Source organism: Anoplopoma fimbria, chromosome 5 (assembly GCF_027596085.1).
Source record: "Anoplopoma fimbria isolate UVic2021 breed Golden Eagle Sablefish chromosome 5, Afim_UVic_2022, whole genome shotgun sequence".
Taxonomy (NCBI): domain Eukaryota; kingdom Metazoa; phylum Chordata; class Actinopteri; order Perciformes; family Anoplopomatidae; genus Anoplopoma; species Anoplopoma fimbria.
In genome coordinates, this window is record NC_072453.1 from 3,575,320 (window position 1) to 3,644,899 (window position 69,580).

The 69,580-nt window shown below is 40.4% G+C and overlaps 6 protein-coding genes across 10 annotated transcripts in view; 4 read left to right on the forward strand and 2 right to left on the reverse strand.

Annotated features, from left to right (window-relative positions):
• Positions 1–833: 833 nt before the first annotated feature.
• ubtd1b (ubiquitin domain containing 1b) lies at positions 834–11,659 on the reverse strand. Its single transcript, XM_054598451.1, has 4 exons — positions 10,894–11,659; positions 4,744–4,971; positions 4,465–4,622; positions 834–4,224 (listed from the first exon to the last, which is right to left on the reverse strand). Exons 1-4 carry the CDS (start codon positions 10,973–10,975, stop codon positions 3,904–3,906), a joined length of 789 nt encoding a protein of 262 aa, XP_054454426.1. The 5' UTR covers positions 10,976–11,659; the 3' UTR covers positions 834–3,903.
• A 130-nt stretch (positions 11,660–11,789) lies between these two features.
• mms19 (MMS19 homolog, cytosolic iron-sulfur assembly component) lies at positions 11,790–27,607 on the forward strand. 3 transcript variants are annotated; one of them, XM_054598448.1, is made up of 32 exons: positions 11,790–11,797; positions 12,199–12,293; positions 12,774–12,822; positions 13,129–13,229; positions 13,493–13,578; positions 13,771–13,845; positions 14,382–14,451; positions 15,268–15,396; positions 15,552–15,613; positions 15,956–16,042; positions 16,164–16,238; positions 16,432–16,509; positions 17,180–17,318; positions 18,128–18,282; positions 18,469–18,538; positions 19,047–19,172; positions 19,266–19,347; positions 20,085–20,182; positions 20,499–20,660; positions 21,144–21,299; positions 21,609–21,708; positions 22,339–22,441; positions 22,733–22,810; positions 22,889–23,015; positions 23,127–23,233; positions 23,494–23,550; positions 23,658–23,844; positions 24,744–24,826; positions 24,945–25,109; positions 25,475–25,534; positions 25,801–25,901; positions 26,302–27,607. In XM_054598448.1, exons 2-32 carry the CDS (start codon positions 12,206–12,208, stop codon positions 26,330–26,332), a joined length of 3,087 nt encoding a protein of 1,028 aa, XP_054454423.1. In that variant the 5' UTR covers positions 11,790–11,797; positions 12,199–12,205; the 3' UTR covers positions 26,333–27,607. The 3 variants fall into 3 exon arrangements, with proteins under 3 accessions (XP_054454423.1, XP_054454424.1, XP_054454425.1); XM_054598449.1 differs by having other exon boundaries at positions 22,736–22,810; XM_054598450.1 differs by having other exon boundaries at positions 22,739–22,810.
• Positions 27,608–27,692: 85 nt separating this feature from the next.
• zdhhc16b (zinc finger DHHC-type palmitoyltransferase 16b) lies at positions 27,693–37,306 on the reverse strand. Of its 2 annotated transcripts, XM_054598546.1 has the most exons (10): positions 37,219–37,306; positions 34,296–34,605; positions 34,004–34,198; positions 33,410–33,498; positions 33,279–33,307; positions 32,988–33,121; positions 32,361–32,446; positions 30,500–30,623; positions 30,277–30,347; positions 27,693–29,789 (listed from the first exon to the last, which is right to left on the reverse strand). In XM_054598546.1, exons 2-10 carry the CDS (start codon positions 34,563–34,565, stop codon positions 29,687–29,689), a joined length of 1,101 nt encoding a protein of 366 aa, XP_054454521.1. In that variant the 5' UTR covers positions 34,566–34,605; positions 37,219–37,306; the 3' UTR covers positions 27,693–29,686. The 2 variants fall into 2 exon arrangements, with proteins under 2 accessions (XP_054454521.1, XP_054454520.1); XM_054598545.1 differs by lacking the exon at positions 37,219–37,306 and having other exon boundaries at positions 34,296–35,355.
• Positions 37,307–37,627: 321 nt separating this feature from the next.
• vps35l (VPS35 endosomal protein sorting factor like) lies at positions 37,628–47,504 on the forward strand. The gene is made up of 30 exons (XM_054598575.1): positions 37,628–37,869; positions 38,280–38,379; positions 38,610–38,780; positions 39,018–39,137; positions 39,220–39,244; positions 39,645–39,724; positions 39,992–40,120; positions 40,281–40,365; positions 40,450–40,506; positions 40,633–40,729; positions 40,907–40,954; positions 41,186–41,279; positions 41,557–41,757; positions 41,923–41,969; positions 42,570–42,681; positions 42,870–42,986; positions 43,080–43,133; positions 43,219–43,299; positions 43,411–43,473; positions 43,592–43,677; positions 43,799–43,879; positions 44,098–44,161; positions 44,826–44,924; positions 45,019–45,096; positions 45,201–45,315; positions 45,537–45,676; positions 45,849–46,014; positions 46,230–46,348; positions 46,475–46,624; positions 46,786–47,504. Exons 1-30 carry the CDS (start codon positions 37,853–37,855, stop codon positions 46,882–46,884), a joined length of 2,895 nt encoding a protein of 964 aa, XP_054454550.1. The 5' UTR covers positions 37,628–37,852; the 3' UTR covers positions 46,885–47,504.
• Positions 47,505–49,731: 2,227 nt separating this feature from the next.
• Positions 49,732–56,667, forward strand: get4 (guided entry of tail-anchored proteins factor 4). Its single transcript, XM_054599320.1, has 9 exons — positions 49,732–49,939; positions 50,870–50,948; positions 51,560–51,641; positions 52,235–52,384; positions 53,411–53,549; positions 53,841–53,981; positions 54,075–54,150; positions 54,667–54,739; positions 55,489–56,667. Exons 1-9 carry the CDS (start codon positions 49,800–49,802, stop codon positions 55,578–55,580), a joined length of 972 nt encoding a protein of 323 aa, XP_054455295.1. The 5' UTR covers positions 49,732–49,799; the 3' UTR covers positions 55,581–56,667.
• A 9,581-nt stretch (positions 56,668–66,248) lies between these two features.
• mrtfab (myocardin related transcription factor Ab) overlaps positions 66,249–69,580 on the forward strand; it is a 42,355-nt gene continuing 39,023 nt past the window's right edge. Inside the window, exons 1-2 of one of the 2 annotated variants that reach the window (XM_054598501.1) lie at positions 66,249–66,532; positions 67,146–67,207. The gene's annotated coding sequence lies outside the window, so the exon portion shown is untranslated. The remainder of the gene's footprint in view (positions 66,533–67,145; positions 67,208–69,580) is intronic. The other variant, XM_054598500.1, reaches the window with a different exon arrangement.

Here is a 69,580-nt window from a genome sequence, read left to right on the forward strand (position 1 = left end):
ATGCTAAATCGAGTATCTGTGCTAAGGTGCATTGTTAGCTTTCGAGGCTGGCAAATGAAAAGGTAAGATAAGAAAACAGCTCGAGGACATAACAGATCCTTTATTCTCTGCTGTGGTTGTTGTTACTTTCCATTGACTGTTAAATAGGCGTTGAAAAGGCAGGAGACCAGTCTGACGACCGTAGACGAGCCCGATCCTAGATGTAATACACTAAAGGAGAATCTGACGATCACTGTAACCTTGGTGCTCTTTACAAGTCGGGGAAAAAATACTCCACTACATCCAGAGAGAAGTGATGGAGAGTGGATGAAACATATATGCCTACATTTCAGCTGGCTACTTTATTATATTTTTACATTAATGGGGCGATAACCATTCTTAAACTGACTGTTCATGGTGGGGTTAGACAAAATCATCTTATTATTTCATAGCACATTAAAGGGGAACAGCAAATTATCCGTCTTCATTGAATTTCATATTAAATTGCTAGTGGGAATGGGATTGGTTTTGGAAAATTGCTACAACCCTCAATGAGGGGTTTCCTACTGGAGTTGCAAACTGAGGGACACCTTAAAGTTCCTTTAGCCCTTTAACATTGTAGTAATATGATGTACCTCATAATTTAACACGAATCGACTGCCACTGCTTGTAACTAAAACGAGATGAAACTCAGAGCAAGCCCAGCGACAGATAGCCACATGAGGACAAGCACCCAGCATAGCTCCCTTAAGCAGGGCCGCTGTAACAGGAGACGCCATAGATAAAAGTTGTCAACAGAGTTCAATGACACCCCGACCTTCACAGTTGAGACGCTGAATGGACACTGGGAGAGAGAAGTTGTGTAGGCATTTATTTAATGTTTAGATATTTACTCTGTAGAGCCCATCTGAAGATGACAGCTTGGAATACATTTGAAAGTGACAAAGAAAAAAAATGAACATTTAAAAACAGCTGACCGAGGCAGCTGATTATCTGACATCAGATTATAGCAGGCGTTATACCTGTAGATTGAGATATCTTTGACATAGTCGTAGCTGGTGCTTTATGAAATCTGTAGAGTCAGAAGAACAAAACAATAATGATGTGAGGTCCATGTCTATAGTATTGCACATACAGAGAGAAAAATGCTTATTCAAGTTTGCGTACGATAGTAGAAAAAATATCCCCACAAGAACAGGAAAGAATAATAGACTGATTGTGATTAGCTTCACGGCTGAAACTGGATAGTAAAGAGATACGTTTAAATAAGACACAACATTTTTTGTGTCTTATTTAAACATTTATGAGGTGGCGAGCTGTGGCTCAGTTAGGTTTTGCTCTGATGGCTTGATTTCATCTCCTCCATGATCATACTGCTTGAGAATTGTGTGACGGGAGCGGTGAATCAAAACAATGCACATCAAGCTATGCAATTAAAAAAAATAATAGATTTTTGTTTGATGTTTATAAAGGTTCACAAAATGATATATATAAAATTCAAGAGTACAATAAAAAAAAAAAAAAATGCTCATATTAGACACATTCAGAAACCAAAATTCAAGATGAAAAGTTCAAACTGTAAAATTCAGGCTACCAAAGATCAGGGAACAAGACCTCTGTCCTAACAGATTACATTATTTTGTGGGAGTTAAGTTCAGATGAGCAGCTGAGAAACCTGGACCCTTTCATTTTCTATCTGGATGGTTGAACCCCCTCAAAACTTTGAACTACTTACTAGAAGTTTGAAACAGGGGAATTCGTGATTCCTCAGTTGTGACAGAAAAGCTGCCTTGGAGTCAAACTGCGGTATTCTTTGTTGTTCAAAGTTCTAAGACAAAAATCTGATATGTCATAGGGAAACATTTAAACTGTGCAATTTGAGCTGCAGCGTGAATGTAGCCACGATGTTTAACCAAGTAGACTGTCGGGCCTAATGGGAACTTTGAATACGAGCTGCCAGCATAAATTCAAAGCAATTGTGGTTTGTTTTTTATCCTCTGGCAGCCCCTGTGGTTGGTGACAACGTTTGGAGGAACAATTCAAAACCATTATCTTTGCTGCACAACAATGATCAGTCACAGTCACAGTCACTGCAGTGGTACTGCTCAATGTCAAACTAAGAAAATGCCCTTTTCAAAAGACTGTATGAACTGAAGTTAATCTTATATCTTTAATTTCATTTTTCAATTTGTCCAGACAATGTCACAATGTCCCACTGAGCCAATTCCCTACCTGAATAACTCACCTGACAGCTATTTCAAAAACACTAAAAGTTGTCCATTTTAATGTTTGTGCTCAAGGAAGCAAACAGATGTCTAATGTCTATGCAGCGGTACATGGCTCACAGTATGCTGTCAATTGAAAAGTAACATAAGTGAAATTATATATATTACAGAAAATACAAAAAAAAAAATGTAATGACATCCAGAAAGGTGTCTACTTTTGATGCTTTAGAATCAAAGTGTCCCTTTCGGTAACATTTTTGATAACAACACTCCATCAAATTACTTCCTGTTTGAGTCGCTAGTACTGCCTGTTCCAATGAGAATCAACACCTGAATCTATGGTGCTCTGCGGCTCTCTCCTCATTGTTTTGATTCACCGCCCAAAATAGGCTCATCATGGCGCTCACCGATTCCCACATATACACAAAAAGTGCGGGCAGCCAAGCTCACACAGGCCGTCTGTATGCTGGTGAATGGAGTCAAACAGATCGAGCATTAAAAGGCAAATGAATACTGGATTTACATTCATCAGGTGGTGAGAAAAATAGCAAGCCCTAAGCAACTGAACTGAATACATCAGGACTGTGTTGCTGCCCCCTAGTGGACTGGGGGGGTCACTAAGTGGTCAACAATGCAGCCATAAGACCACTATGTCTACATAGGAATTCCTCTTCCCTGTACAAAATGATATGATTGACTGCAAAGATATGACCAGGGAAACAGTCAAAATGTCAAACTGAAATGTCATCATAATCACCAAACACATTACTTTTGCCCAACACACACACACACACACACACACACACACACACACACACACACCCGCCAGCAACCACGCACCAAGTCTGTCTGTAAGATTCATGAAATGTTTGAAAAAAGGCAGCGGGTATAGCTTGGATTGATCTACGAGTTCCTTGAATTTAAAAAAATACAGAAGGCTTAGCCTAGCGGTTGAGCTAGCCTCTTGCCGGACATTAACCTCCTTTTTTTTTTTTTTTTTTTTTTTTTTTTTTGTCTTGTAGAAGGCACACAAACTACCACAAAAGTATAGTAATAATCTTCGAATGTGCAAAAAAGCTCAGTTTACATTGTTTCCTCGAGAAAAGAAAAAGAAGGAGAAAATGAAAAAGTATCTCAGTATCACACTATCTGCCTTCCCCCTCCTGTTTCTGTGGCGGAGAAAAGAGTCCACGGGGCGTCGTAGTAGAAATGTGCTTTAGAACCGACACAAACGCCTCTGCTTTTTGTCCGTTGGCACTTAGTTAGCGTTAGTGCAGATAAAAGGACAGAGGCGGAGTCTGCCTGTGCAGCATGATGTGCACCTTTTGCATGTGGTCAAAAAAAGGCTGCACACCAGCACGACGACAACAACTTCTGCTTTTTAATTCTAGATGGTTCAGAGAGACAAGGGGAAGAGGATCTCCAGAGTTAGTGTGGTGACTGGATTCACTTACAGGGCGACCCAGCAGAACCCCACAAAAAAATACACATGGTGGATGAAAGAGAGCAGCACTTTCATGAGTTACTCCCTCATGGTTTTTTTGCCCGAAAGTGTTTTGTACCTCCACGGTACGATTTTATTTCAACCACGTTAGCCGATCTCAATAAGCATAAGTTATCCAGCAATAGGAGGCGGCTCTGGTCTTTGTGTGTCTGCCGCCCATCGCACCATCACTACACCTATCCTCTATGTCCCCGGTCATTCAGACGCAGGCGAGGAGTCGGCTGTGGTGGTGGTGGTGGTGGTGGGCGTGGTGGTGATGGTGGTGGTAGTGATGGTGGTGGGTGACAGCTTGGGGCTTCGGAGCGCCTGCGGGTTGACGATGACCTGGATGACAAAGTCCTTCTGGATCTTAGTGTCCTGCAGCCGCGTCTTGTCCGTGAGCAGCTTCCCGGAGAAGAACCAGCGCTGGTGGCCCGCGTCGATGTCCTCCTGGGCCTGCAGCTGCTTCTTCAGGAGCCCGATGGTGTCGGCCATGCTGGCGCTGAGGCGCAGGTCCGTGCCCGTGGACAGTCGAACCTGCAGCGGGCGGGGAGAAACAAAGACGGTAACTTAGTACTGGCTAGCAGCGCTGCGAGATGAAACAGAGACATAAATAACAGATAAAACTGAAGTTAATTAGTTGGTTACCTTTAATAAATATGTTGATGAGCGTTTAACAAATACTTTGCATTTTTAGTAGTGTGGGCAAAGATAGAACTCCCAATAAAATGAGGAAAAACAACCAGGTAAGGTCTTTTAGGATGCTTGTCACAGTACCTTGAGCTGGAATTCCTTCTTGGGTGCCACAGGAGGTTCGGGGCTATCGCTGGGGTCGTCGTCGCTGCGCTCGGAGATGAGATTGACAGGTGGAGCCAAGCAGTAGACGGGCAGCTGGTAGCGGTTCCCCAGTTCGTCGTAGCACTCTGCGAGAGTTCCTGGAGTGAAGGGTGTCAGAGAAAGAACAGGACAAGTTGTTCCACTGACTTTTTTTTGTGCGATCATATTTTCCTAGACAGTTCAGATATGAGTAAGATCCACGTCTCTTTCTGCCCTCACCATGTGGCAGTGTGATACTGGCCCCGTCCACTATAGCCTGGGCCAGCTCGTGGTCGCTGCTTTCCAAAGCCACCGCCGCAGCTTTCAGGGCGTCCCAGATCTCCTTGCGGCCCTCGAAGGCCGGCGCCGTGTCCCAGAACTCGTCCCGCTTGCTCCTCAGCTGGCCCTCCGTCATCGGATAGTCGCTCTTCCACTTGGGGCGATCTTTCTTCAGGGGCTCGTTGCGTCCTGCGACGGGGAGGGGGGAAAAAAAAGTCTGTGATTTCTTGGGGACTTGGCTTGGGGACAAACAGGATTGGATATTAATTGGCATCTCTGTACATATCACAAACAGAGCTGGCAGCAGAGAGAAACGCTAGCCGTCACCAGAGACGGAGAACATCACACCCCACCCCGCCACACTACGTCACCCTCATCTAAAATTAGGAGGTCATTCAGAGTTTGCAATATGCATGAGGCACGTGTGGCCTAAATCTTCCTAGTGACCTTACCATTGTTTCCCACCATTCAATATTAACACAAAGCACACCTAGGCCAATAGAGCACTTCTATTAGTGGAGGCACGAGGGTCACATACAAAGACAACATGCTAGCATCAGGACAGGGAACTAACATTTATGATCACCACTGGGCAGTTACACATCTAAACATTCACTAGCAATACTGCACTAGCAGTTTACCATACCTGCAATGGTATAGTCTGACATTTAGTAGGTAGTTATTTGAATAGGCTGTGGTGAAAACCTATTGGGTTTTTTTAATGTTGTCAGAAGCACCTTTACTACTGGTCAAAAACAGGCTCTGAACTAAGTTTATATTTCCAAATGGCTGAGGGGCAGAGACGTCGCTCACTGAGGAGTGGAGGGATGGAAAATGAAGAGGAGTACGAAGGAGACAGCACGCATCCGAGAGGTTGCATTTCCGTTCAAACTAATTATTTATAGGGCAAGCGGCTTAGGGGGAGTAATTTGGAGGACACGGGGTGGTGTAGGATTAGCACTTGGAGTGAAGCAAAGGGGCTTCCTCACTACCACTCAGCCAAAGTGGAAACGGACATGTGGCGTCTACAAAGACGACAAATTGGGTTTAAAGCACAATGTCTCTCCTAATGTGGTCCATACATGGTACACGGACACAGGGGCAAGGTGGTGATGTGTTCGTGTTGTTCCCAGAGCCAAATCAAACAAACTGCACTCATGGTTTTCAAACTGTGAGATGTGCAACTTACTATTATTTTCATTATTTCTCAATCTGACGATAATTTTTCTCAATTAATGGATTATTAGTCTGCTTTATTAAAACAACAGAAAATAGTCAAAATGTCCATGCCATCATCAGATGTCTTGTTTTGTTCAGGCAACAGTCTCAAAAAAAAGGACAAGTGGCTAATGCTCTCATGTGAGAGGCTGTAACATTAAAATAATTGTCTAACCATTGCAGCTCTAAAAGTAATCCAGTATTACTTGTTTGACTATAAACACGAGAAACATTGCAAACAGGAACTGCTAATGGCTAATTCTGCATACTTTTAATGGCGCTGATTTGCCAAAATGTAAATATATTTTAAAATATTTTTTAAAAAGTAAAACATGTTCATTTTCCTGTGTATGTAAATAATACAGTTCAGACTTGACGCAGTTTGGTGCACATGCTCTCATCTACTGAACATGATCAAGCACTATTTTCTTTCTCTCTTTACTTACTTAAATATTATTTATTATGCGATGTGAATAAATGTCTTGTTACTCTGTTAAGATGTCATTAAAGTTGGCTGAAAAAGTGTTTTAATAACTCCCTACCAGTGACACACCGAGTCAACATGACATCGGCAGGGTATTTTTTTCCAAAAAGTCCACAGTTAATAAAGTCATGTATTAACTGTGGACAATCCAAAAGCAGAAGAGATTTCTCCTTTCTTGTCGTAGGATGCTTCTGAGTTCTTTCTACTAGAATAGTGTCTGTTCTGCCATGTGTTTTCACTGAGTCCTCCTGGCAATTGGGATTATTTGAAGAGAGTAAAACTTAAGCTAAACTCTGAATAAAAACACCTGCAAAAACATGTCTGATAAAACAACGCTGCACGAACAAGTGGTAGAAATGTTATGGGAATAAGTGTGGTTTTGTGGATTGTGTGTGTGTGTGTGTGTGTGTGTGTGTGTGTGTGTGTGTGTGTGTGTGTGTGTGTGTGTGTGTGTGTGTGTGTGTGTGTGTGTGTGTGTGTGTGTGAAAAGCGGGCCGTAACAAAAAGGGAAGTGATTCAACAAATACCCAACCAAAACAGAGACATGAAGCAATGCATAACAGACGCATGAAGCAATAACCGGGGGAGTTTTCATCCAGCTGGGGTCATGAAAACGGGGATCATAAAGTCCTCTTTCTGTGCTGTATGTCAGGAGGACACAAACACAACAACACACCCAACAAGCACAGATGGCCGTTAGAGGATTACCTGTGTTAAAGACTTTTAACAGCCCTCTCACATTCCCCCTGACATGAGGGAAATATTGAATGTTGGTTGTTTCTGTGTTCCTATTTAAAAGCAGGCATCAGTGGATTGGAGCAGATCAACAGTGGACAGAAGGGAAGTGAACTATTCAACCGGACCCTGACTGCCCCCACACTATACATGTGCAGTCAGACACACACCGACCCTCCTTGTAGCTGGTTATCTTATCACTACTACGGTGCGTTCAGCTCTCTGCAACTACAGATAAAGTCATCCTCCCTCCCTCGACAATACAATAATTATTATTAATTATTCTGTCTGTATATATATATATATATATATATATTTTTAGTTATTGTGGATTTATTTTAACTTTTTTACTTACTTATTTAATATTCTTTACTGTGTAATTACTTAATTATAATACTTGTTTTGATCTTGTTTTTTTACTTATGTCTCTTGTTTGCACTATCCTCTCTGCTGCTGTTATCCTGTAAATTTCCCCGCTGCGGGACTAATGAAGGATTATCTTATCTTATCTTATCTTATCTTGACAAAGTCCAATGTAGCATCCATAATGTTACTTTTGGAAACATTCTCAGCAAAGCAGGAAGAAATTAAAATTTGTCCCGTTAATGATTTCTGACAAGACAGCACAAAATATTTCACCTGCAGCATTTTTAACACCAACCCTCCCAGAGCTTGGTAGACCTCTAGTTTTCCTATGAACATGAGTGAACAGATAAACTTTAAATACTTAAATGTTAATTTCTACAGAACATCTCCAACTATGCTTTGAGATTGGCTAAATCTATTACTTGAGTAAATGGTGACCTAAAATACTACTGTATTCTAGCATTAGTTACAAAACCAAGCTTCTGATGTTCACTTATAGAAGCTTAAAATTGTTGACTACAGCCTGACTTATACTGCATTAAAAAACAACTTGATAAAAAACCTTGGTTTATTTGTTGGTGAAAAAACTAACAGATGAGGGTTCCTTGAATTCCTTTTAAACGCATTGTGATGGAAACATGTGGTGAGTGGGTTATTTTACAGTGGAAAAATAAGCTCAGTGCTTACTCTCTATGTGTCATCAAACAATGTAATGATGACACAATCATTTCATACTTTTAAACATATCTTTTAATCTTTATTTCTGTACGCAAATGTTTGTCAGGTATTGTTGTGTATGGTGTTTGTGTTCTTATGTCAGTGCCAGAGAGAAATGTCCTTTTATTCAAATTTAAGAGACAATAAAGTAATTTAAATCACTTATTAGCAAACATTTACACTGATACCAGTATATCAGCAAGCTTTTTGTCGGTCAAATAATTTTTCTGCCAGTTTTTGCAGATAATTGCTCCAACACTAGTTAGATAACCCAGTGGTGATGTCTTGAAATGTTTATTTTTGCCAAAATGTAAAGATATTAAACTGACTGTCATAGAAGACTAGGACAGCTAGATTTTTTTTTTCTGTCACTGTTAACTTCTATCACAACCACGTCTATTTTATACTCCACCTTTTTTGACCAGCTCGACCAAGCCAAACTGTTGAGATACCCGCATGAGCTATTGTGTTTGACGTCTTCCTCTCACAGGGCTTTCTTTCTGCATTAGGGTGTGTCGAAAAAAGAGAAGATTCTGTCCCGTTAGAGAAGCCAGTCAATGACGCAGCCGGACATGATCTGACTTGTTCTTTTTGATGGAAGCATGGTCGAGTAGGGAGTGTCTGTTGATACCAGTCAGGGTGGGAAATTACCACAAGCCACTGCCAAAGCCTGGGGAACCTTGGCTGTGAAGAATTGAACTTTAAATAGTTTCTTCATCGGCCAACTTTGGCAGGAAACACAGAGAGAACTAATTATTTTGAAGGTCATATTCTAAAAAATCTATTTCAGATGTTCGTTTTGGAATACAGCCATGTGGCTGGGGGTGAAAAACGTTTAAAACCCTGATGCTAATGCACAAAGCTGGAATCATTCTCCAAAACGTCCTTGCTTTCTGATGCAACTTCAAGACAATTCCCTTTTGGAAAAAAACTTTCCATCAGTACATTGTAGGAATTAAGGGGACAGAACCTGCATCCAAATGAATAACAGACACTGTAAACAGACACAATAAAGGGAACTTTGTCGCTAACTAAATCACTTCCAACATTTTACTTTTGAGTTAAGTAATGTCTTTTGTATTTGTTTAACTGCTGGAGTGCCTGGTACAATTGACCAACCTACTGACCCCAGCAAAGATTTTGCCACATCTAAGAAGGGGCCTAAAGCTTGTTCCCCATCTTTAGTGAGTTTGTTATAACAACATTCATAAACTTGCTGCAGGTCTGTTACTCCTTTTAATAAACAATAAGCAATATCATTGGCATTGTTGTCTGGGTCAAAACTATGCAGAGATTCAGAACATCTGCCAATTCAGCTGTGCGGCGCCTGCGCCATTCCGTTTAGTCTGGTTGTGCATATCACATTTTTTCTCTTGCTAAGTGCTAAAGCAGCAATCCAAATTCCATCCATCAGTATCAAAGACAAGTGTAAGAGAACAAAATCGTGGCGGTGTGCCAGTGTTTATCTTTGAAAGAATGTTATCTTCCGGGAAGGTGAGTAACTAATGACCTCCACGATGTGAATAATCGACATATCAGCAACTCTGACAATCAGTGTTACCTCTGCTTCATTGTTGCCATTTACAGCGACGGCAAACTCCTGCGCCGTAACTCCATCCGCGTTCAAACTTCGGTGTGATAAGGGGTTCACAGGGCCACCATACTACCACTTGTGAAATAGCAGTTGGCCCAACAAACTCACCGTTGTCGGATTAAGTGTGAGACTTGAAATTGCTGGACGAGAAAATTGATGGCCTCTTTACAGATGCAATGTCAGGCAAATGTAGTGGAGGAAGAGTAAGTCTAAGTCGTAGAGTAAATCTAAGTGCTCAAATTAAAACAACACAAGAGAGTTACACCACAGTCTGTGTACGGGCAAAATAAGAAGGGAAACTTGCTCAAAGCGGCAACTGGGAGAAAAAAGCACCAAGAAAAAGCAGCTGACTGGTGTATTGCCCTGCAGAGGAAACACACACACACACACACACACACACACACACACACACACACACACACACACACACACACACACACTGCACCAATCTTCACACATTAGCTGAATTCAATCACACAGGTGTATGCATTGAGTTTACACTTACAACGAAGAACGCGTCTCCGGACTCCATCCAATATCCTTACACCTTATCTGCTGTTTATTTCCCCATCTAATCAAACCACGTACACATTGGTCTGAGCATGCCCATAAAGATATTAAGTGCATTGTTAATGCATATGAATTCCTGACCGTGGCGAAAGACCACCCAGAGTACCAAATAGTCCTCTGTTCTACTATTTAGCAGAGTCAGTTTCTCCACAGAATGACAAAGGTGAGCGAGGAGGTGAAATCCAATCACAGGTGGTCACTTGAGCTGCATCTGAGTCAGAAGCAGCTGCATACAGTGAGTCTCAACCACCTCTTGTGGTGTACTGCATTTGTGCAACACATGCAAATGAAGCAAAACTGGACAGTTTCGAGATTTTTTTTTCATAGAAGTACATTAGGTGGAAGGTACAAGTAGTGGTGTTGCAAGAACGATAGGTGTTGTGATTCAGTGAAGCACTTCTCATACATCCACACGCTGCAGTCTTACCTCCTCGTCCGCCGTTCCTGGACGAGCCTCGGCTCTGAGTGTCCTCCCAGCCTTCCCAGTATCTCCCCACACATCCTCCCATGGCTAGAGGAGCTGCAGATCGTTTCCACGGGTCGCACTAGCTGAACAGGGGGCCCATCACGGCAGAAGAAGATGAACCAGGTCCGATGAAGGGGACGGGTCGCAGGTCCAATGTTGCAAGCCTACAGGTCATCCGTGGCGGCAGAGACGGGATCACTTGGATGTTTAGTAGCGATGAGCTGATGTATTTATGTGTATATATATATATACCGTAAGGTCGTCCCTTGATGTATCGATGCTGTTTGAGTCACACAACCCCACAAGATCCAAATCTCGTGGCCCACACTGACGCTACAAGAGTTTGACAAATCAGCAAGGCACCAAACAGGTTTTTGTTTTTTTTAATGCTAGGATATAACCCGCAACGTGTCAGTCATTTAACTTGCCTGTTAAACTGAGAGACTTGTGGATTATGAAGTCCAGCTTCCTCGCTAGCAGGCTAACAGGGCCAACCAGCTACTAGCTACTACAACACCAGTAAACACAAACTTCCGCGGACTCGTAACCATTTGCGCGTTGAGTTTCTTCCCCGATGCAGCTGATAGTTACAGTTCCTCGCAGACGTCAGTGTAGCACTTCAAGTCTTTGTTGCTATTTCCAGTTTGTTTTTCTTTAAATCCCCCCAAACGTTAGTGCCCCTCTCTGCTGGTGAAAGGTGACGAGCGGCGGAGCTGCAGCTAGCGAAGCCGAACTTTTCTTTACGCATGCGCATAAGCAGGCATGCAGGTGTTGGGTTCGCTTACGTCAGGAAGAAACGCAATTATGAATGGGCGGGACTGCAAATACATTCGGATCACTCACGGAGGTACCACAAAGTGATTATGTGCGTCTTCTGTGTTTCTTGTTTTAAATTATATTTTTTTAATGATTCATTTAAAACTGTGAAATGTACAAAAGTGACCACATTGTGCCTCAGATAAAGGGGAGGCAGTGTCAAGGAGCACATCACGAATATCACTTTACTCTCTGCATGGTTTTGGAATTCGGACGACCCCTGAACGCAGCACCAAAGACGAATGTTTGGTTTTCATTTCAACAAATTAGAAGAAAAGAAATAGTTTTAAGCAACATTCGTGTAACCCAAAGGAGTCCACGTAACATTTCATTTTTCAATATAGGTCCTTTTTTTTTTTTATTAAGGCTTATGTAATATAATTGTGTAATGTCACTTTTTGCGTTTTACTTCTAACTTATCGCGCATGCGTGGTCTCACTTGAGTCACAGAGACACGATGGCTGCGGACGGTACCCTGATGCTGTCTCTGGTGGAGGAATTTGTCTCGGGACTGCAGGACAGCAAGGCCAAAGAAGCAGCAACATGTAAATACGTTTTCATCATATTTGCTTCTACACTTTTCCAAAAACACCTTTTCCAAAAACACCTAGCACGTTGAAGCTGCACACAGCAGGGATGTGCAACACGGCATGATGGTTAACGAGCTAACTTAGCGCCACAACATCCTGTGTGGTGTTTCAACCTCATGATACAAACACACACACACAGTCACTCTGACACTAGTCTGCTCACTGCATCACGGTAGCAGCACACACTGTGACGTTTTCTCCTAGTGTCATTCACTCGTAATGATATATTTAATGCTAGACCGGTGTGGTTTCCCGGCATGCCACTTGCTAGCTGCTGTGTTTGTGTCCAAAGGAAAGCATCCTGTCAATGAACTCTGTACCTTTGAACCCCGCCGAGGTCGTTAGTTAATCTGCAAGTATGTTGCTCTGCGTGTTTGTAGTTGGCTGTCTTATCATTGCTTTGCTACAATTCACTAAACTTGGCTTTGTGTTCAGGTGTCAAAGATGGACAGTTTACAATACTGCAGCTGGTGGAAGCACTGGGGTAAGCTATAAGAAGGTTACTAACATTGTAAAAGCATTGCCATATAAGTACAATTAAAAAATATCCTCTATATGTTGGGCTCTTAATTTGGTTTAGTATATGTTAAACTAGGGAGGTTGTGGAATTTCAAAAGGTTACACTCAAAAATGTTACCCAGCTAAGGGATTCATTTACTATACATTTTAAATAATATCCACCCTATATTGTGTTCTTCTATTCATTGAAAAACATCTAATTTCACACTCTGAGTTGCTCTTATATTATTATTTGGTAATAATTACCATTGTCCTTTCCTTCCCTGTTTAGACTGAGCCTCACCAGCTCTCAGCCTCACACCCGGGCCAGAGGAGTCCAGCTTCTGTCTGAAGTTTTACATGATTGCTATGGCGGCCTCACAGAAAGAGAAGGTGCACATCTTCTCCTATATTTTGTTAAAACATCTATCCCACTGCCTTCTTTACTCTTTGTTTGTTTTTGTGTTATTTGGGTGCAAAACCATCATCTCGTTGCCTTCTTGGCTGATATATAAATGATTCAAAAGAAAACAAATGATAAATCTGTATCCAAATGACTTCAATTTGCTTGCCAACAGTCTTGCAGAACTGCATGCAACATATGAAAAGTGATATTTTTTTTAATCAACATGTCTCCCTGTCTCTGTTCTCCCCAGTGGAAGTCCTCATTGCCTTCTATGAAAACCGTCTCAAGGACCATTATGTCATCACACCGCCTGTTTTACAGGGACTCAGAGCGCTGGTGAGTGTTTTCGCCTCTGATAGATTTTTAGTGACAACAACACCTGAAACATCCTGCAAAAGATTAACTGACTGCCAAGTTAGCAAGTCAGTTTCTGCTTGGCGGGGTTTGAGAATCATTTTGAGAAGCTCCAGATGTGAAAACGGAGATGTATGTTCACTTTGTGTGTCTGTGTTTGTGCTTTTTCCCCAGACAAAATGTACAGTGTTGCCTCCTGGCTCAGCTGTGTCCATGCTGAGGTCTTTGTTCCAGGATGTTCATGCTCAGGTGAGACTTGACACTATTATAATTAAGTTGTCAAAGTCGTAGCAAAACATAATTGCTCTGAATCGTATTGTTTAGTTTATTCATGAGGAACAAAGACAGCTTATCAACCTACTGTACAAGTCTATTATTCATCTGCTGCCCTTGGTCAGATGTAAAAATGCACAAAAGCAGTGTGTCATTCACTGACCTCCCTTGTAACCCAACATATGCAAACCCACAACCATGCAGGGCTAAATCTGAACAATTTTGCAAAAATAAATTTAACCTGACGTCGCATTGCGGTTGCCAATCACATAACCAGCCATGAATGGGCGATACAAAACAATTGAGTGAATCAAATGGGCCACACAGCCGCACAACCCTGCCCCTGAGTGCAGCCTTAGAGTGTCTGATGATGTTCTCTTTTCCTCCATGTCTGTGAAGCACTTCCTCTTCTATTAAGTATGCTTGGTCGGTACACTTGACTCTTTCAATTGTTGTTAAACTTTGGTGTTGTAGGTAAAAAGCTCAAAGGGTCTGTTCATTTTTTTCTCCAGTCTTTGATGCTGGCCGAGAGAGCGTGCGTCTACAACATGCTCATCAACCTCATGGCGACCAGAGAAGCCGGTAAGAGATGTCAGGTTTGGGTCTGATTCACCGTAGCTGAGTTAGTAGAGGAAGGCACGAACAGCTCCCCATAATGACTGAAAAAAACAAAGTATCTGTGTTGAAAATGTAGGTAATCCACAATAGCAGAGAGTGAGTTTTGAAAGGCAGAAATCTCACCAGTTGGCTGACTTATCACTGTAGTTGTCGCTCACTACAGAGCACTTAAACTCTTACCAGCCCTGTAATAAAGGACATAGTTGTTACACTTTTCCCTCCTTTGTTTGGCAGTTGAATGATTTCGCATCCACTGCATGTTTTGAATAGACATACTGTATAATAAGCAAATAGAAGACCGACAGCGATTGTGTGTAGCTCCCGGTATTTATGATGAACACCGCAGCATGTGTGATGGAACAATGTGACCCCACCTCTGTGTCCCCCTCTTACACTACAGCAAAAGTAAACATAATAATAGCACTTACATAATAGCTTCCATCAATTAAATACAAGAAAATGCTTGATTTAAAAGAAAATGGCTCCGGGCATCTGATGAATCCTCTTAGTATTGGCTGGTTGCTGGTCTTTTTTTTTTTTCTCAGTTTATATGCAACGTATCATTTATTGTGCCTTAGCAATCTTCAGCATAATTGTAGTCTACGCCCTACATCCTAACAACTTCCTCCAATCAGGAAGAGGTATGTGGTGTAATTTCTTTAAATTTGCGGTTGTAAGAATTTGTCAGCACTCTGCAAACATTATGTGAAAACCCAATATATCTGTTAGCCGTCTTATAGAACTTAAAGAAAACTGTGTTTCTGTTTGACTTTTCCACAGAACTGAAGGGTTTGGGGGCAGACTTTGTGTTTGGTTTTGTCCAATCAATGGACGGTGAGAGAGACCCTCGCAACCTCCTGTTGGCCTTCCAGATTGCCAAGAGCATCATCCTCCGAGGTTATGATCTAGGTGAGAGTGCATACATGTGCATACACACTCAGCATCTTTTCCCTTTTTTCTCTGTATCTCCGTCCCTCTCTGACCTTGTTTTGAATTTTGTTACTATCCGTTGCACAGTTCAAGCATGACTCTTTTTTTTTCCTCCCGTTAATCTGATGTCTCAGGTAAATTCACAGAGGAGCTGTTTGAAGTGACGTCCTGCTATTTCCCCATCGACTTCAGCCCCGTAAGTCCCTGTTTACTCAGCTGCTTTTGTCTGAGAACTGACGAAAGCAGAGAGTGCAGCAGACAGAAATGTCATCACTGACTTCCTGTGACCTCAGACTAACTCTGTTAAAACAATAACACAGTGTCTGCCTCCTCGTCTGCTCACGTACATTTCCTGTCTCTGTCACAGTTTGTTGACTCTGGATCAAAGAAGTGCTTTGTCACAATGCCGTTAACATGACAGGGGGTTTTGTGTGGAATAAGGACATTCGTCTGTAAACATAGTTAGGTACATTTATGATTTCTGTGTGGTGTCTCTTTTTGATTCCCCCCCTTCATGCACATTTTCCACCATCCTCAGCCTCCCAATGACCCCCACGGCATCACCAGAGAGGATCTCATCCAGATGCTGAGGGACGTCCTCACTGGGACGCCCCGGTTTGCTGAGGTAGGACAATTTACATTTTGTTTCTTGGTGCAATGGAGATCTTGTGAACTGTGAAGTTTTGGATAACATCATTTTTCTCTGATGGCCTAAAGAGAGTTTTATGTCCTGTTCATTACTCCAGTTTCTGTTACCGCTCATCATTGAGAAACTGGACTCAGACGTTCAGAGTGCGAAGCTGGACTCGCTGCAGACTCTGGTGAGAAATCTCTATTAATCTCTACTATTTTTCTAAAGTTTGTAAATGTTGATGATGCACTGTTGACATTGTCTAGGCAACACAGTGACTCATTACAACTAAAGTAGAGCTGCTGAGAGGCCCAGAGCAGGAGGGTTTATGTCCAATTTATGAAGTTGATTTCATTGTTATTACCACACTTGATATTTTTCAGACTGCTGGTGTGTCACAATATGAACATAAGGACTTGGCGGAATTCCTTGAGGGACTATGGGCGTCACTGCGGAGAGAGGTTTGTTTGAGATAAATGTATACAAAACATTAATAGTACTCTGGATTTTTATTTTGAGTTTTTTAAAGAAACATTTAAACATCTTTAAAATGTGTATTTTGTGTAGAGATTGCTTTCTGCTTATCTTTATTGCTAGGAATTATAAACAAGAAGCATCTTTATGGCTGCATTCATATTATTTTTCAAACACTGCAGCGTTTAGTCTTTTAGTTTGTGTTGTTTGTCCAGTTGCCAACAATAGCAACTCCAAATGAATGCTCCAAGATGAGGATGTTAGTCACAGTCATCTAACAATAGAACTAATGGAACAGAAGTGAGAATGTCGTCGAAAGCATCTATAGGAAATGACCCAAAACACAATGCTTTATAGGAAGAAGGGATCAAATGCAGTTTCTCGTGCTCTGAGAGTCTGGACTGATGCTCATATTCATCCGTATTTGCTTTTGTTCTAAACAAGAGAAGAGAGAAATGCCTCATGCTCCAGGTGCTGAAATCACAAATTGAAATAAAAAATCAATTACAGTAATGTGTCAACATTTTCCATTCCAGTCTAACCACTTAGATCAAAATAAACAAACTGTTAATGTTATCACCCTTTTTGTCAATCTGAAGAACAAAAAGAAAAATGTCACCCAGCTAAAAATGTCCCCTTCTTGTTGTTTCCTTGCAGGTGTTTCAGACATCGAGCGAGAAGATTGAGTCTGCCGGCCTCGCTGCTCTTACCGCACTCACTTCCTGTCTATCTCGCTCAGTCCTCAACTCTGACTCTGAGGACTCCCTCAGCACCTTCCTGGATCTCGTTCTCAAAGGTGAAAAGTTGTGAAATCGAGCTTATTTGCACATAAAAAAACCGATTATTTGGACAATGTAAGAACTCCAGGATTGTATAAAACATGTCAAAAGAAAGGAAAAAATGCCATGAGAGTGATAGAGGTGAAATACATGAGAAGAAAATAACCTAAGTTGATGCAGGCAGAGTGACAGTAAGGCTGTGAGAGGGTGTGTAGATGTAAAAGGGCTGAACTAAATATATCACAGCTGTGGTTATGAGTAGATAGGCAGGAAATTATACCATAGCGACTGTTTAGTTCTCTTATTTCAACCATCTGCTTGTACACCGTTGTCGTGTTACCCTCAGGTGATGGTTAGATTAATTTGATTGCTATTAGTTTCTCATAGCAGTTCAAGTTGAGGAGAACTTACCAACGAGTATTACAGCTTTCATGGCGTTTATGAGTACCCAAATGTAAAATCTATAATTCTTCAGAAAGTAGTCTTGATCGTAATTATGATATAGACACTGGGGTTTGACTAATATTGGTTGATTTCTAAAAGCCAATATCTGCATCAATATTTTAGACAGAAATCCTTCCCATCCCAAAACTGAAAGATAATCACAGGGATTACTGTGTGAATGTGTATTCTCTTTAGGTGACATGGGAGACAATAATGAACATGATTGAATGAAACCAGAGCGTTTTAGTGTTGCCAGCTCTTAAACCCAGCAAAACCCTTTCTTCGTTTTTAATCTCTTTCTTTTCTTCGATAAAAGTCGCTAACATACCAGTCGAATGCAGTGAGTGGTCTTCTTTTTACTGAAAGTGTGATGTGGTTCCAGACTGCAAACATCACCTGTGTGAGCCGGACCTGAAGCTCGTGTGGCCCAGCGCCAAGCTGCTACAGGCCGCCTGCAGCGCCTCCAACAGGGCGAGCCACATCATAACAGACGCCGTCATGCCCTCTCTCATTGAGCAGTACAACAGCAGAGCACAGGTAAATAAGGAAAACTGACACCCATAGTTTGTTTGGTTTAAATTTAAGAAACTTTTAGAGCTATATTTCATGCATATATTTATGAAATAAAGTCGTTCACTCTGAAGTCAAAGTGTTGATATTATTTGTGAGGATATCGGTAACTTATATCAAGCTGGCTAACATGACTTTTCTGTCTTTGTGCAGTGCTCCCACAGACGAACTTTGCTGGAGGTGGTGCAACGATTTATTCAGTCGGTAAAAACCTGCGAGAACGGCAAGTGTTGTTTATTACTTTATTACTTCAGGGCAACATACTAATTCCAGATCCTTCATGTGTGACAACCGTTTCTTACAGCTACGTCTTGTTCCACTTAAACACCAATAAATAATTATACAAATCTTCAAATTATACTACAAAGTATACATTTGTTTCAGAATTTAATCCCCATGATCAAATCTGTATTTCTTATCTGTTTCATATCCTCGCATTGCTATGAGTGTGGTGTTTGAGCGCTGAAGCATCCCGTTTAATGACCGGAATGAAAAGCTTGCCGTAGTTTATCGTCTCTTGACATTAAATCTTGAATTTTCCAACTGCAGTGCGAGGTAATGTGTGTTTGTGTAAACTCTGATCGTCAGGATCAGGAACTTCAAAAGGGATTGTTTACTCTTTTTTTTAAAATATTATAACTGTGTACATGTGCTGCTTGTGCTCTCAGATTTTAACTCTTCTCTTCTGTTTTTTTTTTTTTTTGTGTCTGTGTTTCATCCCTCCACTTTAGAAGAGAGTGTGTTTTTAGCCTTCCGCCCGTCTCTGTGCACCATGGTGTTTTCAGCTCTGGCAGAGACTAATTCCAGCCTTCAGATCACAGCCACCTCTGTGCTCACCTCACTAGCGCAACAAACAGGTGAGATGCGATAAATTCTTACATTCACAGCCTGCAGCAGAGTCGGATTTAGTGCCAAATTCAGCACTGTTTCAAATCTACTGTCTCACTCAGGTCTGCTGTTGGACTCTGATATCGAGCTGGCTGTAGATCACCTGACCAGACTGTTACTGACGGAGGAGGACGACAGAGTCAGGTGAGCTAATGTTGAATATACTTCCATCTTCACATCCAAGCTTAGAATGAGCCCTTTATTTCTACATAGGGAGCGGGTCCTCTTCACTAAGTCCACCCTGTTTCTACAGTAGCCAAGAATAGACAACCCAAAAAATGACTCCAGCGAGAGCCTTCCATGTTTTCACGTTGCCTTTAAGGCCACCGTAGTTCTCTAAAGGCTTAGATAGGGAGGGGTGAGCAGAGGGGCATTCAGTTGGATGTAACTTGTAACCTCACCACTAGATGCCACTAAATCCTGCACACTGCTCCTTTAAAACTCATACAGTGTACCTTTTTGTTGCACAGTTAAACTTATGAGGGATGTCCTTTTTTGCCCCGATACGAGTCACTTATTATTGAGCATCTTCCGATACCGAGTTCAGATCCAAAACTTAAATCCATTTTTTATGCTTAAAATAGAAACGCTCAGCATTGCATTAAGAAAAAAAAATGCCTGCTTCCGAGCTGTTTCTTAATTTATTTTTACATTGTCTGCACTCATTGCGATGCTGTGCATGAAAGCTTCAAGAGTAGAAACCCCTCAGAGACATCTGACTAAAACTAAAACAAAGGATTGGATCGGGCTTAATATAGCCAATTCTGTAACTTGTATAATCCTTTGACCGGCCCTTATAACGATCTCTGAGATTGGATCGGGACAACCCTACTAAACATAAATGGTGTCCATCTGAATATTTGTCTTGTTTCTGCCTCCAGTCTTGCTGTGGTGGAGTGTGCCGGAGCCTTAGCTGAGTTGCACCCTGCAGCTTTTATCACTAAACTGATCCCCAGACTAAAGAAGGAGATATTTTCTGGTAAGTAAAAAGCATGCGCTAAAAATATGACATACAATACAAGATATTTGCAGAAATAGATACTAATATTTGTGTTATACAATGCCTATTAAAATTGACTTGATCTTTCTGTGATTTATTTATTTAACTCACAAAAATGTATTTAATGTTTTTTGACCCTGATCAACATAAAAATAAACTTGATTTTCAAGGAATTCATTGCTCAAATATTTGCCCTCCACCGCTACTGTTTTATTGCATTTACTATATCACAGTAGGTCAGCAGAGTGACATGTCATGAATGTATTTTGCAAACCTTTTCCTCTCCTCTGCTCAGAGCCCATGGATCAAGACGACAACAGAGTAGCTTCTGAGAAGAAGTCCCATCATGCAGTGCGCCAGCGGTGTTTGTCTGCTCTGGCTGCGGTGGCGATCCAGCCCAGTGTTGTCCAGGAGAGCACTCCTGTCCTCTTGGATGTCCTCAGCTCAGCACACACAGGTAATCTGTCTGGAGAGATGTTTTTTTTCTTTTACTTCAGGCATAGATTAATTCAGCTTCATAGTTAAAACCTTACCAGGATCACCGTCCATCTCAAACTGCATTTTCTTTGTATTGTGTGAAGATTTTAATTTTTTTTTCACATAAATTGCCTTGAAGCAGTCACACTCTCTTCATATTTAACAGCATACAATAGTTAAAGCACACTTAAGGTAATATACCAATTAGTTTGTCTCCAAATACAAAAAGCTGAAGGTCGAGCAGCACAGAGGTTAGACAAAGAAACACGACCCATCAAATTCTGAAATGTTAGTGTCGGTACTGCTAGCTGATACTTCAGATCTCTCATCTGCAGTGTGCTTGTGTCAAATTACAGATATATGTTATTGCTTGCAGTGAAGTGTGTTGGTGTTCTAATTGACAGGAATATCCCAGGCTTAAGAAATGAAGTTTCATATCAAAATTGTGTTTTTATTTGATCAGGTGGTGTTGTTTTCTCCGTGGAGGAGGTGGTGCTGGCGTGTCACAGTCTCCAGAGAATAGCAGAGCGGGTTCAGGACACCGAGGAGACGGGACGATGCTTCCATGATGTCGTCATCCCCCGTCTGTTGTCTCTGGCACTCCAGGCAGCACTGCAGGGTGAGCAGTCCTTCAACTGAAATTATGACAATGTCTCCTTTTACCTTTCATCATAACCCTTCATTCAAGCCTCAACAAAGAACTGCGACCTACACTACTGATAATGTTCTGCTTTTTGATTCCCAGTCCCACCGCAGTCTTTAAGATGATTAAATCCATTCACAATAAACATATTAACTTTTTAACAGCTGCGTTGATGACCTTCCACTCTCGTCTACCCATATTTGTAGAAAAAAAAAAGTTAAAAAGGTGAACTATTTTAGCTGAAATTTTAAAACATTTTTTAACTTCCTATTCATTTTTTTTTAGGCGAAGGTTCACCTGGTCGTCGTAGTCCTCTGGTGGAGGAGGTGGTCCTCTCTGCCATGGTCCCTGTCATCAGTACTTCCTGCTCAAGGCTGCAGCCAACGTCAGTACAAACCCTCATCCACTCTTCAATACATTAACAAATCTCCACAGGAAGTCTCTTTGTTCTGAAAACCACAATACCATAATATCGCTCTCTGTATCTTTTGTAAAAGCAGAACTTGTCTTACTCTCTCTCTCTACTATCTACAACTATCTAAAAGTAAAGACATACTAAGCATTGTCACCCAAAACATCAGCTATTTACGTGGGATATTTAGCAGTACTTACTGTATGACTGTTCTAGGTGGAATTATATAGCTTTTAAATAGATTGAAGAAAACGTATATTAAAACAGGGTTAATGGTATTAATTATGATTGCCTGCTTTTACTTTTCTAAACTGCTTCATGTAACCATCATTACCACATGCATCTTGCTTCTATTGTTATCACAGTCGCACTGTAGGTGAAGCATTTGTTCTCTACTTAATAGTTTCACAAATTGCTTTTGCCTGCTATGTTGCTTGCTGTTTGTTTTTTAATTTTGTAAAAAAAAAAGAAAGCTGCTAGTTCCTGTCTGTTTCTCACATTTTCTTATTTAGTACGTGTCTCAGATTTATTTTACGAAGTACTATAAGAGCATTCTTTCATGAGGTTTGTGCGGTTTCCTTTGGGGGTGTTTCGTGTCGTCAGGCTGGCGGGACAGACGGCGTCGAGGGCTGTGTCTCTCTTCCTGGATGGCGATGTTTCCTTTTTGCCCGACAACTCGTTCCCTTCAAACATCCAGCTGCTCAAGGTTTGTGCGTACAGAGATTTGTGTAAATGAGTAACTGCTGTTATTTTGGGGCTTTTATTTAAATATCACACCCCAAAAATTCTCCATCAACGCCTTTCTGTACTTTTTATGATAATCAGATAAACAAAAACACTTTTTTGTCATTGACGACGGTATCATAATGATGCAACTGTATTGCAGAATTATTACCTGTATGCCTCATGTCATTTACATTTTGAGTATCTTGGCAGCACTTTTTAATGTCACTGTAACTTTAAAATTGTGATTATTGACACGTGATGTTTTTCCCAGAAGCAGCAGGGGGACTCATGGAGCCAGTCTCAGATGGTTTGTCTGCTCATGGGATGTGTGTGTTCGTTGCCCCGCAGTGTGAGTCTCAACACCTGTAATCTTTTTATTTATTTATATAAACATAGCTGTATTCTAAGTGTTGTGCATGTCATTTAGGTGGAGGTGCCTCGGATGGATCACCTGATGACAGAGCTGGAGGAGATGAGCTGCACCTGCAGCCACCCGCTGTCATACACCTCGGCTGCAAAGTGCTTTGCTGGCCTGGTCAATAAGAGACCACAGGGTCAGTTTGGGGTCTTTACACTCCTGTCAGGAGTCAATTTGTTTTCCTCCAAAACCGAGAACTTCACTTTGTCGACTAAAAGTGTCTGTGATGGTTTGGTTTCTTCTTCAGGCGATTCTCTCGACAGCCTAATTCAGAGGACCATGAAGAGAGTGTGTAGTGAGCTGGACTCTGCGTCTTCACCTGTACGCACTCAGGCCTTCACCCTCATGATCTGGGTAAGAGTCACACTGTTTTCAATATGTTTTCATTATTCTTTTTCTCTGCTAGAGTATTTTTTGCCGGATACAGATCAGAATTTTTGGTCCGATTTTTAAGACATTTAGTGTGTGACGATACACAAAGGTTTTATTTTATTTCACTTATTTTACTGTCGGCTGTCAATCAATAAAATCAAGTTAATTGGGAACATAACAGAAGTATATTATGTAATAAGTATAAGAAGCAGCAGTTGCAATGAAGTTGCTCTTGTCTCCAGGTTGCCAAGGCGCTGCTTCTCCGATACCACCCTCTGTTCACAACACTGACGGACAAGGTAAAAACAGCAACTATATTATATGCTTTATGAAATACAGTAGGAACTTGTGTTCCAATAAAAGTTCACGATGCCAATTAAAATTTTCCCACTGTGTATTTTTGAAGCTCTTTTCTCTACTCGATGACGCTGATCTGGGGCCAGCGGCAGCTGACGCTTTCTGGCTGCTGATGAGTGACTCTGCCGACATCCTGAACCGCAGTTGCCATGCCGATGTCCGCATCATGTACCGCCAGCGCTTCTTCAGTGAGAATTCTGCCAAATTGGTCCAGGGCTTCAACGCTGCCCCGAAAGGTACGAGGCTGAGATAGATTGGGGATTAGAAATTAACTTAATTCAGTTAAAGGCACTATGTGCTGATGATCACATAAAAGGCACTTTAGCAGACAAGAATAAATGCTGCTCTCCATAACGAATGATCATAGAAAATAGAAATACTTAAAAAAAAGATTTAAATTATATTGCTTGTCATTTGTGCTTTTTACATACATTTATACAATACTTACATATGTAAATGCCTATTTTTGTTCTAAACTACATTTGAACGTTTATCCTTTACCTTTATTTGTCCAGCTTTTGCTATTGCCCTTGTACATCAAAAGAGATTTCAAAACAATGTAAAATTCCTTGAAATGGCACATGTACTACTCAACAAAATCTTAATGTTTCTGAAAGAAATGTTTAGAGTGCAGCAATTTGAGCTTTGTCGCTGAATACCAAGATTCCTGGACATCATAGTCGGTCGTATTTGAATATAAAAAGGAAAAAGATGAAATAAGAGAAGGAAAAACAACCTTATGTAGGAGCTTTATTATCCATTCTACTGTCAGATGGAAATCTCAAACTCGCACCTCGGATAATTTGCAGTATAAACATCAATGGACATGAATCGAAGAGTCAGAAGTTTTTATTTATTTTTACAGTTTTAGACTAAATCAGTAAGTATCCATAAAGTGTATGAAAGATTATTCTCACCAAGGGTTACATATAGTTTGTAACCAAAGATGCTTGCTCCTGCTCAAAACCTCAAACACTTATAGAGTGTTTGAAAGACATAATGTAAAATCTCCAAAAGAGAAGAAATCACCTCCAAATGAGTCACTTGTTATTTAGGAGGTTTTAGACTTGTTTTCTCTGGATGTCTCAGGTTTTAGGTACCACTTTAATGTTATGTATCTCTGTGTCCTCTACAGAGAAGAAGCCCAACTACCTGAAGGCTCTGTCTAACATTGTCAATAAACTGCCCAAGCAGGTTCAAGTCACTGAACTACCAGCGGTGAGTGGAGAGCAAAATGTTAGCGAACAGGTCATTTTCAGATGGTACCACGACAACTGTAATCAGTGGCCTCCTGGGAAACGGTCAGTATTAATGTGAAGTTTGTTTCCCTGTCCAGCTGCTGTCTCTGCTGTTGGAGGCCCTATCATGTCCTGACCAGGGCGTCCAGTTGTCCACTCTGTCCTGTCTGCAGCCCGTCCTCATCGACCCACCGCCAGCACTCATCCAGCAGCTTGAGGCTTTGGTCAGCAGGCTGTTGGCCCTCATCTCCAGTCCAGCCATGGTTAGTGAGACGACATACATGAGAGTGTTTTCTGTTCTGATACTGCTGTCATGATTTGGTAAGATTGTGAGCAGCAAATGTTAATTTATCATATGTTGGCGTGCTTGAAACTACAGCAAAATAATATATAATATATTGTATTTCTGTGTGATGCAGTCACAAATGCACGTGCACCTGCATCTCCCAAAAAATGTCATGAATGTAAAGAGAATGTAATGTAAAATGAAAAAGACACCAAGCAGCTCATTCATTGTGTTCAAAGGTGCAATACTGTGTCTTCATTGGTCAGATGAGGCTGCTGATTACGTAGCATGAACGTGTTAATTTGTCGGAGCTCTAACCAATATTTTGTTTGTTTCTCGCAGAGCGTAAGGATCACTTCATTGCGGTGCATCCATGCCATTTCTCGCTTCCCCGAGCATGAGGTAAAACTCAAAGTATTCAGTATGTTTGAGAACCTTGTCATGTTGTTAAATACATTCTAAAAGTTATGATTTTTTTCTTTAGACTGTTACTATAAAATAGAAAATAGTGCTCTATCTCACCTATTGGAAAAACAGCAAATTTGACCCATTTGTTGAGATTATAACTGTATTATTATTGATATTGACAATGTAAAAATAAATCATCACAAGACACTTAAACTTAAAACTTTTTTTAAGGTGTCTTTCAACATGTGTTACTGTTTCAGGTGTTGCCCTTTCGGGCCCGAGTGCTGCGAGCTCTGGCCCGTCCTCTGGACGACAGGAAGAGGCTGGTGAGGAGAGAGGCGGTTCAGGCAAGAGCAGAGTGGTAAGAGTCAGATACCTCCGTTCAAGATACACACTGGAGAATATTTAAATCCTAAATCTATTTGAAATCACAAAATAACACACTTGTCATGACAGAGGTCTTTGTTTCTGTGGTATATTTGCTTATAGACAATCCTGCTAATTTCCACTAAATGTTGTTGTGTGATCCAGGTATTAACACGCAAAGGAATGAAATGTCCGTAAACCCATTCACAAAATAGGTAGAGTTGTATCCTCTCCCAGGAAGCAAATAAGCAGATAAACGCCCCAAATCCCAAAGTTCTGTTCTTTTGAATGCATTTTTTGCATGCATGCTTTTTAATGGTCATGTGCCAAATAAACACTGTGTCTTTTTAGCTGGTTCGTCACAAAAAGGTGTCTCTTTCTTGTTTTCCTCACAGGTTCCTGTTAGGAAGTCCTGGAGGAAGTTGATTCTGCTCCTCAAACACAACCCAAGTTTCCCTAACCTGGAAGAATACAGATGTAGGAAAGTCCATCTCCTGGACCAGGTACCAAGGATCAAAGCTGCACAATCCACACAACAGCTCTCTGACCATGGTTCCCTCCCCTCCCTTTTCTTTGGATCTTCCAGCATCCCTTTATCCTCCCTACTCGTCTTTACAACCAGAATCCCTCCACCTTCTCTCCTTTTTACTGTTTTTGTTGTAACTGTCTCTATCTTCATGAACGCACAAATAAGAGTATGTGGACTGACTGGGAGCATTGTCTAAGTGAAAAGAATGTTTATTATGCTGAACATCTCATGTACCTTTTTGTCTTTCTAACTACGTATTTGGAGAAAATATAACTTCAGACTGCATAAAAGCATTTGTCATTCATAATTGTAAAAATGTGACTCAAAGTGCATTTTAAATCACCCAAAGTTTTATCTTATAAGATTCCTACTCTGTCAGATAAGCAGTTAAAATACTATTATCTGCTGCTTTTCTACAAATACCAAACAAATTGATCAAGAAATTGATGATTCTTATTGAAAATCTGATCAAACATGTTTGGATATAGTAAGAAAGTGAAGTTGAATTTCAAAATAGCTCTTGTTAAATGGTTTGAATGTGTGAAATCCCATACGAAAAGAGAAAACAAAAACTGTACATACATTGAATGATGATGTGATGAACTGTTGGGGCAACATTTACTTTCAGTCTTATTTTTTTTTTATCTTCATGACCATTTTGACTGCTGGAAACATCAAAGAACTCCACTTCACTGCATATAAAGATGTGGACTTAACAGCCAGATGAGAGCAGCACTGAACCCAGCAGGCACTGATGGCCTTTAATCTTCTCATCTGGATGAATGTGTAATTGAGCAGTAATGTCTAATAATAACAGCTGGGGTGTTTGATTCATGTCACTCTGGTGTGCCAGCTGGGTGGGGGGGTGAAGACCAGGTAGAATGTGGATGTGCCAATTGTCTGCTGAATCACAGGGTGGCATGTATCAAACCTCCACTGAGATCATTTTAAGATTAATTTTACAATAATAAATACCTATGTTGAGGTTAATGTACGTTGAATTAAGAGTAAGTTATGTGAACAATATGACGAACGTCTGCATTATATTCTGTCAATAGCTGAAATAATATTGATGCAATATCGTAGTTATTGTCGAGTCATTGCATTAAGGTCGGCTGACCTTGGACCTCACATCACCTTATGCCAAGGAAATACAGTATTTAAAATGTCATTAAAACCTTTCTTTGTAATTATTCAAAATGCATTCAATGTCATTTTTTATAGTTTAAATGTCACCACCACCAAAAACTACAAATATCAAACAGGTTTTTTATTAAAAAAAGACAATAAATCAAACTGGAGCTCTGCTCCCATTGGTTACACATGATATCACAGCTGTACATCATGTTTCTATGGCAACTAAAGATCCAACCCATCCATCATTAAGTCAATGGTACAAACATGTTGCGGTCAAAAATCTGAAAGGGAATTAAAAATCTGGTATTTCACAGTGCCGGATTTACTTATTTAAAGTGACTCGTTTTAAATACGGAACAAACAAGGCACACAACTATTTCTTTATCAGTAGTAAACCTTAAAACATGAATATTATTGAAATTAGGACCAAAATGAAAAATTATCTTTCAAAATCTGTTTTCATCTGACGACATTAAGAAACACTTGGATTTTACCTCAGCCCAAGACATACAAAACACAGTTATTATGGACAACATGTACAAGAGAAACTAAAAGACGAGGTCTGGGCTCAGATCTCTGGGTTAACATGAAGTCAGGGATCAACATGGTGTCAGTTATTAATGGTGCTAGATTTTGCATTTCATCATCAATAAACCGTGAGCACATTAAAGGGGTAGCTTGGCTGTTTTGAAGTGGGCTGGCATGAGGTACTTCTCAATAGTCGGTGCATTACCTACAGTAGATGGTGGTCGGCACCAAAACAAAAGCTTACTTTGAAAAAAGCAATTCCAGTTGAAGTGTGTGCTGTATTTAGAATGTTTTCTCCAGTTTACCTTGCCCTGAGACAGCTATACGGTCTATGTATCTGACAGGGAGCTGGAACTGTTATATATAATCTCTACAAAAGCTACCAGACTGTTAAAAAAAAAAAAAAAAAAAAAGCCTTAACCTTTGACCTTGCAGAACACAGGGGTTGCTGGTCTACGGCTGCCTTGTTCCGTTAGTTTGTTGGTGTTATTGTGTGACTTTGGTGAATCAAAACTAACCAAAGTCACACAATAACACAAAGAAAGTAACCGATTGAGACAGCATTAGATCAGCAACACCCATGTTCTGCAGGGTAAAATAACTGTTTTTTACCCCCAATGGAGTCTGGTGGCTTTGGCGAGAGCAAAGATGGATATAAAGGCTTCGGTTACCCTGTTGGAAACGGCTGTCTCATGGCAAATTAAACTGGAAAAAATGTTCTAAATGTAGTGTACACAGTTTGTTTTTTTTCAGATTAGCCTTCATTTAAGGTGGCCAAAATACATGTTGCTGCTGTTTCTGTACTCATGTCTGCTTCTCCAAAATGGGGCCTGCCGACAAGTCATCCTGTTGAAGGTAGCACACTGACTATGGGTAAGTACCTCATACAACCCTACTTCAAAAGACCCAAACTAGCACTTTAGCGCTGGCACATTAAAAGAGTGTAAACAAATGAGACCTTCTCTGAGAAGTCAAATGGAAAGCAAAACACTCACATTTACCTCCGTCTCATATTTGAAAGCATTGACAATACAACTGAAAAAGGGTAATGACGGCTTAAAATCATTTTAGTTTACAATGTGCTGTGTTAACGTTTTAAGACGTGACATGTAGCACCTTTAAATGTGCGTAACTGCAGACTATGGTGTTCTCCAATGCTTCCCATACTGTAGTGATTTTCAGTCAAAGAGATGCACAGAAAGTATTTTTGGTGTCTTCACGGATGGTCGGGAGAACGTTGTCGTCTTTACAACTGTGCTGTCCAGCAGCACCATTTATAAATCTAATTAGCGCTGCGACCTCGGCTGGTGGAGAGGTCTACAGTTAGACCTTCAGTGGACCAGAGACGGCTGGGAAATGATGATGAATCCTAACATGATAAATCACTAGTTCTTATTTCCATTCAGTTCCCACTTTTAACAGTGCAAATAACACGGCAAAAAACCTGTGTCTATTTGTGAAACTACAAAGCTTCGTTTTCCTTGTTGTACGATTGTAGCAGCAGGAGCTTCTCTTCTTTGTCCCGATCAGTCACGTTGTTTTCTAGTGTAAATGCAGGTTTTTTGTTTATGGTTTGGAGGAAAGGATCAGATGGCCATGGGGTCTGTTCTGGTGAAGGTAAAGTCCCACATGATGCCGTCACTGTTGGGAAGATGGCCGGAGGGCAAGAGGACCCGCGTGAACCAGTGACTGGGGAAACAGAAGAACAAATACGAATCGGCTGAAAAAAGTTCATCTTTCTGCTGGCTATCAGGTGCAGTTCCCTTACGGATAGGGCTGTCTGGAGGCAAGGCTAAGCAGGGAAAATATTCTAAATAAAGTGAAACTTGTAATCAAAAATACGTTTTTGCGGCTGCCTCGTCCACATGGTACATTGCTTTGCTATACACTGTACACTGGAGCAATTCCTTAAACAACCCCACTTTAGAAAATCCACACTATTCCCAAAAGGTTTTTGCAAAATAGCAACCCATTTCATTGTCCTAACGTATTTACTTTCTGTAATTAACGCCTCAGTATGATTAGTTGTTGTATTTCTGACAGGAAGCTGCTTAGCTGTGGCATTGAACTGCAATTGATTTCATCACAGTACTCAAACATTTTTGCAAAATCAACTATGGCTGAAACTCTTATGATAGAATTCGCACAATTTAGGAAAATGGGTTTCTGAACTCACCTCCTTTTTTCCACACCCAACAGTAACTTCCAGTTGTTCATTGTACCATGATGATATGGATTTTTGAACACCTGCGTTAGAGCACAAGAAAGACATTTTCAAAGTTGTGTTTTATATGAAATACTTCAGGAATAAACAATGTTATTTAAGATTTTTGTCTCAAAATGTACGATTGCATGCGCTCCAACTGATCCAATACTGATTTGTACACCAGTGTATGTACCTTGCCCTTCTCCCGGAGTCTTCTGGTCTCTTTGTTGTTGATGTGACGCTCCACGCTGGTCTCTCCTCTGCTGATGAGGATGCTGTGCCAAAGGGAGAGTCCTCCAAGAGCTACAGACACCGTGCTGCAGGGAGGACATCATTCAACATGAAGTTATCAACCTTTATCTGATGTATAAACAGGGGGGGTGTATGTATATGTGTGTGTATATATATATATATATATATATATATATATATATAGTGGGTACGGAAAGTATTCAGACCCCTTTAAATTTTTCACTCTTTGTTTCATTGCAGCCATTTGCTAAAATCGAAAAAGTTCATTTTTTCTCGCATTAATGTACACTCAGCAACCCATCTTGACAGAAAAAAACAGAAATGTCGAAATTTTTGCAAATTTATTAAAAAAGAAAAACTGAAATATCACATGGTCATAAGTATTCAGACCCTTTGCTGTGACACTCATATTTAACTCACATGCTGTCCATTTCTTCTGATCCTCCTTGAGATGGTTCTACTCCTTCATTGGAGTCCAGCTGTGTTTAATTAAACTGATTGGACTTGATTAGGAAAGGCACACACCTGTCTATATAAGACCTTACAGCTCACAGTGCATGTCAGAACAAATGAGAATCATGAGGTCGAAGGAACTGCCCAAGGAGCTCAGAGACAGAATTGTGGCAAGGCACAGATCTGGCCAAGGTTACAAAAGAATTTCTGCAGCACTCAAGGTTCCTAAGAGCACAGTGGCCTCCATAATCCTTAAATGGAAGAAGTATGGGATGACCAGAACTCTTCCTAGACCTGGCCGTCCAGCCAAACTGAGCAATCGTGGGAGAAGAGCCTTGGTGAGAGAGGTAAAGAAGAACCCAAAGATCACTGTGGCTGAGCTCCAGAGATGCAGTAGGGAGATGGGAGAAAGTTCCACAAAGTCAACTATCACTGCAGCCCTCCACCAGTCGGGGCTTTATGGCAGAGTGGCCCGACGGAAGCCTCTCCTCAGTGCAAGACATATGAAAGCCCGCATAGAGTTTGCCAAAAAACACATGGAGGACTCCCAAACTATGAGAAATAAGATTCTCTGGTCTGATGAGACCAAGATTTAACTTTTTGGCGTTAATTCTAAGCGGTATGTGTGGAGAAAACCAGGCACTGCTCATCACCTGCCCAATACAATCCCAACAGTGAAACATGGTGGTGGCAGCATCATGCTATGGGGGTGTTTTTCAGCTGCAGGGACAGGACGACTGGTTGCAATTGAAGGAAAGATGAATGCGGCCAAGTACAGAGATATCCTGGAAGAAAACCTCCTCCAGAGTGCTCAGGACCTCAGACTGGGCCGAAGGTTCACCTTCCAACAAGACAATGACCCGAAGCACACAGCTAAAATAACAAAGGAGTGGCTTCGGAACAAGTCTGTGACCATTCTTGACTGGCCCAGCCAGAGCCCTGACCTAAACCCAATTGAGCATCTCTGGAGAGACCTGAAAATGGCTGTCCACCAACGTTCACCATCCAACCTGACAGAACTGGAGAGGATCTGCAAGGAAGAATGGCAGAGGATCCCCAAATCCAGGTGTGAGAAACTTGTTGCATCATTCCCAAGAAGACTCATGGCTGTACTAGCTCAAAAGGGTGCTTCTACTCAATACTGAGCAAAGGGTCTGAATACTTATGACCATGTGATATTTCAGTTTTTCTTTTTTAATAAATTTGCAAAAATTTCTACATTTCTGTTTTTTTCTGTCAAGATGGGTTGCTGAGTGTACATTAATGTGAAAAAAAAAATGAACTTTTTCGATTTTAGCAAATGGCTGCAATGAAACAAAGAGTGAAAAGTGCGTGCGTGCGCGCCTTACCTGGTCAGGACCCAGAGGAAGATGACACACTTTTGAGCAGTGGTCTCAGTGTAGGCGTCGGTTGGAGGAGGGGTCTGGTAGTATCTCTGAAGGGGACAGGAAATGGTCAGGCTTACGTATTTGTGACGCATACAGACTTATTTCACTTTCAGATCTGACCCGAGAATGTCTTAGCTCACTGCTCTCTGAGGTCATTTCGGCTCAGGATAAAGAGACTGCTTACAATATGGCTACTTTAACAACCTGGATCCAGTTCCTGGTTAAGTGATCTCTGGATGGCTCCCTTACTTTCAAACTAATTGATATTCAAAGCCTGGAGTTGTTTGTTTACCAGCTGGTGCCTAAGCACCTTTCACATAAGAGGGTCAGAGGTAAATGTGAGAGCAGAGAGCTAAGATCCTTTTCATGTCTCCAATTTCGCTTATCATTTGCCAACTGAGCCCGTCTCCTGCCTCACTGCCTGCTACCGTCTGGCAGGTGCCACCGAACAAAACATTTCATCATAGCTCCTAAATTAAACTGGACACCGTCTCTACTCGTACCCTTAGCAGCAACAAGTACAACAGAATGGAATTTATGGAGTGGCAATAGCTTGTTTTTTTGTTCACATAGATAATAGATCATCACCTCTATGGCATCGTAGGCCTCCAGAAACAAGGCTTTGCTGCTGATGCTGCAGTAGAGGCAGCCTAGTGTCATGTAGAGGCAAAAGGAGAAGAAGTAGCGGTGGTTGAAGTGGCCCACACAGTTATTCAACCAGGCTGGAAACATGTTCAGGTCAATATTTACAAAGATGGGAAGTTTAAAAAAAAAGAAAACAACAACACTTGAAACATTTTAAAAATCAAAAAAAGTAAACAGAGTGAAGCATGTTCATGCATTCTCTTTTTTTTGTTTCATCGCTTGTTAAAAGGATACGACAGTGGTGGTCCATCTTCAAAACACAGCTGTAAAATAAGAAACAATTCACCATTAAGGATTTCTTTTTTTTTTTTTTTTTTTTTTAAACTGAAGAACTGTACATAAGAATTATTATTTGACTATCTTACGTGTTGCAGATGCTGCAGTGGTGCGTCCTGGGCGGTTTTGGAGTGATGCATTTCTTGCAGATGGACACTGAGGGAATATGAATTTTGTCCTAAACAAAAAAACACACATGAAGATGATGTATTATTGTCTTACAAACAGAAGTTTAGACCTGAAAAATAAAGAAATGGCGGTGGTCCTGAGAGCTCAATGCACTGCATGTTAAAAAAAACACATTGCAGGGAACAGTTAAAGTGATGCTCATAATAACAAGGCTAACCCGATATGCAATAATATCTGAATCATACGATGACAATGTTAAAATAAACCAAAAAAAAAAAAAAAGTACACCTCAGGGATTTGTATCCAACACCACTTGGCAACAACAAGCACTTTTTAGCGTCCCCTGGAAATGGTTCCTGTTAAGTTGCATGCTTAACGAGTTGTCAATAGGTCAATATTTGTATTAATTTGCTTGTGTACAAAATAGTACCAAAGCTACCACAGAAGACACTGTTTTAGTCTTCTATAGCTGAGCAGTACCTGATAGCACACATAGCATAAATCTTGCTACACCGTGTCAGCTTTTTTTCCTCAGCCTATCAGGAGTTCACTACCTTGGGCGAGTGTCCTGGAGAGGTGGTGGTGGCCTTGTAGTAATGGAAGACCACCATGATGAGAAGCCAGTGGCCACAGCTAAGGTGCCAGACGATCCAGTACAAAGGGTAGGTGCTGAGAATTGTGGGTAGGACGAACAGGTAGACGATGACCACAACTGTGGTTGTCAGCAGTACGACGAGGCAGACGAACACCTGAAAGAGAAGGAAGAGAGAAGACGTGAGGAGGTGAGGGACATAGTTCGAGGAGTTTTGGGAGAGAAGAGAGAGGGGTAGAAATCCAACAGCTCACCACTCCGAACCAGCGGGTCACATTGTCCACGATCCAGTAGACGGGCTCAAACGCGCAGTCCAGCAGAGTGTCCGCGTTGGTGAGGCTGTTGAAGTACAGTGACTTGAGCAGCAGCTTGCTGTAGCTCCACAGCTCCAGAGTCCGGCCGCTGATCCACGGCTTGGTCGACCCGCCTCGGCCTCCTCTCTGCCGGCACCAGCGCAGAGCGAGCCTCATGGTCCGGGAGAGCTGCCACCTCCAGCTGCTGATGCTGCTGCTGCCCGTACGCATGCCACCTCCACCTCCAGCGCCACCTCCTCTCCTATACACTCTGCCTTCCCGGCACACGCACACACACAGACACACACACCAGCAATGGCAAACGCAGGCCGTGTAAAAGAGAAGCTCTTCGTAGAGCAGCCTGATGGCCGCTGAGTTTTCCCCTGTCATCTCTGCCACCTTCAGGAGAAGTCAAGAGCTGTGAGAGCTCCTTGCACATTTGAAAAGTTAAACCCAACTGGCGAGATACAAGCAGGCAGCACGAGGAACCGCAACCTCCTAGAAAGCACCAGTCGAGTCCTGAGACAGCATCCCTCTGTGTGACACACGGCGGCCAAAGAAAACAAGGACCAGCTACCAGGTATTGAGCTACGCCCATCAGCCCCAATAAATAAACTTCTCCTGTAAATAATTCACAGCAAATCCAGATCTCCAGGCCAAAAACCTCTGAGAAACCTGCAGGGGAGATGCAGAGAGGTAACCCTATAAGAGGGAAACGCGATGGGGTGAATATCTTAAGAAGGAAATAAAGTAGCTACCCGATCCAAGGCATCATTTCATGAAAGTGAGTATTGGTTACACAGATAAGGCTTGTTAGGGTTCTCCGAAATAGGATGGCATGAATAATGAGAGATGCTAATCAGGGACCTTTAGTAGACAGTAAGGCTGGTCAACAACCGGCCCTCTTTCTCTGCTATCAGCTGCAGCTTGACTTCGTATAGTTACCCAAAACAGTGCAATAAGAGATCTAGCATAAAGAATGTAAATGTGTCCCATCTGTCGAGGTCGCACATGATGACACTGTTTTCCTATATTCATTAAAAAGGTGCTACATGCAACATTAATAAATCATGATGAGCACCACATTAATTCTGTAACATAAGTGTAATTACTATGTATGGAAGCCCATTTTCACCAGTGGAAAAAATGGATAAAAAGGTAGGAATCACCTCAAAAAACTGCCAACTAACTAACTTTTTTTTAAACTTTTGATTAATCTGCAATTATTATTATTATTATTTAAGAGACTTGTAATCTATTAATCTCATTTGGTCCATATAATATTAGAAAATATTCAAAAATGCACATAGAAATGTCCAAAAGAAATTTGACCAAAAGTCCAAAAACATGAGAAATATACCACCCTATACAGCAACGCCTCCGCTTGTTGTGCAGACAGGCCGTTTGGCTGACTAAATGGGACCTTGCATATTAATTTGCATGTTATATACAGCGACACACAGAACATGCAAGAGTGGCACACAGCAGGGCACGGCAGTCTCCATGGCAACCCGCTGCCTTAAATCTGGTCTTAGAAGAAAGGAGGATCAACGCCTGCGTCTCACTTCGGAAAGCTTTCATGTGTCCTCTACCTCCAATGTGTCTCAGTCTGATAATTGACTACAAATGCATGTGACATGTTCATGCAAATATGTGAATAAACTAAGATGTACAAGTTTGTCTTTTCCATATAAAATAAATACATTCACTCAATTGAAGTTACTTATGTGCTTTGCAATCACTATAACACTATTCTTGAGATATATGAAGTAGCCATTAATTAAGTATTCATCATATATATAAATTTACAGTTTAACTTCTACATTTTGGCCATGTAAACATGAGGAAATGCAATACAATGCAAATACCTTTTCTACATTTGGGTGGAAGACAGGCTTACTCCATCCATAGCAATATGTTGAAATGATGTCTAGGGTTATGGTTACTTGGATAGCCGGTTAATCGATTAATCAATCAAAAGAAAATGAATTGGCCACTATTCTGACGATCTGACTATTATGGCAAACAATATCCTGTTCCAGCCTCCTCAACATTAAGGTCTTCCTGCTTGATTTTCCATTCAGTATATTTGGACTTGGGTCTCTTGGTCAGACAAAACAACTTTGGGAAGTTAAATGGGCATTTTTCATTATTGTCAGACATTGTATGGACTGAATTATTAATTGGTGAATTGAGAAAACAAAGTCTGCAGTCTTATTGATAATGAAAAAGTGTTGCCTACAACCTTAAACATCCTGATTTAAATATGTTGAATGATTTGTTTACCCAGTCTAAAAGGCCACATTACAGTCAAGTGGTTCAACTTTTTGAAAATGTATTTTTTTTCTGAGTGAAATTAATACAAAAATCCACCATTTGAGCATTAATTTGACAGTAATGGTTTCTCCCCCCCTCTGATATATCATCCCCCACCCTGTAGATTAGATTGGATACTGTGGGAAAGCACCAACAGCCACAGCCAGATCATAGCTATAATAGGCAAGTATTACATTTCTTAATGTAGTATTTTGATCAGTAGCCTCCATGCTATTGTCATATCAGCTCTTAATAAACAGAGAATATCACCTGTGTATACACAAGGGCTGAACAATTCAATCAAAGACTGAGATTATTTGACAAATCCAAATGAAGATCGTTCACGCTGACCAAATGAATTATTATATCCACTTTCATAATATTCTCATCTTTCTAACAGTGAAATAAAGCATTCATCCAATTAGCTCCAATTAGCTCCATGTCTTGCCATTTGCTATATCGCAACAGCTAGCTGCCTCTAGCTACCCTGAATCCTCCCTACGGAAGAGTCATTTTTAATAAATAAAGTACACCAACTCGTGCTAAAGTTGACATTGACATTATGTACCTGGTCAATTGAAGTGGGCGGACAAGCCTGCAGCACTACGGTCAGGTCATGTCGGGCTAAGCTGTTAGCCGTGGTCTCCACTGACTGAGTTACCCAAAGCAAAAAGCAGCGGTGCTTACGGAGATCGTCTATTTCACAAACGTTTCACTCAACAGTGCCAAGGGGACACGTCTTCCGGCTAAACTTGTCACAAGAGAAAATTCGTTTTTTTTAAAGTAAATGTATCAATTGAGGGTCAACTACTGTTACAACAAGGTTAAATCAGTTTGGTTGATATGCTCCAAGTCGTACGTAATACAACGCAAAGTTATTTAAGAAAGGGTTCAATTGCACCAAAAATAATTCCAGTGGGACCTCTTCTTCTCCGAGTCTTTGGGGCAGCTCACTTGAAACCGCGCAATGTATCCTGGGTAATGGAGTCGTTGTTTTGCTCAAACTGTTTATTAAAACGTCTATCAACCCACGCTGTCGTTGTTACAAGCGTTAAAATAACATATTGATATGTATTCAAATTATCATTCCTGATGATGACAACAATTATTATCAACACACCGCCCATTTTAAACTAATAACGGCGCATTCCCAAAAGTTGGCATAACCAGGAAGTACTGAGGTGTCATGTGATTGTAAAAAAATGGCTGCGGTGCAGTGGTAAGATGTTCTTTTCTATTTAATAAACTTTCTTAAATCGTTTTATTTAGACTGTGAGAATCATGTAGTGCAAGCGTGTGTGTCGCGAGCTGTATTATTATAATTATCGTGCCAAATGAAATGTGAAACTTGTTTTGCAGACTGTCAACAATCAAATGCAGAATTAGCAAGTGGTATTATGGCTGTGGTCTTGAATCAAGTGTCCTCTTTGCCTACAATTTGATTGCATTCTGGCAGAGCTTATGGGGATGTGTCAAAGTTGCCTCACTGGAAGAATATGAGCATCAGTTGTAACGACTGAAAGTAAATAAACAAAATGCTCTCTGTAGTAGTTTATATTGTGAGAGACCTCAGACTGTCAATGTAAGCGCACTTGGTGAATGGAAGCTGGATCTGTGTTGTTTACCAAGGCGATCCAACGGACGCAACTATGACGCAGAGCTGCAGAGAAGTCGTCCTGAGGCTGCTCTGGTCGAGTTTGGAGACTATCATCCCCTCAAACCCATCATGGTGAACATTTTCTTGCAACTACTGTTCAGCCTCATAAATAAATCATCATAAACACCACTGTCTCAACATCACAGCGTCTGCTTCAGTTCCACCATCACCATAGTTAAACACCATCTATTATGATATTTGACAGAAATTAAAACCAACAGTTGATGTTGTTAAAAGCAACATCAACTGTTTCTTGCATTTAGTTTAATGTCCCTTTAACATTCCTTCTCCTGTCCACCCAGGTGACTGATACAAAGACCCGCCGCGGGGCTCGTAAAGGCAGCACCTCCTCGTCTTCCTCCTCCTCCTCCTCGGTGCCCCCGGACCCCCTCAGCTCCATGCTGGATGGGACCGACCCCCTCTCCATGTTTGCAGCAGAGGCTCCTGCCCTGTCAACCAGTGCCTCTACTGGGGTTTGTAACACTGAGACAAATGCTATTCCAAAAATATTTCTGCTTTGATTTGTTTATTTATTTTTACGAAATTGCACGAAAAAATGGAAAACATCAGCTATCGGCAGCTTTGTTACACATTTATTGTTACTGACCTTCAGAAACTAACATTAGTCGAGCTCTATTTACCACACCCAGAATTTGAAATAAGATGATACCCATACCTGTTTTTTTAAAGGAGAGATGTTGTGCTTCCAGGACCTGGGGAGGAAGAAGAAGGAGAAGGAGGAAGAGGCGGTGGGACCAGACTTTGAGCCCTGGTCCTCGAAACGCGGGGAGATCCTGGCCCGGTTCACCACCACTGAGAAGCTCTCAATTGTGAGTCGTCCTCCACCATAACAGGAAGTTGTTTCTTGTTTCTATAAACAGAAACCTAATTCCAATTTCTTTGTCTTCATAGAATCTTTACATGGGTTCTGACCAAGGTAAGACCTGCATTTGTTTTCATCATAACGACTTTAATCATACTTCACCTAACAGCTAAAAACCACATACACTCAATGGACACACACAGTTAGCAACTAGCTGGTGATCATAACAGCCAAAGAGCCAGATATTGTTTCTCAGGAGTTGGTGGAGACCAAACCAGATCTGAAAGGAGAACAAATGTTTGATTTGAATTCTTTGGGTAGAAACAGAAAAACACAAGTAAATACACAACTGTATATCAACTTAATAAGGCTATAATATGTCACTGTTGTGTTGATAGCCCCCCTGTGGCGAAAATAATCAATTAATTCTGCTTTAAGTAATCTTTAAAAAAGCAGCAAATGTGTGTGTTTTCACTTTGGTCAAAAGCTGACACATCACTGTTGTCACCTTTAGGGAAAGCGCCAAGTCCAGGATCCTCCGCTGTTTCAGAGAAAGTTCGAACTCGCCTGGAGGAACTGGACGATCTGGAGGAGGTACGTTCTCGTCTACTTGGCACATTTCAAATTTCAAAATCATCTGTCATCAAATGCTCTATTTCTTGTGTTTGCATGGATACATATACTGTACAAACATTGGAGGCACTTTGACCGCCTCTGCTTGTGTTTAAACAAGCTGCAAAATGTATCAACACAATATATTTTCATTGAAATAAACATCATTCTAGCTAAGCAGAGAGAATCCATACTATATTTCAGACTGACATGGTGTGTGTGTGTGTGTGTGTGTGTGTGTGTGTGCAGGGGTCCCAGAGAGAGCTGCTGAACCTCTCCCAGCAGGATTACGCCAACCGCATCGAGGAGCTGAACCAGTCCCTGAAGGAGGCCTGGGCCTCGGACCAGAAGGTCAAAGCCCTGAAGATCGTCATCCAGGTAATCCAGCAGTCGAAACACACCAAAAACAATGGAGAGAAAAACATTTATATTCCTTCAGTCACATTAACCACCTCTCTAACCTCTGGACACAGACAAATAAAGTTATTATTTCTCTGTGTAAAAACTTAAACACTGATCTGTGATCATTTTTCCAAAGTGCTCGAAGCTTCTGTCGGACACCTCGGTGATCCAGTTCTACCCCAGCAAGTTTGTCCTCATTACTGATATCCTCGACACTTTCGGTGCGTATCCTTGCATCTCTAAGTTCATTAAAAAAAAACCAAAAACATTGCTAGCTTTCTGACTGTTGTCTCACTTGTCTGTAGGCCGTCTGGTGTACGACAGAATCTGGACCATGTGTTCAGACCCACGACCCCTATCAGGTACGCAGAAGACTCTCGAAAAGATTTAAATTTGAGCATTTAGACTCTTTTTTCATACTTCTGAAGTGATGGATATATTGTCTGTGTCTGTCGATTGTCGGTCCGCTTGGCCTCCTTCCTCCTCAGAATTGTTCACAGTGGACGATGTGAACGACACGGCCAAGGAGACCTGCCTCAACTGGTTCTTCAAGATCGCCTCCATCAGAGAGCTCCTGCCCAGATTGTATCCTTTTTCCACCATCAGCAGTGCGTCACAGCTTAAATCTGCTCATAAATCTGTTTGTCAAATAGTATCCTCTCATAACGCTACATCTAAAATGTGTCTCCGTGTCATCCCTGATCATCAAAGACACACCCCTTATCTCATGTAGAAATTTGACTCTTTGACCTCTGTGAACAGATACGTCGAGGCTGCCATTCTCAAGTGCAACCGCTTCCTGAACAAATGGTCAGTTTTTTTACCTTGTAGGCTTTATTAGTCAGTCTTTACATCCAAGTTTACTTTTAGGTCTACGCATAATGCATTTAGCTTCGGTGTTCTTTTAATATTCTGCCTTTACTTTCTCCACTTCCTCAGTTCGTCTGAATTAGCTTTTGGGGGGTTATTTGAAAGATTAGGGGATATATTTGTTACAACGGACCAACAAAATGGTCCCTTCTGTCTCTCCACTCTTCACAGCGGTATTCAGGAGACGCTCCCTCGGTTGACAGCCATGATCAGAGGGATTGGAGACCCCCTGGTGGCGGCGTATGCCAGAGCTTACCTCTGCAGGGTGAGACTTACTCACGTCTTACCATTTATCTCTCCTGTTTTTGAGCCATTTCTTATTTTGTTTTCATTGTATTTCCTTTTGCCCTATTAGTGGGGCGGAAGCGAGATGAAAACAGTGTCTTTACCCCCAGGATGAATGAAAAATAAATTGTTATGAATCTATCATTTCATTTTTCTTACACTTAAATGTAAACCAGCAAAAGAGTAATGTTATGATTGGTTGAGGGGGAAAATAACTTCGGTCTGGGTCCAGAGATAACAGTTCTCCCTCCCTCCAGGTGGGCATGGAAGTCGCCCCCCACCTGAAGGACAGCCTGAACCGCAACTTCTTCGACCTGCTGGGCAGCTTCCGGCAGATCAGCAGTGAGACCGTCCAGGACCAGCTGGTCCAGCAGAGGGTGGAGGTGCCCGAGTACCTGACGCTCTATTCACCCGCCATCAACTGGATCCTGCAGTGCATCGCCTACAGAGCTCCAGAGGCACGCAGTCACACACAGCTTTACTTGAACTTTGAATTCAGTTTCTTTATTTTAGAACGAAAGATACCAAATAATGGGATTTTCAGTTGAAAAGTCAGGCTCAGTCAAAAACCTTATATGGGCAGAGGCACAGATGTTTTTAATGCTGTTATGTTTCCATTTCAGCCTCTGCTAACGGAGATGATGGAGAGATGCAAGAAGCTGGGGAACAAGTGAGTGCTTTTAAAGACACTCTAATAATGAGGTGGATTTAATTTGTGAGATTTTTTTCCTGTTGATAAAAGGTAACTTGCTTCTGTACAAGAAGTACATGTCTTAATTTTCCTCAGGAGCAAAATATATATTTAGATTCTTTCTTAGAGTCTTTCTTCCTCATTTCAGATCAGTCAAATTGAATCATATCTTCATTGGTATTGAAGATGTATATTTGTCTTTCAGATCAGTTATATGGTACAATGATCAACGGGAAAGGACAGCAGCAAAAAAACTTATATAGTTGTTTCTTTCTTATTATTACAAATTGATTTAATGTCTTTGGAAGAAAAAAAATAAACATTTTGGTTGTAACCAGTGGAAATGGGCAACCGATGTTTAGCGTTCGCAAGACCACATTGCTTTGTTTTTCAGGATTAAAAAGTCAAAATGAGTGGGAACCAGTTCATAAAAATCCAGTTAATTAACAGAAGAAAACACAATGTACTCACCAAAGGTTTTCCACAGCTTTTCCTCAAGTGTTTCTATAGTTTCTGGTTTTGGTAAAATAAAATATCCCTTTCACCATGAAGATTCAACATTTTCCTGTTTCCCCATAGTGCTTTGCTGCTGAATTCAGTCATGAGGGCATTCAGGCCGGAGTTTGTTGCAGCCAGAGCCACCGACTTCATCGGTATGATCAAAGACTGCGACGAGGCCGGCTTCCCAAAGGTCAGAGGGCATGAACAGTTGTAATGCAGTGTTTTCCAGTAAATGTAAATATGTGAGGGAATTTCACAGCAAACCTTGGCGTTCATGAAAGTTAAGTTTACTGTACCAATGAGCTGTGGGTTTAAGCATTGTCTAAATCTACTTGAATTATGAATTGAAGCTTAATTGTTGTATCGTCCTCTCTCCAGCATCTGTTGTTTGGATCTCTGGGTCGCAGTCTGGCCTGCGCCGACCCTCCAGAATCCGAAAGGCTGACGATCCTTAACGAAGCCTGGAAGGTCGTCACCAAAGTCCGCAGTCCTAAGGTACTGTAGGAATGATGCTGCTCTCACACAGGTGTGTATTCCCATGAACACATTTAGGTTATGACTGTGTATGTGTTTGTTTGTTGTGTTTAGGATTACATCAACTGTGCTGAGATCTGGGTGGAGTTCACCTGCCGACACTTCTCCGTGAGTAAAGCACCGGAGGGAGGAGGGGTTGTTGTTACACTTTTTGTTACTTAAAGTTCACCTTTCTTTTGTCTCTTGCTCTCAGAAGCGTGAGGTCAACACCGTTCTGGCTGACATCATCAAACACATGACCCCTGACCGGGCGTTTGAGGATGCGTACACTCAGGTTGGCAGCTCATTGGCCAACAGGATTATTTACCCTTTTGAAACTGAACCATTCTGCCCCCTCCTGCCGTCCGCTCTGTGGTGACTCTGTCTTGTTTTGTTCTGCATCCAGCTGCAGTCAGTGATCAGGAAGATCCTCACCTACTTCCACGACTTCTCCGTCCTCTTCTCCATGGTGAGCGACGACCACTTCAAGATACGTACGATAGAATGTTTTCATTCTGGAGGCCTGAAATAAACGGCCTTTATCTTGCCATAGTTCCACAATTTCCCCCAATTTTTCCGTTCCACAGGAGCGTTTCCTGCCATTTCTAGACATGTTCCAGAAGGACAGTGTGAGGGTGGAGGTTTGCAGATCCATCATGGAGATCTTCATCAGGTAAGAGCCACCTCAGATAGTTAGATAAATGAGATTTATCTGCTTTGTGACAAAACAAGTCACAATTTTGTGGTCAGATTTTAAGAATGTTGGACTTCTAATTGGTCTCGATCTGCTGCAGACACCAGGTGGAGCCCACCAGAGACCCGGTCATCCTAAACGCCATGTTGCACATCTGCAAGACCATGCACGACTCTGTGAAGTACGGTATTTAAGGGGCTCGGAGGAATTATTTTGTCATTATTTCAATAATAATTTAGATTTTCGTTATTGTCAGTGACTTTAAACACCTTGTTTTCTTCTTAGTTTCAGTACTCTTAATGTGGATTTTGAATATGGACAGATATTTCAAATGTGATGTCTGTTGATCTGCCTGGAGACAGCCTTCACTCGGTCAGCTGTTTGCTCTCTGTATTGCAGCGCTCTCACTCTGGAGGATGAGAAAAGATCTTTGGCTCTGCTGATCATCGGCTTCATCCGCATGGTGAGACACCTCAGATCTTTGTCTGTGGTTTAGAAATAATGCCTGCATTGTATTGTGTGATGGTCAACAAAACCAACTACTCATTAGTAAGTCTTGCTTTTTTTTTTATGACTTTCATACTCAGCAGCAAGCCCATTTTTTCTTACTGAATATGGAAATTATTTTAAAAAGGCTCACAAATAGCTCCTTTTTTTCTAAGGTTAAATGATTTTCTAAAAAAAAAAGCTGGGCATGGAAGTGTTTAGCAAACGTTACTCAATCAAGAAGAAAAAGTGTATTCGTTGGGGACTACTTTCACTTGTGAATTAATACACATTTGGAGCTCTTGCAAATATTTCTTGCAGCAGTACAGTGTTCGTGGGATTGACTCATATAAACTAGAAACCCCATGTTCGTGGAAATGAACAATGGAGCTCTATGAACACATTGGTAGTAGCCAAGTTGTTACAGTGCCACACTTTGATGAACTTTAAATAAAAAATAAATTTAAAAGAAGCTGTAAACTAAACCAAAAGATATTTATTTTGAGCTCTAAATGTTTGGAAAATGTTGTGATTTTCAATTCATGACTTTTCCTATCTTTAAGTAAAACTGTAAGAACTATTTTCTCTCTTGTTTACACTTACAGTACATATTCTACCTGTGTGTCCATCATTGTGTTCAGGTTTCTTTTGGTCGAGACTTCGAGCAGCAGTTGAGTTTCTGTGTGGAGGCCAGAGCCACCTTTTGTAACCTGGAGTCAGTGCTGGTGCAGCTCATTCACGTCAGTATAAAATCTGTGTTTGCGTGTTTAATTTGTGTGTGATATTCTTGCACACACACGCAGCATCCTCAGTGTTCACCCCTGTCGTTTCCAGACGGTGAACCAGCTGGCCATGGAGACCAGTAGCGTGATGAGAGGGAGCCACTCCCGTAAAACGGCGGCCTTCGTCAGGGCGAGTGGACACGCACAGCATCTGATCACTGCAGGCCACCGTACGTTCCCATGGGATGAGATTTCAGCTGGTGACTGAGTAACACTCGTTTCCCTCTCTTCCAGGCGTGCGCTGCCTACAGTTTCATCACCATCCCGTCTCTCAGCAGCATCTTCAGCCGTCTCAGCCTTTATCTGCTGTCTGGTCAGGTTGCGTTGGCCAATCAGTGTCTCTCCCAGGGTGAGCAGCGGCTTCCTTTCAAATTTTACACATTCAATTTCAAGTCAATTTTAGGTATTCGTTAATTTATTTTCTGCAATTTTTTGTTGTCATCTCCAATCCCGACCTTTCTTCCCTTGCTTCCTTCGTTCCTTTCTCTCTCCTTTTTATTGGCCTCATTGTTTCCTTCCTTCCCTCCTCCCTCTCTTTTTCCTCTCTCCATTCTTCTTCCTCACCTCCAGCGGATGCTTTCCTAAAGGCAGCAGTCAGTCTTCTTCCGGAGGTTCCTCGCTCCATCAGCGTGGAGGGGAAACTTCGCTCTTCTGAGAGCTTCCTGCTGGACTTCATCAACAACTTTCTGTCTACGCTGCTGGTTGTCCCGGTAACACAATCCCTTCCTAAGCCTTTTAAAAGAAATATGAGGAAAAATTATTTAACAGCTCAGTTAGGAGTTCTGATGTGGGTGTGAGTCAAAGGAGATGAAGTTACCAAAGAAACAGGCGAATCTCCTTAACACGCCCATGGCATGTGTGTGTGTGTGTGTGCGTTTACAGGACCATCCAGAGCATGGTGTGCTCTACCTAGTCCGCGGTTTGCTCAACATGGTCCAGGATTACACCTGGGAGGACAACAGCGACGCTAAGGTGCGGGTCTACATCAGCGCTCTGCCTCTGCTGGCTGCCATGAGCCAAGAAACCTACCTCTACTCCATCCCTAAAGGTATATGTGCACACAGCGCTGTAAGAATATCTCTTGATACAAGGAAATCCAAATTATTGCCTGTGTTTGTTTTACTTTTTTCTAAAAGACAAATCCATCAACACTGTTACAGTTCCGCTTTATGACAAGAGGCTCCATATTTTATCTTTTTGCAAGTTGTAGTGGTTTATAGAGGGATTTAATGTGAGCATTTTTCCAGTCTTTCCTGGTCCCAGTGGACTCCAATGAGACACTTTATGGAGGAGACCCCAAGTTTCTGTCGGAGATCAACAAGCTGTGTGAGACTCTGATCGGACAGATCCTGGACCATCTGAAAGCCCTCGGTCGGGACGAGGTGAGGCAGAAGCGGCTCACTATCACCAGCAAGACAGTTTTTCTCTCATGCTGCACTTCAATTTTTCTTTAGTAGCTGAATTCTATGTAATAACGAAAACACCACCTTCATCTTGCCCTCTTGCAGCAGAGCATACGGCGTCAAAGTGCTCTGGCCTTTTCGCTGTTCGGTGTCCTGCTGGCTCATGGTGACCTGAGGAACAACAAGCTGAGTCAGCTGACCGTGAACCTGTGGAACCTTAGCCATAAACACGGATGCTGTGAGACTCGAGTCTCAGTGAGTTCCCACCCACACCTCTAACACGTTTAAAATATTTCTTAAGCAGCTGCATCCATATCTGTTTAATATTTTTTCTGCACTTGGTTCAGATCATAGTCTCGTTCATTTCAGTGAACATGCTTTGTGTGATTACAGCCTGTCTCCTCTCTCTGCTCCAGGTTCGAACCCTTGAGTACATCAAACACCAGGCTCAGCAGGCTGACATGACCCACCTGTCAGATACAGTCCAGAGGCTGGCCCTTCAGTCCCGCACCTGAACGTCAGCCTCAACAACCTCTGTATAATGTTTGTGGGCCATGTTTGTGTAAATAAAAGATAACCAGAAGCTAAAAGAAGAAGAAAACATGAATGTATTTTGCGTGAGGACACTTTGTGAATAGAATTTTTTGCATTTTAGCACTAAATATTAACAGTTGGTTTGGACCAATATAGAAAAAAACAATAACTATAATTGTAGACTGAAGTTACAGAAAGTTGTTCTTGTGCCACAATTCCTTGTTTATACCATTTTCAAGCCTTATAATAGGAACTACTTGCACTCTGTTATAGGATAACAAAAACAGGGTTCGCACACATCCAGGAAAACTTAAAAAACAGTTAGCCAATATTCCAGTCATTGAACAAACATGGAATTTAAGAGAAAAGGTAAAATGTCCATGAAAATCTAGTGTTGTTGAGCTGAGAATGAACCTTGACACATCTTTTGCTCCAGCCATTTCAAAACAACCAGATCTAAAATGGTGAACTGTGAATATTCTTATTGATTTACATTCCCTTGGTGCTGTCTATTGTTTTTTTCCTGCAAAATACGACTATCAGTGGATTGTATTGGCTGTCCTAAAATGAACTAGAAATGATCAGAGCAAATAAAGTAAAACTTAATTTAACGTTTTTTTGTGTGTTGTCTTTGCAAAGATTTAATTATATTTTCTATCAGAGCAAACAATGACTTAGAATCACTTATAACCACATAATAATGCATTATAAAATGGATTATAATGCATCATACAAATATAACAATGTATTACAACTATGGCAATTATAATACACTATGGTGCTTGCAAAAAATGTCAGTGAGTATAGCATTATGATACTTGACCTTATAAGCTATTATAAATGCCTCATAATGTGTTGTGAAATATTGTAACTTTAATTTTTCTGCTGTAAGCAGATTATAACGCATTAAACTCAAGTTTTAAAATGCATTATAGACATGGGCATCATAGAAAGTGTTACCAGAAGTAGTATGTGTTATTAGTACTTTTAATATTGAATCCTGAGCCCGATCCCACCCCCAGAGGTTGATTGTCAGGCGAGTATCATCCTTAAATAAATACACCATGAACCATATAAAAGAAAAAGAAGAAAGAAAAAAAAGAAGCCCTTCAAAAGATACTTGTAATAATTTCAAAGTTGGCTCTGAAAACTGGAAAGTGAAAAGTTAGGCATCAAGCTGTTAAAACGACCACAGATGGACCTAGGGGAAGACCAACGGACCAGTGACTGACCAAAGTTCAGTTGTTTTACGGCTTCGACATGGAAAAGGGAAGAATATGAACCAATTAAAAGATAATTACATTTAAATGTTGTTTCCCAAAAGTGACAAAAACAATCGTATAAATCCTTTTAAAGTAATTTTATTTACAAGACCACTCACACATGTTCTAAATCTTTTTCTTCAACCTTAGTCATGATGAATATATATAGTTAGGGTAGTCTGCTGGACTCCTTGTGAGATTTACCAGATGAATCCCCAACAGATTGGATTTAACTATTTATTGTTCTGAGAATGAAACCTCTTCCTGCCATGTTAATGGCTGTAAACCGCAGTAGTTAAACTGACTAGTATGTGTAAAGCTTGAGCTGCATTAAAACTAGATGCAAAACATGCAAATACCACTTGGTCCACACAGATACCAGGTGAATAAAAATGTCTCCCCTATCTCTGATGTCCTATCTTTACCTTTTATGTCGGTTACAATACAATACCTGACTCTCTTTATTCATTTCTCTCTTGCCTTCTCTCAACAACTGTGGAAACATGGACAACACATGCCTCTATAGCCTCACGGGTTGGATTGTAACTTTTTAGCTCTGTGTGTTTTCAATAACAAATGCACTCATCATTTGTCTATCTTGTAAATGTACGTACTGGTCATTTGACAAATCCATTCTGAATCATAATGTGTATAATGTGTGTCAATTGTAGCAGAACTTCCCTGTTATATTCAAACTACAGCTTATAAATCAACTAGCTGCCCATTGGCTTAAAAATAATACAACAGGGGTTTAATTAATATTACTACTAAGCATAAAAAGCCAGCAGGCTGTGTCCTTGTACTAAAAATGGAAACAATATTTTATTTGACAGTTAAATGTTTGAATAGGTAAAAGCAGTGATATATAAGAAAAAAATAAGCAGCAAATAGTTCAATATCTCGTTTTCATGTTAATTTTCTATAACTTTGAGGGTAAGAAAGTACAAGTAAGGGTTCAAGTTTATATTTATTGTAGAAAAGATTTGCAGCGCCTAGAATGAGTCCATATCTGTTGGTGTAAAGCCCCCAAAATGAGGTTGTCTTTGACCTTTATAATGTTTCCACCATCTGTGATCCTCTTCAAATACTCTAAGGGAACACTTAAGGTCTTCATTTTTTTAATAATGTAGCATCATCCATGGTGCTTGACATTGCCAGTAGGAGCAGCAGTTTGCTCTGTAAAAATCACCTTTACTTGTAATTTCTTTGCATTCTTGGTTTTTATCACTCTGTTGTGGTTGCCTCATAAATTATTATTATTATTTGTTTTAATGCTGAATAAGGAACACGTTTCTAAATCACTTTTTTTTATGAGAAGAAACTATTTGTGTTTCGCCTAATTTAATCAATTTTCACCTATATTGAATAATAGGGAATGAATGTTGCTTGGCTCGAAGGGGAGACTACTCAGACAAACACAATTTAAATATAAATATATATTTTTCCCCTAACCCGTTATAATTACATTCAGGGTGCATGGCATGGGTGTTGCCGTCACAAGGTTTCATGAAGTGTGTAACTAGTTCCCATTCCTCCCAAACAAAACTACGGCAAGCGGGGAGGGTCTGTTTTGTTTATAGCTTTCCGGTTTCCCACTGAAAGCACTTTGGGTCGAGCGCTGCTGCGGAGCAACAATGTCGGAGCAGGAGTCTCTGAGGTGCTCCAGTGCCAGAAACCGTGGAGGCGTACAGAGGGTTGAAGGGAAACTGCGAGCCAGTGTAGAAAAGGGGGATTATTATGAAGCACACCAGATGTACAGGACTTTATTTTTTAGGTAAGACTCGTGTTTCATGTTAATAGGTGCAGTTGTAGCTGTCATTTGGCTTTGGGGCCTGTCTCTTCCAGATCCTTCTACTGTCAAACATGCTTACACGCATGTCCGTTTGTGATTGGCTGAATTCACCGCGGACCCGCCCACTCATCTTGGAACGTTGGTTTGTGTGGACAGTTGTGCTGTCAATCTCAAATCACATAATGGGACCGCTAACTACTGCTAGTTAGCTAGCTAGCTACGTGTGTAGCAGCACAAGTAACGACAGCCGTAGCCGAGTTAACAGGGCTGCACCTGTGTTTATGCTTTATCGGAAAAGATACCAAACATGTACCGTTGAATTAACAGAATATAGCAATTAACAGCGTTGTTAACCTAAACGTGGGTTGAAGCTGCCTAGTTTTGTTAGCATTTAGCCAGTTAGCCACATACTGCAACGCCGCAGTCTCAACTATGATGTCCAGCGTTAGACATGTTTTGCCTCCTGCATAGTATATTTATGCATCTGTTTCTATCCGCCTGGATCGTAGTTTAATAAAGAATATGATTTGTTTCCAGTAAAAGCAAATCCTCCGTATCAGAGAGCGAGTTTGTGACTCTTCTAGTTTATCGTCATTGTCTTTCTCATGATTAACAGTCATAATTGTAATATATAATCTCATGAAATCCTCTCATACAGGCCAGATGGGAAGTCTAACATGCGGTATCTGAACTGTGGTGCTCAAGAAAGTTGTTATATTCAAAGCAACATTTACATTGATACCTTGTTTGTATCTCCAAGAAAACAACCCAGCGTGCCTGTATCTGTATCTTATCTTTCAGCCCAATGCGGGGAGGGTCTCCAGTGATGCAAAAAAAACCCAACTTGTGTCTATCTTGATAAACAGACGTAATCTCATGTGTAATGCTGCTGACACTCCTGTCCTTCATCAGGTACATGTCACAGGCAAAACATGCTGAGGCCAGGGAGCTGATGTTCAATGGGGCTCTACTCTTCTTCAGCTATAACCAGGTACATGCTTCACTAGATTTCTGCTCCATTAGCCGGCATGCTCTGTCCCATGGCAGGTTTGTTTTTCAAGTGTTAAATGTAAAGCGATCTTATTGTTTATGTAAACACCCCAGATAGGGGAATGATAATGTCATGTTTTGTAGCAGTATTGTAGGGTGACTGTATTTATTGTCTACTTTAGTATAATTGTTATACCAGAATAGTGTCTCTTAGCTTGTTGTTCACATGTGAAACAGCACACATAAGAATGCAGCTTTTGTATAGAGTCCATCTTTGTGTGCAACAGTGTGCAGAATGCTGATTTTGACATCAGATTATTACTGGTCACACTATATATACACTTTGTTTTTAGAGTAGTAGCACTAATGCTGCATACGCAGTCCTGCCCTAAATTTAAGCATTCAGACAAAAAACTATTTTGTCAGTTAGAGGCCAGTTTGCTAGTTGGGTGATGAATTCATGATAGATAGATAGATAGATAGATAGATAGATAGATAGATAGATAGATAGATTAATCTTATTCTCCCATCCCCCAATTGCTTTTGCAAAATATCCAATTCCTTTTGAAAATATAGAATTAAAGATAGACTTAATTGTGTTTTCATCTCTAGCAAAACAGTGCAGCAGACCTGTCCATGCTGGTACTGGAGGTGTTGGAGAAATCTGAGACAAAAGTTGAAGATGAAATATTAGGTGAGTGCCAGCCTTGAGCCTTGGAAAGAGACTCATTCCCCTGTTAGACTAATTGTGCTCAACTTTAATTTTTAGAGATTGGACAGTTTCTGGTTATTTTGTGCTTTATATCTGCTGTCCTCTTATTGTGTAAAAGAGAAAGTCATGGTTATGTCAGGTGTGTTGAGAAATGTTCCCTGATATTGCTACCGCGCTATTGTTAAACATACATACAGTACCTTTCACAGCAAGATTTACACAATTCAAGCACAAATACACTTGGTTTTTTTTTCTATGGAAGTGAATAATGCTTAACAAGACCAATATAATGTTTGCTAAAAGGGCCGATGTTGAAATGTATAAAGGTATTCTGTAAATTAAACATGATGCATTATTTACTGTTGTATGTCCTGATCAATAAGTACCAGTATTTTAATACAATGAGGCATTTTTGGCCCTATTGACTATCCACTATTGATTGGCCTTGCAATTTTACTGCCCTCCAGCATTAGGTTGTCATAACATTCAGAGAGTACCAACTTTCACAAGGAGGGGCATAGGACATTCTCTGATGCTGCTGGGGTTGTGTGTGTTTGCATTTGTGATTGTTGCAGAAAGCCTTGCTAAGCTGTTCAGCCGGATGGACCAGAACTCTCCAGAGAGAGTTGCATTTGTGTCCAGAGCCTTGAAATGGTCCACAGGAGGGCCTGGCAAGTTGGGTCACCCCAAACTACATCAGCTGCTAGCTGTCACCTTGTGGAAAGGTAATAAATGAATTGTTTAGTTCATTAAATGTAGATGATAATAACACATTCAGTTATGCGTTCGTTGTGTAGTATTAGGTTTTTGATTTTGGTATCCGGAGCAGCTCTTGATTACAATCATGCATAAAAAAACACTAAACCATTTCGAAAATGCTTCTTATTCAATAACAAATAGAAATTACGAACAACAATACTGAAGAATAACATAATTCTTATGATTGAATGCCTTTTAATTAAACCGAAAGACACGTGTTGCAGCGCAATGCTGTCCATCTCAGCCTTGAACCCAGAAATGTCTTGCTGAGTCCTTACCGGTTCACGTCATGTAGGAGAGCCCAGCTCGAACGCTCGTCAACGCTGCGTCTGTTGAAGCGTTATCCATGGGGGGGCTCAGGCCGAAACGGCCAAGTGGAATCCTTAGCAGGCTGCATTACACAGAATTGTAGCCGGGGACTGCCAAAGTGGCGGGGCGTAATGCCTGGAGCCGTTTAGGGGGAGAGGGCCCACAAACGTGACCTTGAGGTGGGTCTACGCTCTCTCACACACACACACACACACACACACACACACACACACACACACACACACACACACACACACACACACACACAGGGATCAGGAGAGGAGACGCTCAGCGCAAACAGAGGCGATAGTGCATCGTCATGACGAGGTGTAAAAACAGCGCTTGTGGACTCATCATGAAACAATGTTGTTCAAAAAAAGTGTGTGTGTGTATGTGTCTCTGTGTATGTGACAGAGGAATTGTGCTGTTTTAATGAAGCAAGTCGGTGCTGCATACCGAGAGGTTGAAGTGCTCCTCCGGTCACTGCATTCCAATAGGAGTGACGAGGCACATCCCAGCCTTTGTACTTTAACTGATTTCTATTCATAAACTGTATTCGTTGTGTGTCGTGGATGTTTGTGCCCATAATATTGTTCCAAATTTGCAAGCTGCCGTGTTCCTTCGTGAGAGTTAATATCTTAAAAGTTAAAGGATTGAATGTAAGAAAAAATTGTGTTTTCCAGAGCAAAACTACAGTGAGTCTCGTTACCACTTCCTGCATTCGTCTGACGGCGAGGGCTGTGCACAGATGCTGGTGGAGTATTCAGCGTCACGAGGCTTCCGAAGCGAGGTCGACATGTTTGTGGCGCAGGCCGTCCTTCAGTAAGTCAAACACCAATATTAGTGTATTATTCAGAATCTGTATATTCAGTGGAGAGAGTGGTGGTATTGGTGCATCATCCTCCAGTATGTTTGTCATATCCACTGTCTGTCTGTCAGTAGTTATTTTAAAGTGTTTGGTCTCTCTGTGTTTCTGGTCTGCCGTTTCTCTCTCTTCCTTCATCCTCTCTGCCCCACTTTCTGTCACTATTCTTTCCCATCTTCTCCTTTCGTCTTTATCCTCTTTCCCTTTTCTATTTCTATCCTGTTTTTCTCTGATCCTCCACCCGACAGGTTCCTCTGCTTAAAGAACAAAAACGGCGCTTCTGTAGTGTTCAGCACGTACACAGAGAAACACCCGTCCATAGAGAAGGGCCCGCCCTTCGTCCAGCCTCTACTAAACTTTATATGGTTTCTGCTGCTGGCAGTGGATGGGTAAGTCTGATTTATTGTGTTGACACTGAAACCGTTTGAGTGTAATAATGTACAGTATTGAAAAACTTCTTCTTCTCTTTTTTTCTCCTCTAGGGGTAAATTAACAGTTTTCACAGTGTTATGTGAGCAATATCAACCTTCCCTGAAGAGGGACCCCATGTATAATGAGGTGAGTGTTTAAAAATGCTGCTTGATGGTCGGGCATTTCCTCCCATGAATCACAATTTAAACTAACTGCAGTTGCAATTCACCATGTGTACCATATGTGTAATAATTGAATAACAAGGTCTTATATGTATTATGATGGAATATTTCAGTAGTAGTTTAGAGTTTCGTATTCACCTTTTTGTGTGTTTTACTTTTTAGGACTTCTTTAACTGATATAGATAGGCAGGTTATGTTTTGCCCAAATTTTTCTTTGGTTTTGGGGTTTAGCACAGCTAAATAGCTGTGCATTAAAGTAAGTGGGGTTGTTTTTGTTTGTTGATGATACCAGTCGAGATTTTTCTGCAATTGTGTATTTGAGTTGCTATGACATACCAGTTTATGTTCCTCCCTTAACCCCTAGGCTAGATGGGGACTTTAAAACCTGTAAACATGTCTTCGGCTGTAGTTTTGTAACCTGTCTCATTCGCAACTCTGTCCTCCTCTAACTCTTCCTTTGGACAACTCCTTGGCTCCTCAGTATCTCGACAGAATAGGACAGGTTTTCTTTGGGGTTCCACCCAAACAGTCCCCATCATACGGTGGACTGCTAGGTGAGTGCACCAAGATTTTGTAAATTACAGCAGATTAAGCAGAAATTTCCACAGATTATTTCCACATATATTACTGATCACCTGTTGGATTAATTAAATTCTGTTCCCTGTGTGATCTCATCACTGTTGAAACAAACTTTTAAACCCTCAGGTTTTACAGATCAGGTGTGCTGCATTCAATGTGTTATTAAATACACAAACAGTATATTGAAGTATGATGGTTTATTATAGACATTAAATAATTTGCTTGACATTTTGGGAAACTTGCTCATTCGCTTTCTTGCTAAACCTTTGATAGAATATTAACACCACCCTCCTCTCTGTACAGAAAATCTGCCTTCCTGTAATGTTGTTATCAGGTACACAACGAGCCAAGATGTGAGATTGTAGTGTAGGTATAGTGAGCAATAGAGGTGCCAGCCGGCAGATTTTTTTAACATAGAACAGAGCCAGGCTAGCTGGACTGGGGAAACCTGGGAGTTTCCAGTCTTTATGCTAAACTAACTGGCTGCTGGCTCCATCTATGTATTTTTTGCTACAGATATGAGAGTGCTATCAATCTTCTCATCTCACTCTCTGCAAAAAAAAAATCAATGTGTGTATTTCTCAAAATGTGTAACTATTCCTTTTCAAGTGCTACATAAAGTATTAAAACACCTTTTTGAGAAAGATCTCTGCAACAAAGTAATGTTGTACAGTATAAATCATTGTATGCACAGAATGATGATCACTGTGTTGCATCACTGCAGGAAACCTGCTGAACAGCCTGATGGGTTCAGGCGAGGAGGATGACACAGCTGAAGAAGCTCAGGAGGACAGCAGCCCCATAGAGCTGGACTGAGCCTACCCCGAGACAAAGAGAACAAACAAACACAACAACAACAAAAAAAGAGGAAGCCCACGCCGCCTCCCTCCTTCACCTCCACAACAAGTGTTGGGCGATGGCGCCGGTCCATGTTTTCAGAGGCGTGCTGTTTCCAAAAAAAGCCTTTCCCAGTCTATAAATCAGAGCAAGTATCAGGCTGCCAAAACATCCCCCTCAGCATTGCCGGGACTGAATGCGCCAAACTGCAAACTCTTCCCGCGTTGAATTATTGTAAAATTATTATATTATTTTATTTGAATCATTACTTTTGTTAGTTTGGGACTCTTGCTCTCTGTTTAGGGTGTTTGCTTCTTAAACAAGAGATAACAAACGGCCCTCTCCCTGTGATAAACTTGCTCCGAAGAGACGGGGAAGGTTGGAGTCTCCCAGTGGAGAGGATCGCATCACCAGTAAAACCTCTTCATAATGATGATGACGACATCATTATAGGAGGGTTTAGTCAACTCGCTACAAATATTTAACTGTTTTGTTTGCCAGACAGCCACACGGCGCTCGACCAGAGCCATGGTGTTACTGCATTTTTCAGCAACTTTCTTGTTAAAAGTCTCTTCTTTCAGTAGTAAATTAAATTGTACTTGTAGTCGATGCCGTCTTTCAGTTACTTCTCATTTTGTCCTTTAGCAATATGGACAAAAAGACAACAAAGCTCTGTGTTAGTCATTATCAGAGGTCATCTTGCACCTTGAATCTCAACCAAACAAACCCACTTTGCTCAATGTCTCCCCCACACATCATTGTGGTGGCTGTCATTTCTATTTAAGTGAATTACTGCAAACATAGAGCTGTCTGTATACAGACATATAATAGCTCCATTGTAGAGGTCCCACTTTTTACTGTGCACCTGCTGAACTGCTGCTGTTTGCATCCCCAAGACGAATTGTGTGAACAAATCCAATTCTGGCTTTTTATTATGTTGTTTTTTTACAGCTGCCAAGTCAAACTTTCTGGAAATGAGGTGTTTAAAGCACTTACTGGTTGTTTGCTCTGGCTGCCTGTCTGCATTTTGATGTGAAAAAATAAAAAGTCAAAGCTGGGGATACCATTCAAGTCTGTAAAGTCATCTTTGAAAGAGGTTAAACGAGACCCTCTGGTGTAGTGGATTTCGCTTGTCATGTTCCAAAATGCTAATATCTAAACCAGCTGTTTACCTGACCGTTACTGATTTAGTTTCATTCCGTTTTCCCTTTTTTGTTTGTTAAACAAGTGGATCAGTCGCCCCAACATCAGTTCAGCCAGTGCACAATCAGAAGTGTGATATTCTTTTTCTTTTTTTTTTTTTTTTTTCTTTTTTTATAAAAACAATAGTTACTGTTTATCAGTGTTAACTTTATCGTCTCAGAACACACTCACTCTGCTCGTTTCTCTTGACAGCTTTCTTTTCTCGCATATTTCAGTCTTCTGCATCTTTTTGTCCTCTTAGTGACATTGGATCAGTCCAGGGCTTGTCAGATTTAGGATTAAAAAAAACAAAAACAAAAAAATAAACTAACTGCTCTAGATCATCTTAAAGGAGGGGTCACATCCCCCCCTGTGAAGTCAAGTTTGAATTTAATACTAGGAAAGTCCAGAGGTCTTCCAATGTAGAGTAATGCTTATTTACTTCTGTGTAACTATCTGTGTGGGACTGTTGAACACCAAAGTGGCCAATACTAAATAAGAAATGAGGAAACAAAAAATGATTTGAATCTGTAGAGCAAAGCATTTAAATAAACAAAAGCATTACTTGGTATAACTGAACTGGTGTTTAAGGAATATTATTTTAGGGTTCCTGTATTAATGAGAAAAAAGGATGAAACAATGCCATGAATATTATTCTTTTTTGATAATGGTTTTGGTACATGACAGATTAGTTGGGTCCTTTTGAACATTTTACTCATTTATTTACAAAATGATTTGTTTCATAAACTTTAATATTGGCCATTTTGACTTGCCATACAGGACCGGCTGGCTCAATATCATAGTGCTACACTACAGAGAGACGGAAGGAATAGTGTTGAGTTGTCAATGTACTCTGCTGTGATTAAATCTATCTAATATTGAAGATGCAAAGAGAAAGAGTCCAGTGATGTGGCAGTCAAAGAGTTAACAGCAGCAGTCATCAAACACTGAAGAAGAAGAAGAAAAAAAAAAAAAAAAAAAACGGCAAAGAAATATTTAAAGACTCAGCTTTACCAGTATTGTGTTCAGTCCTGAAAAGCCACAATTCTACCGACCGGCTCTTTCCGCAGGCGTCTCTGTTACATCACAGGGGTCTACCGTCTAGAGGCACATCTGAACAAAAATTACTTTTTGGTTGCAATTCAATTGTCACAACTTCCTTTTGCTAATCTGAAAGTCAGTTTTGTTAGAATTCTCCTATATCATCTTTATCATCTGGCAGTAAAAAAAAAAAAAAAAAAAAAGATGTGTGACCAAAGGCCTGTCTGTCGTTACAGCTGTCTGATTTTGTTTTTGATAATATTTTTTTCCTTTTTACTAAAGAGGAGTGTTTGCCTTTTCAATGATTCACTAATTAAGTAAATAAACTACAGCTGAGAAGAGTTTGAGAATGTCTTGAAACAAAAATTGTCCTGTTTTTTTTTTTATTGCTTCATAGTGTGCATTAAAAGTTGGTGCATGGGTTACTAGGATATAGCATATTTTAATGTAAGATTTAAGAAAATAACCCTAACCCTATACAAAAAACAATCAATATTAAGTTCATAATATACTTAATAGCAACATATTAAACACAAGTAAAAAAAATTGATTCAATTCAATTCAGTTTATTTTGTATAGCCCAGAATCACAAATTTGCCTCAGAGGGCTTTACAATCTGTACACATGCGACATCCTCTGTCCTTCCCTCACATCGGCACAGGAAAAACTCCCCTAAAAAACCCCTTTAACAGGGAGAAAAAAGGAAGAAACCTCTGGGAGAACGACAGAGGAGGGATCCTTCTCCAGGATGGACAGAATGCAATAGATGTCATGTGTACAGAATGAACAGCATAACAGAGATACAACACATTCAATGTATATGACATAAATGATTCATGATATAATAAGACTACTTATAATAACAGCAGCAATTATCATAGTAGAATTATAATTATGAAAATAGGGATAGTAATGTGACTAATAATCGAAGTAGAGTGGGTGTCAGTCGGCTCACAGCAGGAGGCACGACTACGGTCCAGGTACCACAACGATTCATGGAAACCTGCAGAGCAAGAAAGCAAAAAGGGCTTCAGGGTGGAAGTAAAGCTAAAATGCTTAATGGTACAGGTAATAGTAATAGTAATGTGACTAATAATGATAGTGGTAGTAGTAGTGGGTGTCAGCAGGGCCTCAGCAGGTGGCACGATGACACGTCCAAATATAACCCAGATTCCTGGGAACCTGCGAGGCGAGAAAGCACAAGAACTCCGGGGAAGAAGCAAAATCAGTAATGTGCATAAATAGGAGATTAATACATAAAGGAGTGAGAGAAGAGGAGAGAGGAGCTCAGTGTATCCTAGGTAGTCCCCCGGCTGTCTAGGCATATAGCAGCATATCTAGGGGCTGGACCAAGGCGAACCTGAACCAGCCCTAACTATAAGCGCTATCAAAAAGGAAGGTCTTAAGCCTGCTCTTGAAAGTGGTGAGTGTGTCTGCCCCCCGGACTGAAACTGGAACCTGGTTCCACAGAAGAGGAGCCTGATAACTGAAGGCTCTGGCTCCCATCCTACTTTTATATACTCTAGGAACCACAAGTAACCCTGCATTGATTGAGCGCAGCTCTCTAGTTGGGTAATATGGAACTATAAGTTCCTTAAGATAAGACGGTGCCTGGCCAGTTAGAGCTTTGTAGGTAAGTAAAAGAATTTTAAATTCTATTCTTGATTTAACAGGGAGCCAGTGCAGAGAAGCTAATACTGGAGTAATATGATCTCTTTTCTTAGTTTTTGTTAGAACACGTGCTGCAGCATTCTGGATCAACTGTAAAGATCTAAGAGACCTATTAGAGCAGCCTGATAATAAGGAGTTACAGTAATCTAGTCTAGAGGTAACAAATGCATGAACTAGTTTTTCTGCATCACTTTGAGACAGGATTTTCCTGATTTTCGCAATGTTACGTGAATGAAAAAAGGCTGTCCTTGAGATCTGTTTTATATAAGAGTTAAAAGACAGATCCTGATCAAAGATAACTCCAAGGTTCTTAACGGTAGTGCTGGATGCTAGAGCAATGCCATCTAGAGAAACTATATCGTTAGATAATTGATTTCGAAGGTGATCTGGGCCTAGTAGGATAACTTCTGTTTTTTCAGAGTTTAACATTAAGAAGTTACAGGTCATCCAGGTTTTTATGTCCGTAAGACATGCTTGAAGTTTAGAGAACTGGTTAGTTTCGTCTGGCTTGATTGATAGATTCATACCCATGATCTATATTTTAATACATTCATAGATTCATGTTTATTTCTTCAAATGTATGAAAAGGACAGCACGTCATAACACTATAATTAAACCAAACAGGTGTGGCTAAAATTCCTTTTTTTATTAGTTGTTTAATGTGCAGGGTTACGCTGCAGGTAATAAGCGAAAATTACACAAACAATGATTTGATGATAATGATAAACGGTGCAAAACTTTGGCGCCTGCATGCACACAAATCAAGTAGACACAAACGCAGATAGAAATCAGCCTCCGAACAAGTTCAAACTTGGCAGATCTGCCAGAGGAATGAACATGCTCATCAATTGTCTGAGTATCTGGATCTCTTTTAGTGAAATACATGTGTGCACAGTGTGATTCCAGAGGATTACAAAGTGAGCTTTACAGCAGTTTAACAGAGCAATGTGCCAAAGATACTAGTTTCTACTATAACAAAACAACAAAATTTCACTATCCTTAGAGCAGCAAGTTTTTTAGGGTCTTAAGTGTTGGCAATATCAAATGTGCCATAACTAAACCTGATCTGACTTATCTAAACGACACAGCTGCTCCGTGAACATTCGAGCTACAAACTGTAAATGGAAAAAACACCTAATTCATCCCAAAGAAAGTATTTATCTCAAAGTTGCTCAGAATACCTAGGCCTTTTGAGATTAAATATATAACCAGCAACAGAAAAACACACTAAAATGTAGCTTTCTACATTTGACACACCTTATTTTTGCACAAGCTTGTTGATCCAAGTACTGGAAGTTCTGTTTCAAAACGATTACCTTGATAAGTTTACGTTATTGTCATGAAGTTGACGTGTAGCATTTAGCCCGATTATTTTACTAGAGAAGACTCATCAGTTTGTTGTTCTAGTTGAACCACACTAAGACTACAATACACTTTGCACTCTGATGTTACACAGTGGACTTTCTTCCCTCTTTGGCCGACTAATAGACACCTGCTAGCAGAGATCACACAAACCCAACAACAGCAAAGTTTAGTTTGGGCCGGTCATCGTCTTCACAGAATTATGTTAAATTAAAAAGTGTTTTAGCAGAGTGGCATTTTAACTGCCCAAAGTGTTGACCATTGGCGGCTAGAAATGAAAAGTTTTTTTTCAAATTCACATTTCAAATTACATTTGTCAATTATAACACCAGATTAGCTGTGGGAGGAAACCGGAGCGCCCGGAGTAAACCCACGCAGACATGGAAGACCAGTGGTGTTAACCCCTGAGCCACCATGCTGCCCGATGAGAAGGTAAACCAACCTCAAAACATCTGGGAACATGTCGAATTGATTTGCATTTATGAATTTGTAGTCACTAAAATATAGTTCAGAGGTTTTTTTTTCATAGTTTGACCACCTCCCTTTGCATAAAGGGAGATGGACAAAATATTTATGGAGCAACCTTGGTTATAATGCAATCGTGTGAACTTTCTATTCTTATTTAAAATAAGTTATATTTTAGTGACTACAAATTAATAATATTATATTATTTTCTATTCTATTCTGTTCTATTCTATTCTATACAATTAAATTAATTATATTATATTACATTACATTAAATTACATTACATTATTTTACATCACATTACATTATATTATATTATATTATATTTTATTATATTTACATCATTTTACATTACATTACATTACATTATATTATATTAAATTATATTACATTACTTTATATTATATTATATTACATTATATTACATTACATTACATTACATTAAATTATTTTACATTACATTATATTATATTATATTACATTACATTACATTAAATTATTTTATATTACATTACATTATATTATATTATATTATATTACATTACAATACATTACATTACTTAAATTATTTTACATTATATTATATTACATTACATTACATTACATTAAATTATTTTACATTACATTATATTATATTACATTACATTAATTACATTATTTTATATTATATTACATTATATTACATTATTTTACATTACATTACATTATTTTACATTACATGATATTATATTACATTACATTACATTAAATTATTTTACATTACATTACATTACATTATATTACATTACATTACATTACATTACATTACATTAATTACATTACATTATATTACATTATTTTACATTACATTATTATTATATTACATTACATTATATTACATTACATTACATTATATTACATTACATTACATTACATTACATTACATTATATTACATTACATTACATTACATTAAATTATTTTACATTACATTACATTATATTATATTACATTATATTACATTACATTACATTAAATTACATTATATTACATTACATTACATTATATTATATTATATTACATTACATTACATTACATTACATTACATTATTTTACATTACATTACATTATATTATTATATTATATTATATTATATTATATTACATTATATTATATTACATTATATTACATTACATTTAGCCTAATTCTCATGTTTTAAGGTTGACTTACCTTCAACTTACCATGAACCCTGAAGCTATAGAGGCAGGTGTGGTCCATGTTACCCCAGTTGCTGTTGATCTGTAGCTTCACAAGTCTGAAGACTCCTTTGTCTGGATTCTGGTCAGAGACAAGAGAGATAAATGAATAAAGAGATTCCAGCATATGACAGAGACACAAACGAAACGATAAGACATCAGCGATAAAAAAACATTTTGTTTTAATTTCAGATTCTCCTTTCATCTGTGTTGATCACATGGTCTTTTAGATTGTGATGTTTTAGATTGTGACGGAATTAAAAGTTAATGAATGCTATAATGTCTAACTTATATCATACTCACGGGCAGTTCGAAGGTCTGAAATGCTGTACCGTCCTGATCGTAAACCACAGTCACCAGGTAGGTGCCTTCCTCATCCTTGGTCCTCATTCCCTGGAGGAGACAGAAAACAGACAGAGATGAGCTGAGCCTTTTTGTTGTGCACTGTGCAAACAACACTAACAAATTTGCAGGACATGTTGAGGATGACGACAGAGAGTGTGTGACTTACGTAGATTGAACATTCCCTCGGTGCACTTGCGATGAGCCCATTGGGGGACTGGCTCTTTGTGATGTGGCCGAGTGTCACTTGAGTGATGGAGACCTGGTGGGACAGGGAGATGAATAAATGCCCTTTGTTACCTGCAAAGGGCCAGCATTGTCCTGGAAGCAACGACGACTGTCCCTGAGGGGAGAGAAATTCATTTATCAGTCTCCACAGTTAATAAACAACAACTGTTACCTCCATGTTATTTCATGCTTAATAACAGAAGATTCAAAAGTGTAATTATAAGACACCGTAAAAACAATGTAGCTGTGTAATTCCTACCTGGATCACTCCTTGCTGTCTTTTACATGAATACCCCCAGGCGAATATTCTATCCCATATTATTCCAGCCCCTTTGGTCCAATATGTGTCCGATGATAAATGGTGTAAAACTCTGGCTCCTGCATGCACACAAGTCAAAGACACACAAACAGGGTTAGAAATCAACCTCCAAACAAGTTCCCAACTAAAGCACCCGTACAAATAGTGATGTGACGATGTTGAAGATGATGACGATGACTCACCTTGCGATTCTAAGGCGAAGTTTGGCATTATGTCTGCCAGGGGATTGAACATGTACATCCACTGTTTGAGTACATGCACCTCCTGCTGGACCTCTTTTTGTTGAATACATGTGTGTGTGTACTGTGTGAATCCTGAGGGGCACAAAGCACAAAGTTTAGAAACTTTGTCAGTTTAAAAAAATAAAGAAATGATTGTGGCAGAAAGTCTTAAGTAACTCACCAACAGCAAGAAGGAGCAGGAGGAAGAGATATCTGATTATCTGTGTCCTGTCAGTAGTTTTGATATGTTGTGTCCTGTCAGTCATGTTACTACTTTGTGTGTCAGTCGTGTTAATACTTTGTGTGTCAGTCGGGTTAATACTTTGTGTGTCAGTCGGGTTAATACTTTGTGTGTCAGTCGTGTTAATACTTTGTGTGTCAGTCGTGTTAATACTTTGTGTGTCGGTCGTGTTAATACTTTGTGTGTCAGTCGTGTTAATACTTTGTGTGTCAGTCGGGTTAATACTTTGTGTGTCAGTAGTGGTGATACATCTTGTCATGTCAGTAGTGATGATTTGTCTAGTCCTGTCAGTAGTGGTGGTCATTTGTGATCTTTGGGTGTTTGCAGTGGACTCAGGTTGACCCGTGGATTGGTGGTCTATGGCGGCGACTGTAGAATCGTTCTGGTTCAGTGACTCATGGCGATCTGTAGAGTTCACCTGATGTTGACCCCCGGTGTGAACTATCCTCTTCTGAAAGACCCTAAAAGATGCCACAGATGTCAGTAAAGACTCATTCATGTGATGCTGTATAAAATGATAACCCCACAGCATACAGTACAGGACACAATCAGTGCACACAAACTCACCTGTACGTGCTCTCCCTGTAGGAAACAATTGGAATTCCTTCCTCGTTGTAATAGCCGGCTTCCTGCAAACGAACACTTCTCCTATACATGACTGGAAAAAGGATAGAAAGACAGAGGGGTATATCGTTAGCTACACACAATGATGCAGCCAGACATTATTTTTGACTACAAATGGTGATCCTTGTCACAATGAACAATAAAGTTATGGAATAAATGACAGCTAAGAAGTACAATTGTCAGCATACATGCATTTTCCTTCATTCTCCCTATCAATAAACATGATACAAGTATTGACATGTTTGTTGACTTGTACTGCCTGATCTTTTATGCTCTCTTCTTGATTAGCATGCATACATAATGCATACATAATGCATGCTAATCTAAAGCTTAAATCTCAATTTTTAAGACAAATCCTATATCAGATATTTTATTGTTCAAGTGTGAAGTCTGCAGCATTGCTGGTAACTTACTTGTTATTTCAGTGGTGGAAGAAAAATGAATCAGTAGAAATCCTTGATCGTTAGCTCAAATGTTAGGAAAACAGTTTCCTTAATCAGAGTTGACGATCGAATGAAGTCTGCAAACAGATTGATGTCCTAAACTATCTAACACTGATGACTAGTTGTTCAGCTGGAATGAAGGATTCCATCAGTAGCTTTATGATGTCATGTCATAATGATTCTATGGTGTTGTCATGGAACATTTCAACATTCTATATTCAAAGTAGGTAAAATAGCATGGAACTGACTCCTCCCACTTGACATAAATGAATGTGTGAATGTATTGATTGATTTTTGACACATTGTCAATAAAGTGTTTTCCCATGTATTACTTGCCCCATAGTTGTGAGTAATTCCTGGCAAATTAACTGATTTGTAAAAAAAATTAGAAATATGGAGACTTAAGTTTTCCAATATTACTGTAAATGACAACTCAATGTATATTTACTTAAAATGGCCAGTTCTTTTCAAGAAATGCCTACTGTTTGAGGATTTTGTCTCTATTTCCCTCATGATTGGTACCAAATTTAAGGTCCTTTGAAGTAAATCATTGGAAACAAATAGGAAATCCCAGAACTATTAATTAAAGTGTATTTTATTTTACAACAGCAATACTTTCCAATAGTGCATATGTGTATCTTACACAGAATTCAGTTTAGGTGCAATGAAGTCTATATTTTTACACTGCAGTAAAGTGTGCAGTCAAGCAAGACAATTCACCACGTTTAATCATTAAAAAAGTGAATTATATAATGCTGAAAAGCATAAAACAATAAATTGCAGTTTAAAAAAACAAAACACTGACAGAATGTTAATACATTATCACATAAAACAGTAAAAAGGGAAGATAAGCATGGCGGTGGTACATTTAAAACGTAATTTAGTAGCTCATCAGTTGGGTAATGTAATAAGACAAATACGTGTTCAACAAATTAAAATAATTTGAATTTATTTGAACTTTATATGTGCTAATCTAAGGTGGTTTATTTGGCGATTTGAACATGTGATTTAATGTTTTGCATTTATAATGTTTGCACAGTTATTTAAGTTTGAAGTGAAGAAATTAGCAACTGAATTAATTTGTTATTGGTGGATTGGTCTAATAAAAAGTTAAAATGTGCCTCCATACCATGGAAAGGCACTCCCTTTACTTTGGAAAGATGATAGTAGGTGGGGTTGATACCAGTGATCTACACACCTGTAGCTTGCCTCCTGAAGTACACGTACTTGGCCACTAGATGGAGACAGAGACTTTTGCAGCAGAAGTGTGTATTTTGTAAGTGCCGCATGGATATAATTCTCTCTTTCTTGGAGTTTAACGCTCTACACATTCTACCAGAGACAGTATTTGGCCTGATATATGCGGACATGACTGTATTATGTGGTGTTACACAGACTAGTAGTGAACTGGTCGTAAAGGTGTTGTGAAGGAAGTCTTTGCGTCCCACGCAGAGGAGGGTTTTCCGGTTAAAGTTTCCTTTGTGATTCGGAAGTGGCGCTGGAAATGCCAACGCCGTCCTCCGCTACAGACACAACACACAAGTGGCGACCATGAAAAGTAAGCGGAAACACACACGGTAAATAGATCGTGTCACTGAATTAGCTAACGTTAGCTTCCCTCAACCAAACACAACACGACAGACTAGCTTGCCTGTTAGTGGTACCGCTAATGCTGGCCAGATGTAGCATGCTAACGGTAGCTAGCTAACTTGGTGTGTGTGACTGTCTGCAGGATGCCGGAGAGAGTGTGTGATGAAGCCAGCACCGAGACTGAGGACGTTATTCTGTAGTTGGTAACCTTTCAGGCTGAGTTATGTCGTTGCTAAGTATTAGCCTCACTTTAACTCGGGTTTAGACAGTTCAGGTTAACTCCCACCCAGACAAGCTAACAATAGCTGCGCTAGCTTGTCTGTGTTGTGGACAGTGACAGCCCCGTGACATCTGTGGAAAGGCCTCTTGCAACGTGGATGGTTCTAGCTCCTGTTATTTATGCATTTCCTTTTTTAGCCTACTTTGCCCTGGTTACTCTGATACCAAAACTACTACTCAACATCCTGATCCGCAGAATAAAGGACCAGAATAGAGAGAAAAGGGTTTTATTGCAGGGGAGAAAGATCAGATATCAGTTCATCTCTATTAATTATTTTTTTCTTTATTGCTTTCTTCAACAGAACCGTTCAAAGCTCCGTCCTGCTGAAATGGGAAAACGCCCCTTCAAGATTTAGTAACACAGGTAAGCAATAAGCCTACTTTATGACAGGCCAGGAGGGGGGGGGGCTGATAACACAACACACCCTTTACCTTGGCTGTTGCCAACTGGAATGATGTGGTAATTCTTGGTAGTAGTTTTTCTATGCCTCATTGCTCACCTATGAGATTGTGATACATATCCGAAAGGCTAGTGGGGGCAGGTAGAGAGGAATGCTGGAGTGTACCGAAATGCAATGTGCAGAAACAGTACACGGTGCATGTTTGAACAACAGTCCTCTTCTGGGAAACTAAGGATGAGGCACCGGATATTGCAGTAACCTTCTCTGGAAAACCATCGCTCTGAAGTGGTCGGGTTGATTTAAGTGTGTAACACCTGATATCCAGGTCACAGTAGAGTCCTGAGCCCTGTATAGATGATAGATAAAATAGGTTATTGAGGCATCGCTTTGTACACTGCAGAGATATAAAGCCACACATGCATCCTGATGTCTTGTTGACAAGACAAAATACAACATCAAAACAAGTTGAACTCTGCTCAAGCCATCGACCTGTATAATATGCACCTTAATCAATATGCTTCTTAGCTGGTCACTTGCACTTTTGCAGTTTTACATCCTATTTGATCTTGAAGTGTATTTCAAAGTGAATTTCTTTTTTTTTTTAAATTGACTTCATTGTTCTCTCAGTCTCAATGTGCTCAAATGTGTTTTGTCAATTTAGGAGTATTGAGGTCTCATTCTGTGTGTTATACTAATGTTTTATTGTTTTTACTGTGGGTTTTATGTTGCCGTAATGTCTGGAGGAATGGACCAACCACATTTCCCCACATGGGATAATTAAATTGATCTGAATCTCTGAAGACAGGAAATATGCATCTCAAAGTGATGTGGTGCACTGAGACATAGATCACGTGTGACTTGAGGCCCTATAAACAATTTCTCGCTGTCAAATCACGGTAGCTTGCACAGTTAATATGCATACAGTGTGTCCCACTGGAGCTGCAAGTAATGCATTATCCAGTGTTCGACAAGGTACTGGCTAGCCTAATTTCTCTGCAGAAATGTTTTGCCATACTGCGGCTGTCTGACCCTTATTTCTTGATCGAATGCAGTATTTTTGTACAACTGAATTTCACCGTCATGTTATGTTATTTCCTTCCCTTTATAAACCAGTTTCCTGCTTTTGTTTTTCTCAGTTGAAAGGCTTGAGACTCCCATAGCTAGACATCCATCTTCCGTAACCTGCTTATCCAGTTAAGGGTCGCAGGGGTGCTGGAGCCGATCTCAGGTCGCCAGTCTGTCGCAGGGCTGACATATATAGACAGACAACCACTCACGTTCACACCTACGGGCAATTTAGAGTCTTCAATGCACCTAAGCTGCATGTCTTTGGACCCGGAGAGAACATGCAAACTCCACACAGAAGGTTGTCTAGCCTGGGAATTGAACCCAGGCCCCTCTTGCTGTGAGGCGACAGTGCTAACCACTACACCACCGTGTAGCCATAGCTAGACATGTTTTGGTTTATTTACATCTGTAACGTGTGATTTCAAGGTTGTTATAATTCTAATCACGCTGAAATGTACATGCACAACTCCTGAAGGCATGCTTTGAGGATATATGCTCATTGTCATGGCAGTGCAATTGCAAAGTTTTTGACTAGAGGATATCGGGTAAGGCCGATGAAAGATTTCTATGACATGTTGTCCAATATGACATTTGTTTTGATGTCACCATCTTATCTTAAAAATCTATCAAAGATCTCCTTCTTTTTGTACAAAATCACTCTCAAATCCACATGACAAATTGACGACTCATTAGTGGGGTAAGAACAATTTTGGGGCTTAAATTAGCTCAGAAGTCGGTACCACTGGGTATTGAACCTCGATACTTGTTTTGTCCTCCATGTAACCTTGAGTATCAAATAGTGTCAAGTTGGTACAATATCAGATATCAAGAACTATTTGAAATTATCATTTTTTAACTGTTAGTTGCATATTATTCAGGGTAACGTTCTTTAATGGCTATATTAACATTTCACATTTGAAAACTTTGGCTTTTTTGTTGGAAAAAGAAGAGCTTACTGCACTAGTATCAAAAAAGTTCAATGATACTCTACAGGCCAGTAAAAAATTGCCTACATGTTTTTTAATGTGTCATGATTAAACTTGCCGACACCCAAGGCCAGCAGCATCATGTGTGCATTTTGCGCAACATGTGGTTAGTGTGCCGTAATTCAGACATGTGTGCGCTGGTTGATTGTGAAAGAGAGAAGAATGACATCTCAGACAACGCAGCCTCATTGTTTTCAGGCCCCGCTGTGCCGTAACGATAGAATCCCCATCAGAACCCCATGGCTTGAAAACACATATTTGCAGAGAGAGATCAACACACAC

Bases quoted from the DNA above. Each gene is read 5' to 3' on its own strand.
- ubtd1b (XM_054598451.1), bottom strand. From the start codon at position 10,975: ATGGGAGGATGTGTGGGGAGATACTGGGAAGGCTGGGAGGACACTCAG. The intron at 4,623-4,743 runs GTGAGGGCAGAA...CCTTCACTCCAG, and splicing joins CAGTATCACACTGCCACATG to GAACTCTCGCAGAGTGCTAC. The intron at 4,225-4,464 runs GTACTGTGACAA...CGCCCGCTGCAG, and splicing joins AGAAGGAATTCCAGCTCAAG to GTTCGACTGTCCACGGGCAC.
- mms19 (XM_054598448.1), top strand. From the start codon at position 12,206: ATGGCTGCGGACGGTACCCTGATGCTGTCTCTGGTGGAGGAATTTGTC. The intron at 15,614-15,955 runs GTAAGTCCCTGT...CACCATCCTCAG, and splicing joins TCCCCATCGACTTCAGCCCC to CCTCCCAATGACCCCCACGG. The intron at 18,283-18,468 runs GTAAATAAGGAA...GTCTTTGTGCAG, and splicing joins AGTACAACAGCAGAGCACAG to TGCTCCCACAGACGAACTTT.
- zdhhc16b (XM_054598545.1), bottom strand. From the start codon at position 34,724: ATGACAGGGGAAAACTCAGCGGCCATCAGGCTGCTCTACGAAGAGCTT. The intron at 30,624-32,360 runs GTAAGGCGCGCA...TCCTCCCTGCAG, and splicing joins TTCCTCTGGGTCCTGACCAG to CACGGTGTCTGTAGCTCTTG. The intron at 29,790-30,276 runs GTGAGTTCAGAA...CTGTTTCCCCAG, and splicing joins TTGGGTGTGGAAAAAAGGAG to TCACTGGTTCACGCGGGTCC.
- vps35l (XM_054598575.1), top strand. The intron at 39,725-39,991 runs GTACGTTCTCGT...GTGTGTGTGCAG, and splicing joins AACTGGACGATCTGGAGGAG to GGGTCCCAGAGAGAGCTGCT. The intron at 46,625-46,785 runs GTGAGTTCCCAC...TCTCTGCTCCAG, and splicing joins GCTGTGAGACTCGAGTCTCA to GTTCGAACCCTTGAGTACAT.
- get4 (XM_054599320.1), top strand. From the start codon at position 49,800: ATGTCGGAGCAGGAGTCTCTGAGGTGCTCCAGTGCCAGAAACCGTGGA. The intron at 52,385-53,410 runs GTAATAAATGAA...TGTGTTTTCCAG, and splicing joins AGCTGTCACCTTGTGGAAAG to AGCAAAACTACAGTGAGTCT. The intron at 53,982-54,074 runs GTAAGTCTGATT...TTTCTCCTCTAG, and splicing joins CTGCTGCTGGCAGTGGATGG to GGGTAAATTAACAGTTTTCA.